Here is a 69557-nt window from a genome sequence, read left to right as displayed (position 1 = left end):
AGACTCACCGATCCTGTGACCCACGCCCTCCAGTACCGGCGTTGCCGGGCGGGGGAAGGGAGACCCGTACATTCCCAACGTACATTCGCCCTCTCGACTCAAGCTCGTATTCGAAATCGAAAGGGGAAAGGGGAAATCCTTCGTATTCGAATTCGTAAACACGAAATATGAATTAAAATTTAATTCATATCACACAAAATCGACACAAAACACGATCGCATAAAGGTGAAAAAACGCAATCGCTTTTCGCCCTGAATTACGTGCAAAACGTGTGACGGGATGGAACAATATGTAATCGCTCTGAGCGATCTGATTGCAACTCTGCGTCCTGTCGTGGGCGTGGCCAACGTGGCCTCATGCTCCCAGGTGATTGGCTAACTCGAGCTCGAGAGAGCCATAATGCGCTACGTTATGGCAAAAAATATGGATCTAAAGATGAAAGGGAAAAAAACCTATGTGGTGTGAATGGCAATGTTCGTCGCTGAAATGTGAAAAAAGGCAATTGCTTTTCGCTCTGAAATACGTGCGAACGCGTAACTGAGTTAATGGCGGCAAGGAACATCACGTGATTGCTCTGAGCGAATCAGCGCGCTGCTCTGCGACCGGTCAGATTCCGTGCATAATATTCCTCGCTGAAATGCGCTGAGGTTAAAAATATGGTTAAAAATTTTTATGAAATCAATTTTTAGGTCGGCCATGTTCTTACCAGGCTCATTTTTTTTTTTTTTTTTTTTGTATACTGAATCGAGGCTCGTGAAAGAGCTGACATTTACTTCACAAACAAATCGACCAGACAAACAAAATATATAAAAAGAGGGAGCGGAAGACAAGAGAATGGGAAGCACGCAAACAACTTGAGAGCACACAACATTTAAGAGCAGTGAGATGTGTGGGAGGGAGAGGGCTTGGGGGGAGGAGGCGTGGGAAGGGGGGAGGGGGGGTGGGAGAAGTATAAAACACAAGGACACCAAGGACTTCCAGGACGGCAGTTGTTATTTCAAAATGTGGAATTGGGGTGAAATTATCGGGGATAGAAAAGATCAAGGTTTTGGATGGGGGAAGATAAGAGATGGTGGTGAACAGCTGTTTTAAAGACCTGGAGGGTGGAGTGGGATTGAGAGAGAGTGAGGGAGTTTGTTCCAGAGGCGGGAGAAAAGAGGAATGAAGGATGTGAAGGTGAGCAGAGAGTCTGATTTTGGCAGTTTAAACCATAAGAGGGTTGCAGGCAGAATCTTGTGCGACCTATTTTACGGGACAGAGCCCAGAGAGAGCTGGGGGGGGGGGGGGGGGGGGGGGCAAGGCCGGATAGGAGTCGATAGAAGACAGGAAGACCACGAACCTGCCTGCGGTGAGTGAGTGAGAGGCCCTTGGAGTTAGCGTCATCGCGGGAGATTCCAATGATTCTGAATGCTTTGCTTTCAACAGCGTGCAGACGAGCTAGGGTGTGAGGCAGGAGCACCAGCCCAGAGGGGAGAGCAGTATTCCATTGAGCTGCGGATGAAAGCCTTGTACGTGGTGAGGAGCTCAGGTGTGCCAAGGAAGGACTTCGCACGACGGAGGATGCCCAGTCGGCGACTGGCTTTGGAGGCCAGATTTGAAATGTGGTTTTCCCAGGAAAGATCATGGCAGATCTTTGGCCATGTCTGTGCCAAATATCAAGTAGGTGAGCCTCTCCGTTTAGGAGTCTATCGTTAACATGACACACACACACACACACACACACACACACACAAACTGTGTTTTATATATATATATATATATATATATATATATATATATATATATATATATATATATATATATATATATATATATATATATATATATATATATATGTATATATATATATACACATATATACAGACTTGGCATTAATATGGAATATATATTTTTTCTTGACTTGGGTTTACTTTCTTAACTCAGTATAATCAATCTGGTGAGTTTCTTTTACACTTTGGTGATTTATTTGTTAAAAGAACCATGTCACTGATTGTCTGTCGCAGCAAGAAGTCAACAGCAGGATTATATCACAGGTGGCGTGGCAAAATGTACTGAAAGGTGCATTTGATGATTGGCTTCACAGTCGGGTATACAAGGGTTGTTGCCTTCTGTATTAGTGGAAAACAACTGCTGCACGTCTCCAAAAGTTATTGCCGCTTCCTCTGGAGATGGTCCGTCAACTCGACAATGCTGTTTGTCATGGAGTGGTGGCTTTACGAAATTACGGCATGAAACAGCGTGCTATTGCTCGGCAATATGGCATCACTCAAGGTCAGGTGTCAAAGATCCTGAAACGAAATACTCAGAGGGGTGTGTGTCCCGACTCCAATACTGAGGCCAGGACGTCCCCGCAGAACCACAAGGAGGGATGATCGCCAGCTGCACCGGTTAGTCCGCAATGGCCGTACCAAGTCAGCTAATCGGCTTAGGGCTGAGTGGCACAAACTGACAAATGTGCCTGTATCCAGAAGGCTAGTCAACCAATGACTGGTTCAAGCAGGCTATTGTGCCAGGCGTCCCCTGAGAAAGCCACGCCTGACCAGACAACACTGCCAGCGCCGATTGCAGTGGGCCGGAGAGCACGGTCAATGGCAGCCAGGACACTGGAATCACGTGATCTTCAGTGACGAGTCTAGATTTCTGGTCTATCGTCAAGATGGCCGCGTCCGAGTGCGCAGACAAGTGCATGAAGCCTACAACAAAGATTGTATAGTGCCAAGAGTCCAAGCTGGAGGTGGTGGGGTGACCGTTTAGGCTGATTTTCATGCAGGGGGCAAAACTGACCTGGTTGTTCTGAATGGAAACCTGAACCAGTTCAAGGACAGGGCCATTCTGGAAGAAACATTGCTTCCATTTGCTCGTGCAGCCTTTCGAGGAAATTTGTCTTCCAAGATGACAATGCACGGCCTCATCGTGCTCGCATGATCCAACACTTTCTTGCTGACCGTGGTGTAGAGCATATGGAGTGGCCTGCCATGTCCCCGGATATGAATCCGATAGAGAACTTGTGGGCAGAATTAACGCGTCAAATCGACCACTTGGACCAGCAGCCGACCTCTGTGCGTGAATTGCAGCAGGCTATTGTCACTGCATGGCAAGCGATTCATGTCCAAACCTTGGCAAATCTCGTGAACAGCATGCCTCAACGTGTACGTGCTCTCCTGAATGCTCGTGGGAGTTACACGAAGTACTGAACTGTAATTTGACTGTCCGTAATCCCAGTCGTAATTTAACTTTTGTTTTTGTTAAAAAAAATTTGGCTAATGTGCAAAATAAAGAGATAATTCTGGAAAACGTACAGAAGTTTAACACGGTACTGTCCATGAATTGAGTTTGATATCAGTTTACATCACTTTCAAGGATCAATTTATTTGTTTCGAAATGTCAAATGTGGTTTTTGTTTCTTTTAAAGGTCACATTAACAAAACCTAGAATAATTTCAACATAATGCCAATGAACTTTTGGTTCGAAGACATCTTGAAAAGTAAGTTCACCCCCACAAAAAAAATATTCCATATTAAATGCCAAGTCTGTATATACATATTGTAACGGATTTGTATATATTGTTACGGACCGCGGATAAGATGTTGTTTGCCGAGCGGAGGCCCCGCGGCCGAACAGTTACCCCGACTAACCCGATTCCCGAACGTTGGCCAGATCGCGCCACAGATATTCAATAGGGAAAAGACTAAGGCGACACGGATGTGAAGAAGAAGAAGAAGACAAAAAGGTTGGAAATACGAATATAATTTATTTGCTATTTACAGGCTCAAAAAAACCAAGGAGAAGGAAAGATAAGAAAATAATATACAGAAGATTTTAGAGACACAGTGCAACGCTAGCTTATACGAGCTTAATTAACTACCCAGGGACAAAACCATCAAAACAAACTCACGTACACCAAAAGGATTGAAAGGCAGGAGGTGGATGGCTGGAGGGAAAGGAAGGTCCACTGGTACTGCAGCACGATCGGCGCGTTTGGCAGCCGCCGTTCCTTCGCGGCCCTGCTCAAAACCGCTGTCCAGGCCCCAAGCGGCTGTTGAGTGTTGTTGCTGCTGTGGCCGCCGCTGCTGCTGCTGCTGTGGACGTCGCGTGCTCTGCCAGGACTACAACAGGCTTTGTGCTTCCCTGGATGATGATCTCCTTAATGTTCTCTATGTTCTTTTGCTCACATGCCAGCCTCGGACTCTGCTCGGAAAGGCACCAGCTCAGGAACAAACATCGGCCCACTTGATCAGCCGTTGCTGTGTACAAAGCTTCCTTGGGTGATCTCAATGTACTCTTGTCAAAGCTCATCTGCTTGGGGAGCGTCCCGCGGCGGGTTATATAGGCCCCGCCCCTCAACCTTCGCGAACCTCCTTGATGTTTCTCTCCACACCCTCTCCAGGTCCAACCCCTTGTTCGTGGTTTGTTGAGTGGGGCTGACTCACTCCTCCCCTCTATGACGAGGTGGGGACCCGCCTTTCTTCCCCGAACCGAGCACATGTTCAATGGTGGTTTTGGAGGGGATGTAATTGGCAACCGAGGCTTGGCAATGACGAAAGGGGAAATGGAGGTTTTGGGAATGGGAATGAAGAATGAAGGGAATCTATCTTATTTCCCTTGGTGCAATGGAGTGTCATCTTAATGGAAGACAAGGCCTTACCCTAAGACACATAATACAGATATAACTATCGAACAGGGGTATTCTATGATTGGCTGACGTGTATGCTTTATGGACTAATTATGGGACGCCCTTTGACCTTTACACTACGGAGGTATTTACAAGGAATCATTACATTTTACAGAGGGTGATATTTACAACAATTCACTATATAATACAACACAATAAAAAAAACACAATCCTCATATCCGCAACACTGCACCCTCCTCCTCTTAGGCACGTCCCGGGCCTACAACTTTAATTTAGTGTGACACATAGGTGTAGTTCCCTCTACTTTTAACCTGACCCTGAGTGCGACAGTTTTAAAACATAAATAAATATGTCCCGCTGCTCCATTGCACCCTACCTAACAGACTCACGCCCACAGCTAACCGAATTGCGGAATGGTCTTCAAACTATACACTGACGGTGGGGAGCATTATTTACAATGGCTTTACTTTATTTACAAAACTAATCCAGGACCTGTGATTGTTCTTTTGTGGGGGAGAGACAGTCTGCTCTGCATCAATGCACCATGAAAGCACCCAAAACGCACCAACACACCCTCAAGCACCAATCGGTGCACAGTCATCATTGTTCATCAATAAAAAATAAAAACAACAACCCCTAACCCTGCAGGTGGTCTCTTGCTCTTCTGCTCCCTCTGTTGGCTATTACTTTCCTGTTGTTGTCATCTTCTTTGCTGGCGGCCTATTTGCACATAAAATGAAATGCACCCAATGTGTCCATTTTTATTTATTTATGGCCCACAGGGGCCGACTAGTGTGGTTCACCTGTGGGGCATCGGTGCCCTGTGGCCAAGGTCCGCCAGCAATATTTCGGGCCTTCATGGCCGGTTCCAGCAGAGGGGCAATGCCCCAACCCATGGGGTCCATAAGTGGTGCTCGGCCACAGACGTGTGGTCCATAATGTGGTGCATCGATGCAGACAGCTGTGGTTGCGAGAGGTTCGGGCACACAATGGCCGACTCACGCACGCTCCCCTCAGCGCCCAATGGCGCACAGGTCTTCATGTGGGAGACAAAAGGGGATAAAGACAGATGAGCGAGGGGTAAGGTCACAAGGGTACACATCAACAAAGGCAATGCAAGGCGAAGTGCGTACGGAGAGCGAAGTGAGAAAGCTCGTCCCTACCGTACGTCACCCCCCCTGTCACCTACACTACCCTTGCCCTTACCCCATATGTACAAAATCTACACATTTACAAATTCGTCACTACTGTCACGTCTCCCCATATCTCTTCTACACCAAATTCGTTCCCACAATCCCTCTACTTCAAAATTTGCCATCACCCAATTCATCATCAATCCTCATAAGGAGGAAGAGATGGAACATCAGCACAATGTCACACCCACGTCATGATGCGTCTCACATTTCAAACATTTGCATCAATAAAAATAATAAAAACAACCTGGCATGGTGTGGAGTACCTGTCATCTCAGGTGAGTGGATGCAGATGGTGCGAGGAGACTTCAATACTAACTATCCTCTAAATGATTTTAACACACTTTACACTACCCGGGGTCTTTCCCTGCCAAACCATTGGCAATCTTACTCTATGTGGTTTTAAAAACCAAATTCCCATTGACCAAACTGTGGTGCTTCTCAATTTGGGGTCTCACTCCCCCGATTCATCTCCCGGTGCCCTTGCACAATTTCCGGGCTGGGTCGTGTAGCTCTCCCAGCAGGTCTACCCACCTGCACACCTCCACCACTGTAGTTGCCACCCGAGCTTACCTAGCTCCTCACCCTAACCTATCTAATTGGGGAAGGCCCCTCCTGGCTCTGTCACCCCTTGGTGCCCTCTGGCACTGGGCTACCCGGGTCCGTCCTCCGGATCCTCGGGCCCCTTCCACAACAACTCTACCGGCTACCAGAGCCCACCTGCGGCCTCACCTGGCCAACATCCTCACAGTGGTGGAGTGCCCAAACCAACTACACACACTAACAGGCCACATGCCCAGCCATTTCCACAACACTAATGCACCCATCCAAATACCATTCTCTCACCCGCACCACAGATGCCAATATCCAACCACAATTTACCTATACCCTCTACCTAACACTTACACTACCCTCCCCGGGTATTCGTGATGGGGGTCCATCCTTCCCCCATTCACACCTTCGCACCATCCACTCCACTCCATAGTTTCCACTATACTCCCTCCACTACCATCCATTCCAATACTCCATATATTCCACACTCCATGTATTCCACACTCCATGTATTTCACACAACCATTCTCCATACACCTGTTGTCGCACACCTGTGCAATCTTACCTGGTGCCACCGGCATCCTCCTTCCTTCCTGGACCATTTGGTCAGCACAACTCATCACCATCACTCCCTCATACACTGCTCCATCCACCTGCTCAGTTGCACACCTGTGCAATCACACCTGTTCCTCACACACTTTTCACAATACACTTCTGAATACACTTCCAACACTCACACGGCATCATCTAAACTACCTGTTGCCCTGCTAACTTAGTGCTCCCCGTCTTCCCTTTAAACTAAGTACATACCACGTCATTATCATCCACTTTAATCTACCTGTGTCCCCACTACAGGTATCATTGTCACTACCTAATCTTAACGTTACCTAAGGTCATCCTTTTCTAGATCCCTACATTATATCCTAACCCTCCCGGGCTAGTTTTCACTGCCATAAACCCCATAACCTAGTGCTCCTTTGCCCCCGCTGTGAGAGATGGCAGAGTTGCCATCCCATCACATCGGGTATCTCTCACTATAAATTTTGCTCACCAAATTTCAACCAATCAAAAGTTTTCTATCCCAAAATTTCGAATCCAAAAACACTATCACTATCACCATCATCACAGTCCGCTATATCCTAGCCTCGGTGCGTCATGACTTCATTAAACTCGGCTTCGCAAAGCCGAGCAATGAACGCGGGTGGTTTGGTCGCCTTGGTTGGATCCGTCCGGCATTCACGACTCTGGGGAGGAGGCATGCTCGGGCCGAGGTTCCACGCATCATCGCGGCTCGGTACCTTGCGGTCCCGGGCCCGATGGCTGAGGCTCGCCCGGTCGGAACCCCGTCCCCGCGAGGGGGCACCGTCCGCTTCCTCCCACTCGCCCTTGAACCGGACCGGTCGCCTCGCCCGACAAGGCCCGGACTCCACCGTGCGGGGCGGGGCCAAGCCAGAATCGGCAACGACGCTTCGAAGAGAAACGACGCAGCTTCGATCCGCGCCGGGCCTGGCATCCAACAAAGCACACCGCGCCCCGAGTGCTCGCATCAGCTATCCATCGCTCTAACCGCTAACCCGGTTACCGTCGATGCTTCACCTGCATGCTCACACGCATACGCTACCCCTTTCACCCTCACCGAGCTCGGTGCTCCAACGCCGTCCGTACATTCCACCAACGCACTCCCTGTTACACACCACCCCTCTCGTGCACACTCGCCTTTCGCACACTCCCTTAACACACCTCGCGCACCGTCTTGCGCACTCTCCCCACTCGGTACGTACTCCGTACCACTCACCATGGGCGTGCACCCTTGCATCCACCCACTACCGCGCTCCGATGTGCTCCCTCGCACTCGCGCTACCACCAACTCAGGTGTGCTTCCTCGCACACGTTCCACCACCACCTTACTCTCCGTGTCACACTCACCCTCGCACGTACACTCCGTATTGCTCTCACTCGCTGTGTCACACTCCGTACACCCCGACGTGCATTCTCGCTCGCACTCGGTATCACACTCGCGCTTCGTAACATGCTCACCCCTTGACGCACACTTTTTTTTCACACGCGTGCCATTTCCACTCACACGGGACCCTTCACCAACGCCCGGGTGCCATATTGACCCCAATCGCGCGACAATTCTTTTGTCGCCAAACATCCTTCTACAAAATCTCCCGGCACCACATGCAGCCCGTCTCACCTTAGGGGTTCTTCTTCCTCCCTGCACCAACACCTGCAAATCTTTATAAGGATTAATGAGCACAGCATCGTGATGTGAGCACGGACTTTGTACAGTTTCCATTCCTTCCTCCAATTCCTGGGCTACCTCCTTCGTCTCTTCAATTTTAATTATACCCACTACTTTTTCTTTATTCCCCACGACGACCGTTGGCTTTATTAAAATTCCCTCTTCTACCTCAACGGTTGCCGGCTGCCCTTTACCCCGGGTCGCGATTTCTACCCCGGTCCAGTTACCCGTGCTTTCCTCCGCCTCGCTCAACCAGCGCTTCTCGACCCGCGTTACCTCCTCGTGCACCCCTGGGACCTGCTCGCTCAACCCGCGGTCTCTGTCCCTCTCCACCCGCTTTGCCTCATACCTGGCCTTGTCCCTCGCCAGTCCCTCATTTACTTCTTTGGCCTGGGCAGTTATGTCCTTTAATTTGCCCCCTTTTATTCTATTACAACACCCTTCAATTAGATTTCCCAGTTTTTCTCTCTGAGCCCTCCATTCGTTCATTATTCTGTTTTCCATTTTCTCATTATCAGCCCTCCTTCTGTCTTCCATTTCTTCACCCGACTTAACCATAAAGGCCTTTATTTGTTCCATAAAAAGGTTCAAATCCACCGGTGCTGCTACGGTCACGGACGCGGCTAAATTTGGCGCCACAATAATCATGTGCGCGAGGGCGCCATTTTGTGCGCCTGATACCTCCTCAACCACCTCATTGCTCTCCTCCTCCATTTTTCCCACTTCGTCCCTGGGGTCCTGGGTCGATTCTACCCCCTCTAACTCTACCCCCACCAGCATCCGATCGCCTTGACTATCCATGGCGCGATTTCAAAATTCGGGTTTTTCTTTAAAACAAACCAAATTTTGGCCGCTCCAAATTTTGACCAAATTTTTTTTCTAGATGTTTTAAAAATTTGGTTCGGGCCTCGTATCTCACTCCCAGACACCAATTGTTACGGACCGCGGATAAGATGTTGTTTGCCGAGCGGAGGCCCCGCGGCCGAACAGTTACCCCGACTAACCCGATTCCCGAACGTTGGCCAGATCGCGCCACAGATATTCAATAGGGAAAAGACTAAGACGACACGGATGTGAAGAAGAAGAAGACAAAAAGGTTGGAAATACGAATATAATTTATTTGCTATTTACAGGCTCAAAAAAACCAAGGAGAAGGAAAGATAAGAAAATAATATACAGAAGATTTTAGAGACACAGTGCAACGCTAGCTTATACGAGCTTAATTAACTACCCAAGGACAAAACAAACAGAACAAACTCACGTACACCAAAAGGATTGAAAGGCAGGAGGTGGATGGCTGGAGGGAAAGGAAGGTCCACTGGTACTGCAGCACGATCGGCGCGTTTGGCAGCCGCCGTTCCTTCATGGCCCTGCTCAAAACCGCCGTCTAGGCCTCAAGCGGCTGTTGAGTGTTGTTGCTGCTGTGGCCGCTGCTGCTGCTGCTGCTGCTGTGGACGTCGCGTGCTCTGCCAGGACTACAACAGGCTTTGTGCTTCCCTGGATGATGATCTCCTTAATGTTCTCTATGTTCTTTTGCTCACATGCCAGCCTCGGACTCTGCTCGGAAAGGCACCATCTCAGGAACAAACATCGGCCCACTTGATCAGCCGTTGCTGTGTACAAAGCTTCCTTGGGTGATCTCAATGTACTCTTGTCAAAGCTCATCTGCGTGGGGAGCGTCCCACGGCGGGTTATATAGGCCCCGCCCCTCAACCTTCGCGAACCTCCTTGATGTTTCTCTCCACACCCTCTCCAAGTCCAACCCCTTGTTCGTGGTTGGTTGAGTGGGGCTGACTCACTCCTCCCCTCTATGACGAGGTGGGGACCCGCCTTTCTTCCCCGATCCGAGCACATGTTCAATGGTGGTTTTGGAGGGGATGTAATTGGCAACCGAGGCTTGGCAATGACGAAAGGGGAAATGGAGGTTTTGGGAATGGGAATGAAGAATGAAGGGAATCTATCTTATTTCCCTTGGTGCAATGGAGTGTCATCTTAATGGAAGACAAGGCCTTACCCTAAGACACATAATACAGATATAACTATCGAACAGGGGTATTCTATGATTGGCTGACGTGTATGCTTTATGGACTAATTATGGGACGCCCTTTGACCTTTACACTACGGAGGTATTTACAAGGAATCATTACATTTTACAGAGGGTGATATTTACAACAATTCACTATACAATACAACACAATAAAAAAAACACAATCCTCATATCCGCAGCAATATATTGTAACGGATTTGGGAAACAGTGCACTTTGTGTAGTTTATTGTAAATATACCCCCTTTGTGTAATGTAATAATTCCTTGTAAATACCTCCATTAATTGTAAAGATCAAAGGTCGTCCCCTTAGTTAGTCCATCGCATACACGTAGAAAATCATAGGACCTTCGAAATAGTTATTTCTTTATTCTGTGTTTCAGATAAGTCTGTGTGTCCAATAGTCGATCTTGCGTTGCATCAAATAAGATAGATCCCATACAATATCGCCGTGGCATCCAAAGCGCCAGCATGGCGGCGTTCGCCACCGTTGCATTGGGTGGTTGTTATTGGTATCATCATCGCCCCAAACTCCATTGAACACAAGGTCATCTCGGAGAAGAAGGTGGGAGGAGTCAGCCAAGCGCCAGGAACAAGGCGTGGCTCTGCCAGCGCTTCATCAAGGGGCGGGACCGGTGAGCCCTCGCGACCAACCAAGGCCGAGGCGAGCTCACCGGTGGGCGTTTCCAAAAGGCAGGCAGCTTGATCGCACCAGGCGCAATATAAGCGCACACGCAAGCCTATTCGGAGAGATGCGTGATCCAGCTGAACCGGAGAAGACAGAAAGACGTGAGGGGGTGCTGATATTGCGGCAATAAACCGAGACCCTCTAGGGGCCCTATTGTCGCCGGTTGTGAAGACGCAGAGCTGCCGGCTGCTGTTCGCTCCGAGCCCGGAGCGTAAACTTCAACGCCTACCGCTGCCTGGATCCTTCTCCCCTCCTGACGCATCCTTACCATCAGCCTGGACCATTCGCTCCCTGAGCCATTCCTGCCTGCAATTCCCTATTCGTGTGAGTCTGTCTGTGTTGTCCAGTGGGGTATAAGTTAAGCTTGTATAAGTAAGAATTGCCCTGTGTATCTGCTTCTTTCTCTTCCCTGTAAATTACTTCGTTCTTCTTTTCTTCTTTGGGTTATTGTACATAATTAATAAATATCTGTTCCTCCATTCTTTGATTTCTTCTTTCTCATCCGATCGCTTTGGAGATTTCCCAATTGAGTTCCTGTGGTGCGATTTCGGCCAACGCTTTATGAATCGGGTTTAGTCCCTTGATAAACAGCTCGAACCGCGGGCTGCTAAAACCGCTCGGCAAAATACCATCTTGTCCGCGGTTTCGAGCGGAGTTATCCACCTGCCTTGTGGAGGGATTGGCGGGGGTGTACGGGAATCCCTTGACCAATCGCCTCGGCCAATCCCACCCCCCAGGGGAGCGGGGTAGCTTCAGGATCGGAGACGGCCAGTGCAAATAGAAGGGGGATTACCCCCCCCCCCCTTGCTAAGGGGGAGCGCCGTCCCCGTTTCCGTAACAATTGGTGTCGGGAGTGGGATTCGGACCCGAAGTGCGCTTAACGCACTCAAAATTACGAGTGGCCAAAATTTTATTTTATATCATAAATTTTAAAATCGTGCCATGGATAATCAAGGCGACCGGATGCCGGTCGGGGAGTTAGAGGGGGTAGAATCGACCCAGGATCCCGGGGAGGAAGTGGGAATAATGGAGGAGGAGCGCAATACGCATTGGGTTGCGGGGGTTTCAGGTGCACAAGATGGCGGCGCCACGCACAAGGTTGGAGGCGCACAAAATGGCGCCTCGCACGTGGGTGCGGTAGCCGAGCCCGCTCTACCAGCGGGCTTTGACATGCAGGGCCTCATGGCGCAGCTACAGGCAGTCATCCAAATGGGGAATATGGGATTGAGAAATGAATTGAGGAATGACATGGGAAACCAAATTGAAGGGATGGAAAGCAGAATGGGAAATCAAATCGGGGGGCTAGAAGCCAAATTTGAGGGGTTAGACAATAAATTTGAGGGGTTAGACAATACATTTGAGGGGTTAGACAACAGGTTGGAAGGGCTAGAAGGTAAATTAGGGGGCCAATTGGAGGACATGGGTAATCAAATTGGGGAAAAGAAGGAGGGGTTAACGGGGTTGTAAAATAGAATGGCTGCCCAGGAGAACCAGATGGAAGGGGTGAAGAATGGGTTAGGGGGGTTAGAAAACACCATGGAAGGCTAATTGAGGGAAATAGGGGAGCAATCCACCCGGGAAATTAAACAGATGGGAAATCAGATGGAGGAGGTGAAAATCGGGTTGGAAACTAAATTGGATGCCCAGAGGAATGATTTGGAACAGATGAGGGCGGCATCTACCAAAGAGATGGGAGAGATGGGGGAGGAGATAAGGCGAGGTGTGGGCGAAGAGGTCGCGGGGGTACGCGAAGAGGTGGAAGAGGGGGTGAGTGAAATTAAGAAGAGACGGAGGGAAACTCAGAGGGAGATAAAGGAGGAAGTGATGGATTATGTACAAGGTCTGTGCTCAAATCGTGATGTGCTTACTGACCAAATAAAGAGTTTGCAGGTGGCGGAGGAGGAAGGAAGACGTGGTGCCGAGGTGAGTGGCGATATAATCGGAAATGTATATGGTGTGAGGGGAGATTCAGTGCGCTTGGGTGTTGGTTTAGACCCGGGCGTTCGTGAGAGGCCGCTGATGAGGTGTGCGACAGGTGCAGAGTGTGGGGCTTCAGGCCCCCCCCCCCCACCTTTGTGTTCTATTATTGTTTGACCTATTACCAAGTATGACCAACCATATGTTTTGTTTTAATTGATTGCTGTATCCTTTTAATACTATTATTCATTTTTATCCTTATAAGGAATTATCCCTTACTCTGTGAAAGAAACCAGCGGTATCTTTCTAGCTTCTATCAGAATTTTGGTATGTGGGACCTGAGATCCTCCTCCCAGTATTATGCTAATAATGTTGCTCAATTAACAAAATATAACCAATTTATATGTGTTGCTTTGCTTAAACTTTATATTTCCTGTTAAGAAGTTAAGTTACTGTGCTGGCATATTCTCTTTATTGTTCCTGCTCTAACTGTGGCTCTATTGTATAAAGTTACCAGCCGTTACCACTCAATCAGATGAATACCGACACTTTTACGATCGGCTATCCTTATCTTCATGTGATTTTCCTGACCTTCAACAAATGTTTATCCAAACTACGGACTTGTGTTCATCTGGGCATAAGCCAGGCATGGTCTTCAGTTAAAACCCTTTCTTCCTTACTGAACAAAGGGTGAGATCAAAGAGTGAGCCGCTGAGTCACGCTTTATCTTTCAATTGTGATCGCTATATAAAGCAAAACCCTGTTCAGCATTTTGGAGCATCTTGTTGGAACGTTGGTCTTTGGAGCTTCTGTCCGACGTGTTTTGCTCTCCACAAGCTTGTGTGTGTGACGAATCAAATAAATATATCAGTTGTTCCTTCTCTCAGTCATGAGTCTTGAGTCCTAAGTCAACGGATCCGTCACAGAGTGTGTGGAAGGAGGAGGTGTGCAAGGAGGTCCGACTTTGGGGAATGCGGAAGGTATTTGTGAGCAAGCGTGTGCGGCAGTGATCGGGTGTGTGCAAGAATGCACCCCCATGAGTGGTACGGAGTATGTACCGGGCGAGAGTGCGCAAGAGGGTGCGCGAGAAAGGTGTGGAACGGAGGTGTGTGTGAGGAAAAAGTGTGTGCTGAGGAGTGAGTGCGTTGCCAAGAGTGAGAGTGAATGCACGGTGGAGTGTGGTGGTGAGAGTGACACGGAGTACGAGTGGGTTGTGGCAGGTAAGAAGGAATGCACACCTGGAATGGTTGAGCGCGTGTGGGAATGTACACCTGAGTTGGTAGTGGCACGAGTGCGAGAGGGCACATTGAAGCGCGTGATCGGGTGTGCAGAAGAGTGCACACCCATGGTTGTCACAGAGGATGTGACCGAGGAGTGGGCGCAAAGAGGTGTGTTGAGGTGTGCGAACGACGAGTGTGTGCCAAGGTGTGCGGTGGTCAGGTGTGTGACGAAGTCTGTGAGCGTAATGAGTGTACCTGGGTGGTGTGTAAGTGAAGGTGCAATGACGGAGTGTATGGAGACACCTGGATGTGTGAATAAGGAACGGAACGCCAGTGAGCTCACCTCAGCCCTGGTTGGTTGGCGAGGGCTCACCGGCTCCGCCCTTGACGGCGAGTTGACAGGGCCACACCTCGTTCTTGTGGCCCGCCCCCCTTTTCCTCGGCCGGAGACCGCATGTTCAATGGCGTTTGTTTGAGCAAACTTCAGCTCAACGCAGCGAACGCTGCTGGCAAGCGGAGACGCGTAATAGAATTGGGAGAGAGAGGTTGGAAAGGAAGCGAATGGGGCCTATCTTATTTAATTAATGCAACGCAGATTCAACTATTGGGAACACAGCCTTATCTGACACATAATAAGGAAATAATCAAAGTTCCTATGGTGGCCTACGTGTTGCATATGGACTAACTATGGGTGCGACCTTTACCCTTTTAAATGATGGAATATTATTTACAAGTATTTACAAAGTGAGGGGTTCTCAAAACCGCAACAATATTCTACCTCACAAACTCCATTTTAAACTCGATGCACTTGGTCTTGATGGTTCAATTTGTAACTGGATTTTGTATTTTCTTTTATACAAGACCACAGGTGGTCAAAGTTGGTTTGAAATTTTCTCAGACGATCACCTTGAACGGAGCACCTCAGGACTGTGTTTTATCCCCGATGTTATTATATTCATTGTTCACTCATGATTGTGTCGCATTATCTGATATATCACTGGTGGTGATATTTGCAGATGACACGACCGTTGCTGGCCTGATTCTCAATAGTAATGAAAGTGATTACCATAATGCAGTCAAAAAACTTGTGGAATGGTGTTCTTCAAACAATCTCCAACTCAACGTCATAAAGACAAAGGAAACTAGAACGGCACTCAGTAGAGAGCATACCTCCACCTGGTTGGCCATATCACTCAAGGGTGAAGAACCACTTAAAAAATAAAATAATTCTCATATCCGAATCCGCATTCAGATCTTCACCAAAATCGAATCGATTCTTCCTCGTCACACCCAACCGGTCCACCAAGTTTCGTCCAAATATGGCCACAACTTTTTGAGATATCCTGGTATGTATCGTTTTTGCCCGATCTCTCAATGGTGAACAATCACTTTAAAATTTTTGGATCTTCACCAAAATCGAATCACTTCGTCCTTGTGACATATGCTACATCTCTGCCAAATTTTGAATCCGTCCACAACTTTTTGAGATATTTTGTTCACAAACAAACGGACAGGGGTAAAAACATAACTTCCATCCACCTTTGGTGGCAGAGGTAATTATTGTTGACTTCCAGAAAAAAAACAATACTCCCATTCCAACCCTTGGTGATTCACGATATTGAAGTTGAGATTGTCACTTTGGCTTAGCTTAGCTTGTTTCGGCATACATATTTCCAATGACCTTAAGTGGGAGATGAACACCTATCAACAACAACAACAGGCATTTTAAGGCCATTTTCCCTGCTAGAGCGGGGGTTAGCCTTGCGGTCCCCATGACAATCTTCTCCATATTGCCCTATTTTCTGCATCTCCCCTTGTTAACCCCCTTGCCCGCATTTCTTCTTCGACCATCTTCAGCCAAGTCTTTCTTGGTCTTCCCCGTCCTCTACTTCCTTCTACATTCATTTCCATCACTCTTCTCAACCAGTCACTTTCATCCTTCCTCAACACATGACCAAACCATCTCAACCTGTTTCTCTTCACAGCATCCATCACAGGCTCTATTCCCATCATCTTTCGCAATTCATCATTTGTCTTCCTCTCTCTCAACGATACTCCACACATCCACCGAACCATTCGCATTTCCACCCTTTCCAGCCTTCGTTGCTGCTCTACGTTCATTACCCATGTCTCGCTCCCATAAATCATAACACTTCTCACACATGCAGCATACAGCTTTCCCTTCAGCTTCAACGACACTCCCCTCGTCAGCACGCCACTCAGTTCCCGAAACTTCTTCCATGCACATCTCACTCGAGCAACCGCTGCCGAGTCTGATCCACCTTCTCCATTCAGCATGTCTCCTAGGTAACAAAATGTTTTCACACCTTCCAGCTTCACGCCGTCTCCAAGATCCAACTCAACATTTCCTCCATCTGCAGCTCCCTCTGTGCACACCTCACACTTGAATGTAGCTGCCACACTGGTTAATGACCCTCTCAGACCATGAACCTATCACTATCACTGTGTGGAGATGAACACCTATCACTGTGTGAAAAAGGCTCAGCAACGGTTGTTATTTATAAGAAGGTTGAAAAGAGGAAAAGATATCATCCGAGATGAGTTCCACCCAGCGCATGACAGTTTTCAACTTCTCCGTTCAGGTAAACACTATCGTTCCATCAAAACCAACTGTAACCGCCTGCACGACACCTTTTACCCAACTGCAATCCACACCCTCAATTAATCTGTGTCTAAAGTTTTGTGAGCATCTAAACTCTAAAGCATGGTCATGGATAGTCTCAGTGTATGTGTATCACATATATATGGCAATAAATTAATTAATTCTTATTATTATCATCATCATCATCCCTCCTTCCCAAATCCACTGCGTTTCTCACACCTGACTCACCCCTAAAAATTGAGAAATGAACTTTCGCGAAGCACAAACGTCGAGTCCAGAAATGTGCCCGTATCCTCCGAGCATCGCGTCCACGGTGGGTGGACGGCCGCGCCAGTAGGCCTCTCCATCCGAATAGAAAGCCACATTGTCTTCTTCAACTCCGTCTGTCATTACAAAACACCCTACAAAACAGATCATCGAAAAAAAAAGTTGTGACATCACATTCGGATCATAAAGACATAGGTCACCTTTACATCTCTTCAAGGCTTCAAGCAAGAGGTGCACCACCATGTCAGAGGTCCTGTCTGACGAATTACCCAAATGTACCCAAATGTAAGTGAATGTACCCAAATGTAAGTCGTACTACGTAAAGGAAGGGTTAGGGTAGGGTAGGGTTTGGGTTAGTTGTTAGGGTTAGTTGTTAGGGTTAGTTAGTTGTTAGGGTTAGGGTAAAATATTTATATTTACTTCACGTTGTGTGACTAGTTCCGTGTGAGATGATCTTCATTTGGGTAAATCGTCAATTTTTTTTGATTTTCATTTGGGTAAATATTCCACATCATTCTGATACAAATAATAAGTCGGGTGTAACTTTGATCAAATCAAATATTTATACTTCATTAATGTCTCGGATCAACCTATGTGGGTAAACTTACCGCCACCTTGGTCGCTTCAGCACGGATTCATTGATCCTGCACATGTACACCGAGTTGTGTCCCCCTGGCCTAACATGGCTGCCTCCGATCGCGCCGGTAAAATTTGTAAAATGCTGTTCGCATTCGTTTTCTTGGACGTCAAGAAGCGCACCGTAACGTTTTACTGCATAGAATAACCTTCCTTTACGTAGTACGACTTACATTTGGGTACATTGTGCTTTCATTTGGGTAAATCCACTTACATTTGGGTAATTCGTCAGACCCTCTCAGGTCATCTACCACCCCTACCCATAATCTTTCCTACACCCATTAACCCCTTCCTTACTCGCAGGTTACTGTGCTTCCCTCTTTCCCTGTGTCTAACTGTTGTCCCACTCTGTCAATCACCTCACTCACTCCAGTGTGTGTGTGTGTGTGTGTGTGTGTGTGTGTGTGTGTGTGTGTGTGTGTGTGTGTGTGTGTGTGTGTGTGTGTCAGTCAGAGAAGATGTCTGACGTCATGACTTGGTTCAAGACATTCATTCACGTTCCATACAGTTGTACACATTCCACAGAAAGTGACCTCCCTTCACTCAGACCTTTCCAAATTGTATATACAAAGGAATTGTCCACCACAAAGAGCCAAACCAGTGCTCCAAACATGTCTATTTAAGTGTAGCTTATGTTTCAGTCTAAATCGGGAATCAAGTTCAACTCTTTTGAAAGAGTTTTGCCGTTTACCTGTAAAGGTTATCGGTTTAGACCTCTACCGCAATCTCTCCGGGCTTTTGGTGCAGACAAGTATGCGCCGAACTCAGACAACTTCAACGTGTCCGACTACAACGTTCTTGCTTACACGTTTGCCCTCCGGGCATGGTGGACACGTAAACCAACAACCAACAAACAACAACCATCGAACGTGAATGAAACAATGTCCGGAAAAACGGCTTAAAACATAAAAGGGATCAACAGAACTATCGGCCAAATACGTTTTTGTATAATAAAATGTATAAACATACTATATGTGTGTACAGTATATTTACATATATATTATACACCGCCCAGTCGCGTCCCTGTCAGGAATTACACCGATTTTTATTTCGCCCGTTGTTTCATACAGTTATTGATAAACTATGAGATAAATGTGTAAAATGTTACCGTTTCTTCATTGTTACTACAATTTTTTGCAATAGAAAAAAACAAATATGCAAGGCGCCATCGCCATTGGCATTGCTATCGAGTGTGATCATAAACCGCTATATCAAGAGTGCTGACAATGGAGCTGCATTCCATGACCAATGAACGTGTCGAGCGCTCTCCAAGTGGCTTAAGCATTCCATCGAAACGGTTCATAAGGAACGGCTCGCTTGGCAAGCGATAGCAAGCTGCTTGGTAACTGAACACACCCCGGGGTTTCTCTACTAATAATGTAACCTCAGAGCAAATGGAAGGTTGAGGCGGAATGACGCTTTTAATGAATATTTAAAATTGAGCGGAATGAATAATCGTAAAAACGGTAAAATTTAAAGGAAAGTGACGTTCGACTCGACATCATTTCCAAGATATTTGTGGCGCGGCCTGGTAAGACTAAGAGCCTGTTGGTGTTACCATCGTGAGTATTTGACCAACTTTAGCAACTCCGTTCTGCACGTTTGTCTTAATATTTCGGTGAAGTTTCCAATGTTTTATTATTTTATCTTGTGATTGTGAAAACTCTCATCGTAGGCCAAAAACATCAAGTGATTTCTTAGACGGTGTATAAGCACAACGTTGGTCGGGTCGGAAGGACCATAACAACATGGATGGTTGGATTTCCCCATTCGAATCGAACTCGGATGTTTGTGGCTAAGTTAACCGATGCAGATTATGTCGAAGTGTGCGAGTACTGTGTGTGCATCCTGGTAAATACACTAAACGAATACGTACTTCATTATGGAGATTAAAATTCGAATATTCTGCTCTAATTGTTTGATTTTGAAATGTACGTTATTCTGTAAATGTGCAGTACTAATGCACACGTGGTTTGTACACATTAGGATAAAGCTCTTCAAAAACGGACGATGTGCAAGCCGGGTCCTTCAATCCGATAATTTATCACAAACTAACGTGATCTGGGTGGTTGTTGTGTTTTTAGTACATACTAGAATAGAAGACCCGTCGCTTCGCTGACGGTAATAGCAATCTTTGCTGCGATGGATAATCCATGGGGGAAGATAATCTATGGAGTATGGGGGAAGATTAATCTATGGAGTATGGGGGAAGATAATCCATGGGGGAAGATAATCTATGGAGTATGGGGGAAGATAATCCATGGGGGAAGATAATCTATGGAGTATGGGGGAAGATAATCTATGGAGTATGGGGGAAGATAATCTATGGAGTATGGGGGAAGATAATCTATGGAGTATGGGGGAAGATAATCTATGGAGTATGGGGGAAGATAATCCATGGGGGAAGATAATCTATGGGGGAAGATAATCCATGGGGGAAGATAATCTATGGGGGAAGATAATCTATGGAGTATGGGGGAAGATAATCCATGGGGGAAGATAATCTATGGAGTATGGGGGAAGATAATCTATGGAGTATGGGGGAAGATAATCCATGGGGGAAGATAATCTATGGAGTATGGGGGAAGATAATCCATGGGGGAAGATAATCTATGGAGTATGGGGGAAGATAATCTATGGAGTATGGGGGAAGATAATCCATGGGGGAAGATAATCTATGGGGGAAGATAATCCATGGGGGAAGATAATCTATGGGGGAAGATAATCTATGGAGTATGGGGGAAGATAATCCATGGGGGAAGATAATCTATGGAGTATGGGGGAAGATAATCTATGGAGTATGGGGGAAGATAATCCATGGGGGAAGATAATCTATGGAGTATGGGGGAAGATAATCCATGGGGGAAGATAATCTATGGAGTATGGGGGAAGATAATCCATGGGGGAAGATAATCTATGGGGGAAGATAATCTATGGGGGAAGATAATCCATGGGGGAAGATAATCTATGGAGTATGGGGGAAGATAATCCATGGGGGAAGATAATCTATGGGGGAAGATAATCTATGGGGGAAGAAAAAAAGGATTCCTGGGAGATCGTGCTCTCCGTGCAGGGATAACCAACGTCACGTGTTGCCATTTGCAGTTTTCCCACGCCTGTCCATGTACCCATAAAAAACAAGTTACATTTTTTGGGGGATCACAAACATTCCTGGGAGTTACCCGAATCCACCGTAGTTGGATTTATTCAAATCCATTAATCCGTTCTCAAGTTATAACACGACAGACAGACAGACAGACAGACAGACAGACAGACAGACAGACAGACAGACAGGGCTCCTTTTATAATACAGATATTTCATGACAAAAGGGTTGTTTGATTTTGATGGGGGAGTCGAATTGAACAGTTGTGGTTGTGTATAAGAGGGTAACTGGGTTATATGTGAAGAGGGTAACTGGGTTATATGTGAAGAGGGTAACTGGGTTATATGTGAAGAGGGTAACTGGGTTATATGTGAAGAGGGTTACTGGGTTCAATGTGAATAGGGTAACTGGGTTATATGTGAAGAGGGTAACGGTTATATGTGAATAGGGTAACTGGGTTATATGTGAAGAGGGTAGTTGTATGTGAAGTGGGTTACTGGGTTGTATGTGAAGAGGGTGGTTGTATGTGAAGACGGTAGTTGTATGTGAAGAGGCTTACTGGGTTATATGTGAAGAGGGTGGTTGTATGTGAAGTGGGTTACTGGGTTGTATGTGAAGAGGGTGGTTGTATGTGAAGAGGGTGGGTGTATGTGAAGAGAGAGGGTGGTTGTATGTGAAGAGGATGGTTGTATGTGAAGAGGTTGGTTGTATGTGAAGAGAGAGGGTGGTTGTATGTGAAGAGGATGGTTGTATGTGAAGAGGGTGGTTGTATGTGAAGAGAGAGGGTGGTTGTATGTGAAGAGAATGGTTGTATGTGAAGAGGGTGGTTGTATGTGAAGAGGGTGGTTGTATGTGAAGAGGGTGGTTGTATGTGAAGAGGGTAGTTGTATGTGAAGAGGGTGGTTGTATGTGAAGAGGGTGGTTGTATGTGAAGAGGGTGGTTGTATGTGAAGAGGGTGGTTGTATGTGAAGAAGGTGGTTGTATGTGAAGAGGGTGGTTGTATGTGAAGAGGGTAGTTGTATGTGAAGAGGGTGGTTGTATGTGAAGAGGGTAGTTGTATGTGAAGAGGGTGGTTGTATGTGAAGAGGGTGGGTGGTTGTATGTGAAGAGGGTGGTTGAATGTGAAGAGGGTGGTTGTATGTGAAGAGGGTGGTTGTATGTGAAGAGGGTGGTTGTATGTGAAGAGGGTGGTTGTATGTGAAGAGGGTGGTTGTATGTGAAGAGGGAGGTTGTATGTGAAGAGGGTGGTTGAATGTGAAGAGGGTGGTTGTATGTGAAGAGGGTGGTTGTATGTGAAGAGGGTGGGTGGTTGTATGTGAAGAGGGTGGGTGGTTGTATGTGAAGAGGGTGGTTGTATGTGAAGAGGGTGGTTGTATGTGAAGAGGGTGGTTGAATGTGAAGAGGGTGGTTGTATGTGAAGAGGGTGGTTGTATGTGAAGAGGGTGGTTGTATGTGAAGAGGGTGGTTGTATGTGAAGAGGGTGGTTGTATGTGAAGAGGGTGGTTGTATGTGAAGAGGGTGGTTGTATGTGAAGAGGGTGGTTGTATGTGAAGAGGGTGGTTGTATGTGAAGAGGGTGGTTGTATGTGAAGAGGGTGGTTGTATGTGAAGAGGGTGGTTGAATGTGAAGAGGGTGGTTGTATGTGAAGAGGGTGGTTGTATGTGAAGAGGGTGGTTGTATGTGAAGAGGGTGGTTGTATGTGAAGAGGGTGGTTGTATGTGAAGAGGGAGGTTGTATGTGAAGAGGGTGGTTGAATGTGAAGAGGGTGGTTGTATGTGAAGAGGGTGGTTGTATGTGAAGAGGGTGGGTGGTTGTATGTGAAGAGGGTGGGTGGTTGTATGTGAAGAGGGTGGTTGTATGTGAAGAGGGTGGTTGAATGTGAAGAGGGTGGTTGTATGTGAAGAGGGTGGTTGTATGTGAAGAGGGTGGTTGTATGTGAAGAGGGTGGTTGTATGTGAAGAGGGTGGTTGAATGTGAAGAGGGTGGTTGTATGTGAAGAGGGTGGTTGTATGTGAAGAGGGTGGTTGTATGTGAAAAGGGAGGTTGAATGTGAAGAGGGTGGTTGAATGTGAAGAGGGTGGTTGTATGTGAAGAGGGTGGTTGAATGTGAAGAGGGTGGTTGAATGTGAAGAGGGTGGTTGTATGTGAAGAGGGTGGTTGTATGTGAAGAGGGTGGTTGTATGTGAAGAGGGTGGTTGTATGTGAAGAGGGTGGTTGTATGTGAAGAGGGTGGTTGTATGTGAAGAGGGTGGTTGTATGTGAAGAGGGTGGTTGTATGTGAAGAAGGTGGTTGTATGTGAAGAGGGTGGTTGTATGTGAAGAGGGTGGTTGTATGTGAAGAGGGTAGTTGTATGTGAAGAGGGTGGTTGTATGTGAAGAGGGTGGTTGTATGTGAAGAGGGTGGTTGTATGTGAAGAGGGTGGTTGTATGTGAAGAGGGTGGTTGTATGTGAAGAGGGTGGTTGAATGTGAAGAGGGTGGTTGTATGTGAAGAGGGTGGTTGTATGTGAAGAGGGTGGTTGTATGTGAAGAGGGTGGTTGTATGTGAAGAGGGTGGTTGTATGTGAAGAGGGTGGTTGAATGTGAAGAGGGTGGTTGTATGTGAAGAGGGTGGTTGTATGTGAAGAGGGTGGTTGTATGTGAAAAGGGAGGTTGAATATGAAGAGGGTGGTTGAATGTGAAGAGGGTGGTTGTATGTGAAAAGGGAGGTTGAATGTGAAGAGGGTGGTTGAATGTGAAGAGGGTGGTTGTATGTGAAGAGGGTGGTTGTATGTGAAGAGGGTGGTTGTATGTGAAGAGGGTGGTTGTATGTGAAGAGGGTGGTTGTATGTGAAGAGGGTGGTTGTATGTGAAGAGGGTGGTTGAATGTGAAGAGGGTGGTTGTGTATAAGAGGGTTACTGGATTCTATGTAAAGATGGCTGCTGGTTTTCATGTATCTTCTCATGCCTCCTCACTGTTCAGACATGCGGACATGCTGCAAATGGTTGCGAGTTTTGCTACGTGGACCAGTGCACACGGAACCTTCATGGCAGCCAACCGTTTGCTTTGCAAGGAAGTTGTGGGTGGGGTCCCCCACTGAGACTAGGCTCAAATCCAGGATATCTGTGTAAGTCACAAGGAAAATGTATAACTTTATTGTGTATGAATAATTGTGTTTATTGTGCCCGTGGCTATCATGAACTAAGGCCATCCTTGCCTCACCTTGCCCTACCTCCATCTTCATGCATAACCACTTTGTACTATCGAGGATGCCAAGTCTTCCCCATTCTTCCCTGCTGTCCAGATTTGTCAAGGCAGCGCAGTCACAATCAGAATGCCAATCGGTCCCCAATGGACCGGCCATTTCCTTCTTGTCTCTGTCTCCTCTCTCTCCCTCTCTTTTCTCTCTCTAACTGTGTCGTGACCCTGATTTCGTGAAGACAGGGTCCACCATCTTAGATGTGGGGGATGTCTGGGTCGGTCCTGGGAGATGGACCGGCTGTCTCCGTGCCGCACGCTTGTTCGAGAGAACTGTCCGGGGCTATACAACAACAACCACTTTGGTTGGACTTTAATTTTATAAAACTGAAACTATGACTTATACTGTAAGGTCCTCAATTATTCCCATCTTCGTGTGGCGTAGCCCAGAAAAGGTTTTTGGGCCAAATATTTCACAAACCAACTAATCAGACCTGACATATTATGACTGGAGGCATATTTAGGGCAGGCCATTTGTAATTTGTTTAATTACAAAGCCCTCTCCCTCCCACAGTTCTCTCGATGTCTCCATGTCTCTCGGTCCCTGCTCTCAAATGTTGTGTTTGTGTCCTTCCCCCTCTCTCCCCATCTTGTCTACCGCTCCCGATGTTATTTGTTTTGTGTGTCTGTTTGTCTTTCTGTGTGATTAATGTTCGCTCTTTCACGAGCCTCGATCTTGTATACAAAAAAAAAAAAAAAAAAAAAAAAAAAAAAAACGTGCTGGAGATATCTGATCACCTTCTCCTCGTGAGACACCTTGGGTTATTTAACGTTCACCAACTAATTTCAGGAGATGGGACAGCCAGCTTTAATGTCTATCTGATTGGCGGTGCACCTTGTGATGCACCTGCGAAGCACCACACAGTTTATAGTCAGTTTGGGAATCCAAGTTTGACTAAACCACCATCCTGTTAGACTTGACAGATCTAAAACTTTGTTAAAAAAAAAAATTTGATGTCTTTTAAAAAGATTGTTTGAAAACAAGAAAAACTCGAATGGCACTCAGTAGAGCATATACCTCTGCCAGGCTGAACAGGTTACGTTTTGTACCCCCACCAGGCCAGATCTGCATACGGAACTGAACCAAAATCGAATTGCTTGTTCTTGTCACCGAACCAACTCATCCACCTAGTTTTGTCATAAGTCATACAAAACCTTTTGAAACATCATGACTGATATACATATATATATATATATATATTGTGGTTTTGGAAATAAAGACAACCCCCCTTTAGTTAGTTGCACCACAACATATAGCCTTGCTTTAGTTCAGTTATTTCTTATTAAATGTGAAGTATAGTCTCCTTCCCAGTGTTAGTGTGCGTTGAGGCAGGTAGGTAAGGGTAGGCCTCATTGGGCCTGGAATGCCATGTGCTGGGTCTGGGACAAGTCTAGGAGGCCCAAGGGAGGAGCCGGAGGGACTGACTGGTGGGCGGCAAACAGCCAATGGGTGCTAAAGGGGAGTGGCCAACAACGGCAGCCAATGGGAGCTAAAGGGGAGTGGCCAACAACGGTAGCCAATGGGAGCTAAAGGGGAGTGGCCAGCAACGGTGACCAGGGGAGCGGCCCCGGACCCCCAAACTCTCTCTCTAGCCCAGGACTCCGAAGCTCGAAGCTCTCTCTCTCTGCCCCCGAACTCAAGAAGCCCTCAGCGCTCTGCCCAGATCTCAGCGTTCTGCCCCTGCTCTCTGTTGCCCTGTTATAAACGCTCTCGCAGGACGATCTCTCCCGTGGCCCTATACTCTAACGATCTCCCTGCCTGGGCTCCCTGCATGTGCGCGTTTGCCTCGCCGACTTCGGGACACGCTGCGGAGAGTCCCGTGCGTGCACGACTGGAGGCCGACGTCCTTGCCGCGAACATCCTCGAGGGACACGCCCAATGAGCCGTCCGGGGCGAGCTGCACCAAGCGGCCGCGCTTTGAGCGCGTCCTCTTCTTCCTTCCTTTCCCCGCGTGAGTCAGAGGGCCCTTGTCTGGGGTTTTGGTTTAGAACGGTTATGTTTCTATCCTGTGTCTCTCTTCTCTTTGGCCATTGTACAAATTGTGAATAAACCTGCGTTTTGCTTCCAACTTGGCCGTATTCGTCTTTTCACCATTGGCCTCACATTGCACGGAATAAAACCGCTCGATCACGTTCCTAATAATTAACGGCATGAGTCACGTGACACGCAAACCACTCGGGCGTATCAACCCAGCGTGACTCGTGTGAGGTTCAGCCCCCGTCCTCGCAACGGCACGTGTATCGAAGGTACTCGGGTATTTGACCGGAAACCCTTCCGCGAGCTCGCTATGGGGTTGGCGGCTGGAATTGCTCAGCAATCCGCCCCCACGAGTGTAAAGTGGGTCGCGGCCTCGTGGACTCGAAGCTCGAGGGGGAGAAGGGTTTAACCCCCCCTCAGTACATCGAAGGGCTCGAGATCCGCAACAATATATAATTATATATATATATATATTGTTACGGTTCTCTACGCCGGCCTTCTTCCCCTTATCAAGGGGGGATTAATCCCCTTGTCTTTGCTGGGCCTTGGCGGAACCGAGACTTATTACGTCCCTCCCGGACAAACGCGGAGTAGGGTTTCGGGACTACTTCTCGCTCGTACCTAATTCCCCGCGCTGCCCTGGGAGTGAGGAAACAAGCCTCGCACGAACCACGTGTGATGTGAGTACGCCGAGCGGATTGCGTACACGTGTTCCGCGCAGTCTTAATTAGTGGAACCCGATTGGAGCGATCTTATTCGTGCCACGCTTAGTCAAATGAGGAAACCACAGAAACGGTCGAATCAGGAAGAAAGGAAGAACAAATGGGTTTAATTATTCCCACACGTATATACAGATTCAAGGACGAAGAGACACAGAATAGCCTTAAACAGTCGTAACTTATCCCTTGGACAACGGGCCCGTCTCACACTCACACAGGGAATTGCAGATGGGCAGGTGTTCCCCAACGCGTCCAGAGATGGTCCCCGGTCCGGCTCTCCACGGTCCACGGCATGTCCCGTGAAGATGGTGGCAGGCGAAGGCAGGGGCTCGTAGCGTGTCTCTCGTACAAGCAGATGATGGGGCGGAACGGCAGAGGGCGGACTTTAGCGCGGCTGGCGGTGACTCAGCCTTGCTCACTCGCGCGTCTCAAATGCGCTGTATTCGTTATAAGCGCGTCTGGCTGCGCCCGCGTATATCTAGTGTTCGCACACGCGGCCAACTCCTCTTCTTCGATACACTCCGAGCTGGTTAGGGCGCGCGCTCTCGTGCAAGTTCTCTGCTCAACAGGTTTCACCGCTCATCAAGTTCTTTCGCCAATCCTTTTGCTGCAAGTCCTCTCGCACTTATCCAGCGTTCCTCTTCGAGTCCTGTCGAGGGCTTTCGCGCAGCCGGTTTTATAGCTACGCCCCCCGAGCCTTCTGGAACTCAACTGAACCTTCTCACCATGCCCTCTGACGCCACGCCGCGGTTACCACCTCCGAGCTCTGATTGGCGGCTCGTGCCGTCATTGCTTCTGCCGCTCCACCCTCGACTCCGCCCCGACCTTCCTAGGCCTGCCTCATGTTAACTCGCCCAATAATCAACCAATGCTGAGCAAACTGGATCGAGGCTAGGGTGGCTGGAAAATCGTTGGCAAGTAGGGCCTATTCTCCTGGCTTCTACTCAACACAGAACTAACGAAGGAAAAGGACTAAGCTCACAAATACTAAGACATAACTATACAATCGCGAGGCTACATGTTGCTTGGGTGACTAACTATGGGGGGCAAACTTTAACCTTTATTAGGCTCACGTGACAGACTCAAAACCGCAACAATATATATATATATATATATATATATATATATATATATCTATATATATATATATAAATAATAATAATAATAATAATAATGCATTTATTTTATATAGCGCTTTTCAGGAAGCCCAAAGACGCTTTGACAGAGTGCAAAACATAATATACAGACTTGGCATTTAATATGGAATATTTTTTTTTTCTTGACTTTGGTTTACTTTCTTAACTCAGTATATCAATCTAGTGAGTTTCTTTTACACTTTGGTGATTTATTTGTTAAAAGAACCATGTCACTGATTGTCTGTCGCAGCAAGAAGTCAACAACTGGATTATATCACAGGTAGCATGGCAAAATGTACGGACAGGTGCATTTGATGATTGGCTTCACAGTCGGGTATACAAGGGTTGTTGCGTTCTGTATTCGTGGAAAACAACTGCTGCACATCTAAAAAAAGTTATTGCCGCTTCCTCTGGAGATGGTCCGTCAACTCGACAATGCTGTTTGTCATGGAGTGGTGGCTTTACGAAATTACAGCATGAAATAGCGTGCTTTTGCTCGGCAGTATGGCATCACTCAAGGTCAGGTGTCAAAGATCCTGAAACGAAATGCTCAGAGGGGTGTCCCTGCTCCAATACCGAGGCCAGGACGTCCCCGTAGAGCCACAAGGAGGGATGATCGCCAGATGCACCGGTTAGTCCACAATGGCCGTACCAAGTCAGCTAATCGGCTTAGGGCTGAGTGGCAGCAACTGACAAATGTGCCCGTATCCAGAAGGCTAGTCAACCAACGACTGGTTCAAGCAGGCTATCGTGCCAGGCATCCCCTGAGAAAGCCACGCCTGACCAGACAACACCACCAGCGCCGATTGCAGTGGGCCAGAGAGCACCGTCAATGGCAGCCAGGACACTGGAATCATGTGATCTTCAGTGACGAGTCTAGATTTCTGGTCTATCGTCAAGATGGCCGCGTCCGAGTGCGCAGACAAGTCCATGAAGCCTACAACAAAGATTGTATAGTGCCAAGAGTCCAAGCTGGAGGTGGTGGGGTGGCCGTTTGGGCTGCTTTTCATGCAGGGGGCAAAACTGACCTGGTTGTTCTGAATGGAAACCTAAACCAGTTCAAGTACAGGGCCATTCTGGAAGAAACATTGCTTCCATTTGCTCGTGCAGCCTTTCGAGGAAACTTTGTCTTCCAAGATGACAATGCACGGCCTCATCGTGCTCGCATGAGCCAACACTTTCTTGCTCACCGTGGTGTAGAGCATATGGAGTGGCCTGCCATGTCCCCGGATATGAATCCGAAAGAGAACTTGTGGGAAAAATTAACGCATCAAATCGACCACTTGGACCAGCAGCCGACCTCTGTGCGTGAATTGCAGCAGGCTATTGTCACTGCATGGCAAGCGATTCCTGTCCAAACCTTGGCAAATCTCGTGAACAGCATGCCTCAACGTGTACGTGCTCCCCTGAATGCTCGTGGGGGTTACACGAAGTACTGAACTGTAATTTTACTGTCCGTAATCCCAGTCGTAATTTAACTTTTGTTTTTGTTAAAAAAATATTTGGCTAATGTGCAAAATAAAGAGATACTTCTGGAAAACGTACAGAAGTTTAACACAGTACTGTCCATGAATTGAGTTCGATATCAGTTTACATCACTTTCAAGGATCAATTTATTTGTTTCGAAATGTCAAATGTGGTTTTTGTTTCTTTTAAAGGTCACATTAACAAAATCTAGAATAATTTCAACATAATTCCAATGAACTTTTGGTTCTAAGTCATCTTGAAAAGTAAGTTCACCCCCACAAAAAAATTATTCCATATTAATTGCCAAGTCTGTATATATATATATATATATATATATATATATATATATATATATATATATATATATATATATATATATATATATATATATATATATAGTTTTTGGCCCTATCTCTCGATGGCAAAGAATCATTTGCAAGTTAAAAAAAGACTCTGATTCGGATTAGAATCTTCACCAAAATTTAATCCATTCTTCCTTGTCTCACACCCAATCTACACCAAGTTTCGGCTGAATCAGTCCATAACGTTCTACTCACAGCAGTATACAGAGATAGCTTGTTCACATACAAACAAACAGACAGACAGGGCTGAAAACATAACCTCTGTCCACCAGGTAAAAATTGCTACATCCTTTTAATCCTCGCAATTTCAATCTCCATACCGCTAGTTATCTTTAAAAACATAATGGGTCGCTGTTTTATCATTGATTTTATCATTTTATCATTCATCGCATTTTGAGTTGTTTAACATTAATTTTTACATTTCTCTACAAGGTGTATTGATGGATCAAGGTGATAGGTGCTGTGGTCTTATTCTGACCTCGTTAGGATGAGGTGGTCATGGACCAAGGAAGTCGTGCTCCACCGTGATTTGGATGAGGTGATAGAACATGGACCCATTGATTGTGTTTGTTCTAGCGTAGTTGGGCCTGTGTGTTTTAGCTGTGAAGGAGTAATGGGATATCACACCCCATGTATTGTCATGCTTCTGCTCAAATCGATACTGTTATGATGACATTTGAGTGTGATTCATCATAACCTTGATGTGACCTCGGTTTTCTGACAGCAGCTGTGCACATCGCACCATCCAGCGGCTTTATTCGGGGACCGTGGATAAAAGAGAAGGATTGAAGGTGGGCGTTGAAGAGGAAGGTAATGAAGAGCACGAAGGCAATGGAGCTGAAAGGTTGGGAGTATTGGAACCAACACATTACCGCTTGATATTCACCTGCAAGGTGGGCTGTGTGAGGCATTTTTGGGTAATGTTGACTTTATCAGTTATGACAGGAAATGACAATCGCGCCTGCGACAAAACCTACGACAAAATCCTGTAACAGGCCGATAGGGAAACATGCAATTAAAGCACTCTCCAAAGATGAACAGCAGGATTGGAAAACACTCATTTATTGCGCTATTAAATAATTTGCATAACGTAACGCTTTATTATGTAACGTAACACTTGATTACCGTGTGTCTTGATGGGCTTGCTTAACCCCTACTATTATTCGACATACGATTAAACTTTTCGGGGTCCTGTAGTGGCATCATTTTTGCCTTTCATGTTATAATATGTAAATATGCTTGAGCTCGGGTTGATTGAGGGTTTTCCGGAACCGGGTGCAACCGGAAGTGAGACGAGTGGGTTTGGTTGGTCGCAATTGGAATAAAGGATTGACTTGGATTCCGAATGCCTCGGACGTCTTTTCCTCCCACGCCGAAGTCCCTCATCGTCAATAACACTCGGCGCAAACAAAGCCAATGGAAGTCTGATGCAACCTGGGCAGTGTATAATCAGCAGATGCCTACAGACTTAATGTGTTAGGCCCCCCCGGAAAACCAAGTTGGTAGCCATGTAATGGCATCTCGGTGCTATGTTGAGTGGAGTCACGTCACAGATGTGGGTGTGGTCTGGCAGCTGTCCAACCAATGGGTGCACATTTCAAAATTCAAACCCCAACAACAGCACCGCGAAGCTCTTGCAGACCTGTGACAAGTCACAGGTAGAAATGTGATGCTAGAGAACAGCTGAAGAGATTTATATCAAACTTTGTACAAGTATCGTGCCTATAGAACGTCTTCACCCCTTTCTAAATTTTCACCTTTTGTTGCCATATATATATATATAAAACTATGACGAGGGATCTCCGGAGACAGTTCTGTGAGGAATGGCCGTGCGGTTGCAATGTTTCCTTAAAATATCTATTGAGCGCCTCACAGGAAACACCTCCTCCATTTTCTCTTTCATCCCCTCACCCCCTCCTTTCTTTCTTTCATCGCCTTGTAGGCAAAAGGTGCTTGTATAAATATAATTTATGATAATGATTACTTCCTGATGCTACCAATCGCTGCTTGCAGTAGACTTGTTGGGGTTAATGAGCAACTTTTTCACTTTGACTTGAAAGTTGGTATTGCCATGAGAGCATCCTGTGCTGATCGCAAGATCGAGGATGGGGAAGGATGACTTGGGAATGTTCCTTTTATATGCAAAGGCCGATTTTATGCATTCCATTTTTTGGGGAGAGCCTCATCCTGTTTTTTGTCGTACAGGTATGTGGGGTTCGCTCAGCAAGACAGATCTCACGGTTGGCATATGCCCGCGGTGTGGTCATCGTTACATGTTCCGGATGCCAGAATCGTCACATAATTGCCGACAACCTGGGATGGTTTTCGGACTTGCAAGGGAAAAGGCATGGCTATTGGTTATGGTTGATGATCAATATCTTTATATCGATCCAAATCCTGGGTTCAAAACAAAATGCTTAAAACGTTTATTTGCAGGAATGTCGAAGAAATTTTGGCCGAGAAAGGAGAGCGTGTGGTGCGAGTGATTGGAAGTGAAGCCTCTGATATTCTGGAGGTGATGGGCAAGGAGGAGGAAAAGAATAAATAAGGAGAGAAGAATAAATGGTGGCTTAGGCTTTTTTTTTGTTGTTTATGAATGCGATCTCTGGTGAAGTATTGATCAACTATCAACTGCCATTCGCTTTTGTGGTGCCAAGAGTGGGTGCTGTATTTGAGAGTAATTCATTATTTTGAGGGGATTCGAGCAGTTGCGGGCCGGCAGGATAGCCGAGAGGTATGCATACTCTCCTTTGAGCGGCTTGGCTGGGTTTGTATCTGGACCCAGATGTAAGCTGTCACGTTGGTGTTATGCAAGCAGGGCAATGCATCAATGTGCATCAATGTGTATTGTATGTGTATGCTATCCATCGGTATGATCTTAAGCAGGAGCACCTGTCTGCCAGCATTATCGGGGGTTGGTGGGCGTTAAAGATGCAATGGCGTATTTTGTGAAGAGTAGGTGAGTTATCACCGGCACCCTAAACAAATTACAAATTTCTGCCATGTGAATGTCAGGCATGTGCAGCTGGTTGTGGAAAGACTGGGACCAGAACTGTTCCCTTGGCAGACCCCACAAGAAGCTGGGAATAATTGGGACTGTGAAAGAAGAAGAGTCATGCAAGCTGTATCTCTGCAGTTATATGCTGATGTAAAGATAACTAGAGCGAAGTCGATGGCACTCAATTGCAAATCCCCATGCTTCCCACCTAAAGCAAAGTATAAAGATGGCAAAAAAAAATTTTGGGAGTTTCATTCCCCCCCCGTTTTGACTGCTGTGACTCTAAGTCCCAACATCCTGGGAAATGAACTGTGGGTAAAATCCAAAAAATCGTTGCATATTTCATTCGCCCCCCGATGTTGATTGTATATTCAAAGTTTCATTAAAAATGTCTTCAAATGTGCCCCTAATTGCATTTTTGGTATCGGACCTTTTGATCCCGCCCCAGGGGACCGGGCCAAAAATGATACTGCTGTTGCACCTTCGTGCCATGTGGTGAGCATAACAACCCAGTTTCAACTTCTTCACAGCCGTTTGGGAGGAGATAGCGTGACGGACGGATAGGCAGACAGAAAGACGGACAGAGCCGGTCACAATATCCCTCCCGTTTTTTCAAAATGCGTGTGGATTCGAAGTAATCAAATAATCCCATTGTAGCTTTCACCAAGGTAGCTAGTTCTGTTGGTACCATGGCCTAATATTCCCCATCTCAAATGCAGTTGGTGTGTGCTATTTGAAATAAAACGTAAATGGATGACTGACACAAGTTTGATGGACCAAACAACCCTTATATCTGTCTGAATTCCTCCCTCATCCTTCAGATCGGCATGCAGGACTGCAGGAGCCTCTTCCCACTCTGCAAACCTTGATGGAATCATTCAAGAGATGGTCAAACACTTGCAATATGTCTTTAAACCCTTGTATTGACAAATCTCACACTCTCACTCTGTCTCTCGAAAACTACCGCTTGGTGAACCCTGCCATTTACTTCCTCAACAATCCTCTTGCTCAGGCTTTTAGGTCTCACTATCAGCCATGATCTTTCTTGGACAAACCACATTCCAAAGTTGGCCTCCAAAGCCAGCCATCGACTGGGCATTCTCCGTCGTACAAAGTTCTGCTTTGGTACACCTGAACTATCCACCTACAAAGCCTTCATCCACAGCTAAATGGAGTGCTGGTCTCACCTCCGGACTGGCACCCTCTGCCTCACACCTTTATGAGCTTGATGCCGTGGAAATAAAGGCCTTCAAAGTCATTGGAATCTCCCATGGTAAAGCGTGACATTCCATGGACCTATCACTCTCATATTGCCAATAGGTCGGTGGTCTCTGTCTTCTACCACCTCCTTTTCTGATCTTGCACCCTCTGCCCTTCCCTCCCTCTGTTCCCCCCCGCCCCCCCCAATAACACTTCCAAATCCAGGATCGCTACTCACCTCCACCCATTCGTTCCTCTTTTTCCCACCTATGGAACCAACTTTCTCAGTCTCGTACATCCCACTCTACCCTCCAGGGCTTCAAGACAGATGTTCACCACCATTTCAGCTGTTCACCACAATTTCAGTTGTTCACCACCATCTAAGATGTTCACCACCACAATCCCCCATCCAAAACCATGATCTTTTTCACCATCATTAACCCTCCCCATAGTCTACTTGCCAAGCCTATAGAGCCCTCTTGTGAATCCGGAAATGTTGAGTACCCCAACATTTTAAGTTAGAAATGTACAGTATGGGTCCCCAGCACTTAGAAACTGCCGGATGCTAACTTGCATATGTTGGGCAATTAGCAAAATTAGCATTAATAGCATTAACCCTATCAAACATAGGCCTGGGACACTGAAATTTCTGTTTCGCTCTATTGCTCCGTTTGAATGCTTCGTGTGAGCAAACTATTTGAAGGATCTGTATGAAATTTGGACATAATACACTTAGACAGATATGCTTTCCGTGAGTGTTCTTATAAAAATTTCCTGCGATCAAAATTTCATGTGAAAAAAGGGATGTAAAAGCCGTGGATTTTTTTTCACCCAACATTTTTTTGCGCGGTTAGTGCCCCTACTCTCATGTTGAGCTACAGTTTCAATGTTAGTGTTTATTTGAACAGATCGTAACCTGGCACGTTCAACGCACTAAGCCCCATCTCGCTAGCTGCTATAGTTTTTGAGATATTGAGTATTTAGATTAATTTTTAGTCCGGCTATGGGTGGATTGTTTCATCACCCCTACCCGAATAGCTCACAGGTTCTGGCGAGCAGAAAGAGAGGGTGATTGGATGCTGCAACAACACTGCCTTGAAGAGATGCTGCCCTATTTCTTTGCTGCCGGTCATCACCACTACGCAAGATGGATCACATGGCATCTGCGCGACATGCAGTACCTTCCTGCTACTGCCAAGGATGACCTTTACGCTGGAAGCCATGTGTGCCACCACTCTGATGGTGCAGCTGCAGTGAGTGGAGACATGTTTGGGGAGCAGACATGCATCAAGCAAGGGAAGGGAGTAGGAGGCATGAAGGGCATCTCCACCAACCCTGAGCAGGTCGCCGTGTGGATCCAATCTTTCGGCATCTGCTCCTATCTCTCCAAGTCATTGGATGAGATTTACGACGATGCTGAAGCACCGGATAAGACAATGAAGCCCAACAGACACAAAGAAGAGGGTAAAGGACGGCGGGAATTGGACGCGGAGGACCGGGCTAAAATCCTGAGAGTGCTACAGGAAAACTCCCATCCACTCACCATGGAGACCGCGACCCTCCACCATATCATAAATGGCCAGGTGGCAGATGAAAAGGTGAATGTGCAAGTTGCATTGAAGATCGGACAGGACATGAGCACACTGTTCTCTTCATCACTTCCTGAGAGATTTCATGCGCCCATCTCAAATAAGGTGGTGACGATGACATTCACCAAAAAAAGAGTGAAGGTCAATGCGAAGATCATATGTGACCTTGAGGCGTTGTTTGCTCGGCTGCTGGTGGTGGGGAGCAAGAGAAGAATGGAGCTCTCTGCCCTCTGACTACGAGCTCGGCCCGGTCCCTGCATCTATCATCGATGAGTATGGATGCCTCAGGAAGGGTAACAAGTCTGTGATCGTCCAGCGTCTTGGAATCCTTGCCCCCAATCCCCACCCACCACATGTTGTACTCGTTGATGCATCGCAGCTCATCTACCACGTGGTGTGGCCATCGTCAGGCACTGTGGCTGACCTCGCAGCCAACATGGGGCGCCGGCTTAATCGCTACATCACCGAAACATTTGTCATCTTTGACCGGTATGAGCAAGTCTCTGCCAAAGACCACGAGAGGCAGAGAAGAGCTGGGGAGAGCTCAACAGAGTACCGACTCTCACTGACAACCCCTCTACCTAGCCGCGACAAAGTGATGAACAAGACAAACAAACGGAGACTGGGTGAGCTCTTGTGCACACACAGCATAGGAGATCACATCAAGATGGTCAGCAAAGCAGACAGTATTGTCACTCATGACGAGGCTGACGTCTCCCTCATCTCATACATGTTGGATGCAGCCAGTCGCGGAGCTGAAACTGTCCGCATTCTCAGCGACGACACTGATGTTTTCGTACTCATGGTCTATTGGTGCTGGAAGGTGGGTATCACATGTAACCTGCAGATGGAGAGATGGGATGGCACTATTCTCAACATCAATTCGACAGTAGAGAATCTCGGTGAGCAGTGTCGCTCCATCCTGGCTATGCATGCTCTCTCCGGATGTGACACCACCTCCTACCCCGCGGGGAAAGGGAAGGTGTCCGCACTCAAGGCCATGAGAGTAGTACCTGGTGACCTGCTTCACTTCATCGGAGAGGAGGGAGCTACTGATTTACAGATTACAGAGGCAGTGAGTGGTTTCTTCCTGGCTCTGTACAACGAGAGGGAGTCGGCATCTCTGAACGTCGCCAGATATGACATCTACCGAAAGCGCAAAACCCCCCCCCAGCACTGAAGACACTGCCTCCTACAGAGCGCAACGCTCTCCTCCATGGACGGCGTGCCCATCTACAGGTGCTGCTTTGGAAAGCAGCAGACTGCCCTGACCCACCAGCTGTGGACATAACAGAGTTTGGATGGAATAAGAAGGAAGGTGAGAAGTGAGAGGAAGTCATCATGCCCATCCTGGATGCAAGCCCTGTTGCTCCTCCTGCCGTGTTGGAAATGATCAGCTGTAGCTGCAAAGCTGGGTTAAAGCCTTGTTTAACAGCAAAGTGCAGCTGCGTAGCTGCAGGCCTGGCCTGTACCAGCTACTGCTTCTGCAAAGGCTCTGATAGTACATGTTGCAACACACTCACACACTCACAGCAAGAAGAGCAATATGACAAGAATGTAGAGTCAGGAGAAAAAGATGAAGACGATGAGGATGGGTTTTATGATGAGGATATGCTTTATAACAGTGCAGAGTAGTAGAAGTGCAAGACGCTCTTTCTTGATGGAAGTTTTATGCTGTGTAACTAGTGCACATATTTTTCAGCTCTGATAATTTTGGGTATACTTGTGTTTTAATTTTGAGGATATTATTTACCCATAGTCATATTATTCTAGTTTGGTATGGTACTTGCCTTTGTTACCTCTAATACCTGTGAATAAAAGTGGAGCAATAGAGCGAAACAGAAATTTCAGTGTCCCAGGCCTATGTTTGATAGAGTTAATGCTATTAATGCTAATTTTGCTAATTGCCCAACATATGCAAGTTAGCATCCGGCAGTTTCTAAGTGCTGGGGACCCATACTGTACATTTCTAACTTAAAACTTTGGGGTACTCAACATTTCCGGGTTCACATTGCTGGCAAGTAGACTACCAAGCGCACCTATTTCTTAGTTTGCAGTTTTTCCTTCCACTCTTGTGATTGAAAGTCTGACATTGGATCCATGGTATCCTCCCTTTGTCCTCACTCGTCCCCACGTTCCTCATGTTTCCCTATCTCCCTCCATTTTGTTCCTCAACCCTGCTGCTAGAGTGTGTATCTCCCCTCCTCTTCTTTCTACTGTTCTGTTACGTCCTGATCTGCTCCTTCACGAGCCTTGATCCTGTTTACAAAGTAAACTAGAAAGAGCAATCGGAGATGGCAGATCCTCGTCAGGACGTGTTTTCAGTGTTTTTAAGGCTTTTGTGTTAAAATAAACATGGCGTCCGAACCACGTGACCGAAGACGTTATCATTATTTTTTCTCTCCACCAATTTATCCCGAGATGATGCTCAAGAAATTTCATCTTGATCGGATGAAGTTTTGTACTTGTCGAATTATGATGTCATAATGGAGGCACCTATGACATCATCATTAACATATGTTATTCCACATGGAGAGGTCTTTACAATGAGCCACGGCTCAATTTTTTTTCTATGCAGCACTTTTGGGAATATAGAGGTGCAAAGTTTTTCGTTTTTCCCAAGATGGCACCCTACCACGTGACCTATGACGTCATAATTATGATTTTAAAAAATCTGCAGGTGGAGGTGCACCTATGGTGAAAATTTCCTGTCAATCGGACCAACGATTGCAGAGAAATCATATTTATTCTGTGCGGACAAACAAACAAATGGACAAACAGACATGCTCAGTCAGGGTCACCAAATAGCTCAGATGGCAGAGCACTGGTACGGTTTTCCAGAGGACCTGGGTTCGATTCCTGGGCTGGGCATGTAATTTTCCCACATATATCCATTTAATTATTTAATCCTGTTCATTCATGTAATTGTCCTTGTTACCCTCGCCAGAGGAGAGGGTATTGCATTTGGGTCCTTTTGTTTGTTTGTCCGCAGAAAAAGTGAGTATGTGTATTAATTACATCCTTTGCAGACCATGAAGACCCTTAGACCCTCCAAACCCCTAGGACCCCTAAGACCCATTAAGGCACCTAAAACACGAGTTTTGGAACCCGAAGAACGTTTGAGGCCTCAAAGACCATTTTCACTATTTAGAACCCTAAAACCATCCAAGATCCTTTAAAACCCTTAAAGATCCTGCCCAAAGACCCTGAGGACCCAAAAGACACAACCACCTAGTTGGGATCGTGTTGAGCCGTGTATCTTCGTGGACGGTCAACAACTGAAGAACACCGACGCTTGCACCTCCATGTAGGGAGTGTTTTGTGCGATGATGGTCAGTTGGATCGGGAAATCTCTAGTCGTACAGCAAAGTCATCTTTATTATGCTTGCAAGTCATATAACTGCTTGTACATCCTTTGGCTGTATCTTCCACCCGAGCCTGGAACAATCACGATATTATTAGAAAGATTACTAAAATATCAAGCTATAGAGCTGTGTACATTACTGTATGGTGCTGAGTGCTGGACAACAGGTGTATGGTGCTGAGTGCTGGACAACAGGTGTATGGTGCTGAGTGCTGGACAACAGGTGGAGCCCCTTCCCTTGCAGGGCATTTCCCTTGATTCCACAAATGCCGCTCATCCTTGCTACAGCACACTTTGAATTCCTGCGGCTGTGATGACAAGGCATGGCGCTTGGGATGCGATTTCTTCAGAGCCGTAATGGCTGACACTCCAGGCTGGTACTTATCTTCACGGATAAATAGATGGTCGTTTGTTGGAAAGCAAGCAGTGAGTTTGGTTAACTTCTGACACCATGCAAGATAACTGCTTTGTTCATCAGGCCATTAGCTGTGGCGTACTCTCGCGAGATTGCACACGATCCCGTTACAGGTGGAAGGGCATATGGTATTTGACAAAACACGGAACCAAACACACACATGGAGCAGGAGTACAGCATTACATTATGTACCTCAAGTTCTCTGGAAACCCCCAACTCGGTAGCTCTTTGAATGAAGTTAAGTGTGGTGTTGGCTCATTGCTGTTGTTTTTTGTACATTGTCGACTGTCGAGGCTCATGGTAGAGTGAGAACACAGAACGGAAAGAACAGCTAGAAGAAAGAGAGGGGAGCACACCGACAACACAGCAGGGTTGAGTGACAGCCAATAAAACATGATGGTGTGGTGTTCAAAGAATGGCGATGTGTTCAAAGAATCTGCAGGTGGAGGTGCACCGATGGTGAAAATTTCCTGTCAATCGGACCAACGATTGCAGAGAAAAATCATATTTAATCTGTGCGGACAAAGAAACAAACGGAGAGACACACAAACAGACATGCTCAATCAGGGAGCCATCTTTTTTTTTTTTTGTATACTGAATCGAGGCTCGTGAAAGAGCTAACATTTACTTCACAAACAAATCAACCAGACAAACAAAATATATAAAAAGAGGGAGCGGAAAACAAGATGGGGAGAGAAGGGGAAGCACACAAACACAACATTTGAGAGCAGGCAGATGTGTGAAAGGGAGAGGGCTTGGGGGAGGAGGTGTGGGAAGGGGGAAGGGGGGGGGGGGGGGGAGGGAGAAGTATAAAACACAAGGACACCAAGGACTTCCAGGACAGAAGTTGGTATTTCAAAAAAGTGGAATTGGGGTGAAATTAGCGGGGGTAGAAAAGATCAAGGTTTTGGATGGGGGAAGATAAGAGATGGTGGTGAACAGCTGTTTTAAAGACCTGGAGGGTGGAGTGGGACTGAAGAGAGTGAGGGAGTTTGTTCCAGAGGCGGGAGAAAAGAGGAATGAAGGAGTGAAGGTGAGCAGAGAGTCTTGATTTTGGCAGTTTGACCATAAGAGGGTTGCAGGCAGATCTTGTGCGACCTGTAGGAATATTTGCGGGACAGAGCCCAGAGAGAGCTGGGGGGGCAAGGCCAGAGAGGAGTCGGTAGAAGACGGAAAGACCACCAACCTGCCTGCGGTGAGTGAGTGAAAGGCCCTTGGAGTTAGCTTCATCGCGGGAGATTCCAATGATTCTGACTGCTTTGGTTTCAACAGCGTGAAGACGAGCTAGGTGTGAGGCAGGAGCACCAGCCCAGAGGGGAGAGCAGTATTCCATTGAGCTGCGGATGAAAGCCTTGTATGTGGTGAGGAGCTCAGGTGTGCCAAGGAAGGACTTTGCACGACGGAGGATGCCCAGTCAGCGACTGGCTTTGGAGGCCAGATTTGAAATGTGGTTTTCCCAGGAAAGATCATGGCAGATAGTGCAGATAGTAGATCATGGATGCTGACACATCCTTTGGATATCTACATACTAAGTATGTAATATATCACCTAATATCAACAGACGAAGTACGCTTCTTAGCCATGAGGACTACTATCTATATATTACGTACGTTTCTAAGACATGAGGACTAATATCGACATATTACATCACTTCAAAGCCATGAGTACTAATATATACATACGACGTACGCTTCTAAGCCATGAGGACTAATATCTACATATTATGTACACTTCTAAGCCATGAGGACTAATATATACATACTACGTACGCTTCTACGCCAGGAGGACTAATATCTACATATTATATATCTTCAAAGCCAGAATATTTGTGTCCTTCCCCGTGCACATAATGACACATCCCTCCTTCTCCCTTTACTCCAATCTAGCTTAAAACTCGTGTTTCCCCTCCCTCCTGTCGAACCCCTCAGTTTATGTCTAAATATATCGATTGTCGATGGTCCCGGTGTTTGGAAAATGTTTTCATTTATCTGCGTGCAAGGATCATTTATACATAAACATAAAGTGAAATCCTTTGACACATAAAGTGAAATCGCATGAAAATCAATTATTTTATTAAAGCGCGATAACAAGCGCACGCGTTATCACAAATAAAAAAGAGCGTCGTGACGTCACTACAGCCTCCGCAGGAGCATCACGTGATCAGCTCGTCCCCGTCGCTGAGTAAGAATCGCGTCACGTTTATCTTTTTTTATTATTCCTATTTTAAAATATAATTGTAACGGTTTCAAGCTAGAATATAGGAACAAATGGTCTCTTTAATGTTCTTAATGTATATCGAACGTCGCTGTGGACTCACGTTAGTATAAATGAAGGTCGACGTGTTTTCCTCACGACGTTTTTGTTTTATTTTCTGTATTGTTCATCCGTCCGCGTGTGTTTGTGTTTATTTTTCATTATTCCGAATGGTTCCCGCGGCTATTTTTAATCTTTAAGCTCTCGCTCTTGGTGTGTGTGAGCCGTTGTCCGGCGCGGTCTCTGCACCTGTCCCGGTGATGATTGTCGCGCGCGTTTACATCTAGTCAAGTACAATTCGACGCTCGACGCCAATTCCCATATTGCTTTATTGGGTTTGGAACGACTGACAAGACGAACCATCTTGGGTGTTACTACCGTGCTATCTGAGGTAACGTTGCTCTGTGCTGAGACATTAACAAAATGCAATTCCTCATCCTAATTTATTTAGGATGTTCGTCTGAAGACGACATCAAAAAATGGTAGTGCATTGAACCAAAGAAGAAGAAGAAGCACGTATTACGTCATCAGCCGCCCAGAGCTGCCGAGACTTTTAATAAATATGACTGACAGGATGATAGAGATGACACATTTCCTTTTTATTTTTTTTGTACACAAGATCGAGGCTCATGTCAGAGCTAACATTGATCACAAAAAGACAAACTGACACATAAAACATATGATAAAGGGAGCGGGAGAACAAGATGGAGAGCAGGGACATCGGGAGATCTGTGGGAGGTAGAGGGCTTGAGGAAAGGAGGCGTGGGAAGGGGCGGGGGGTTAGTAGAGGTATAAAACATGGACACTGCGACGACTTCCAGGAAAGAAGTCGGTATTTCAAAAAAGTGGATCTGGGGTGAATTAACGGGGGTAGAAAAGATCAAGGTTTTGGATGGGGGAAGATAAGAGATGGTGGTGAACAGCTGTTTTAAAGACCTGGAGGGAGGAGTGGGATTGAAGAGAGAGAGAGGGAGTTTGTTCCAGAGGTGGGAGAAAAGAGGAATGAAGGAGTGAAGGTGAGCAGAGAGCCTAGATTTTGGCAGTTTAACCATAAGAGGGTTGCAGGCAGATCTTGTGCGACCTGTAGGAATATTTGGGGGACAGAGCACAGAGAGAGAGCTGGGGGAGCAAGGCCGGAGAGGAGTCGGTAGAAGACGGAAAGACCACCAACCTGCCTGCGGTGAGTGAGTGAGAGACCCTCGGAGTTAGCTTCATCGCGGGAGATTCCAATGATTCTGAACGCTTTGGTTTCAACAGCGTGAAGCCGAGTTAGGTGTGAGGCAGGAGCACCAGCCCAGAGGGGAGAGCAGTATTCCATTGAGCTGCAAATGTAAGCCTTGTATGTGGTGAGGAGCTCAGGTGTGCCAAGGAAGGACTTCGCACGACACATTTACCTTTGAGCTCTCTAGTCCGGGTTCGATTCCAGACTCGACTGTAAACTACCACATGGTGTTTCACAGACGGTGTATTGCATCATCGTGTACCACGGTACCTCGCATTACCTGATGGACAATAAACACAAGAGTAGGCATGTTATCACCGACACCCTGAACGAATGACAAATGCCTGCCCAGTGTACCGCTGGAAAGGCAATGGCAAACCACCTACTGCAATCCTTACCCTGTGAGATTACTGAACCTTCCCTCAGGGAACAGAAGAGGGATAGAGAGAGTTGTGAGCTTAATAAATAAATAAATAGCCGAGTGGAGGACTGACGGTTATTTCCCAAGCTTTCTGATAACATTTTAAAATAAATTCCATTAACTTGAGTCGAAACCCCCCTTTTTGGTTCAAAACCCCTTTTAACCCCTTGAAGGTGGATATGTGGATCCGGATGGGGAGCACAACTCCATGAGGTCTTGCTGTCCTGACGCATCGTACCAAATTTGGTCCATAATCGGTTGGGTAGTTTGCGAGATGTTTTAGTCAAATGTTAACGGCCAGACACCGGGACCCACTCAGGTTATTTTAGAGAAATACTCCAAAATAACCTAATGACAATGAGCCATTGTGTGCAGGAGGGTTTGAGGCAGAAGAAAATGACCAGATTGGATATTGACCCACCTGTGATTTACATCCATTTTAACACGGCATGTTTCCCCTTTTGATTGTTGTTTCTTTGGAAGAAGTTGTTTCTTGGGTTTGTTGATCTGGAGAAAGCATTCGATAGGGTTCCACACGAAGTAGTGAAATGGGCATTGAGGAAGTTAGGGATGGAGGAATGGTTGATCAGAGTAATGATGGCAATGTACAAGAGAGTGCGCACAGCTGTAAGGACGAAGGACGGGAACAGTGGTGAGTTTGAGGTGGAGGTGGGAGTGCATCAGGGGTCGGTACTAAATCCACTACTATTTGTAGCTGTGATGGAGGTGCTGGCTCAGAACGTAAAGGAGGGTTTACCGTGGGAGTTGTATGCAGATGATCTGGTGTTGATTGCGGAAAGTATGGATGGACTGAAGGAAAAGATGAACAAGTGGAAGGAATGTATGGAGACGAAAGGTCTGAAGGTGAATATCAGAAAAACGAAAGTGATGGCAAGTGGTAAAGCATGTGGTGAGGTGGAAAGAACTGGGAAGTGCAGGAAGGGTGTCGGAGTGAACTCCATTCAATGTACAATGTGCGCTGAGTGGGTTCATCAAAAATGTAGTGGTCTGAGAGGGTCATTAACCAGTGTGGCAGCAACATTCAAATGTAAGGTGTGCACAGAGGGAGCTGCAGATGGAGGAAATGTTGAGTTGGATCTTGGAGATGGCGTGAAGCTGGAAGGTGTGAAAACATTTTGTTACCTCAGAGACATGCTGAATGGAGAAGGTGGATCAGACTCGGCAATGGTTGCTCGAGTGAGCTGTGCATGGAAGAAATTTCGGGAACTGAGTGGCGTGCTGATGAGGAGGGGAGTGTCGTTGAAGCTGAAGGGAAAGGTGTTTGCTGCATGTGTGAGAAGTGTTATGATTTATGGGAGTGAGACATGGGTAATGAATGTAGAGCAGCAACGAAGGCTGGAAAGGGTGGAAATGCGAATGGTTCGGTGGATGTGCGAAGTATCGTTGAGAGAGAGGAAGACAAATTATGAATTGCGAAAGATGATGGGAATAGAGCCTGTGATTGATGCTGTGAAGGGGAACAGGTTGAGATGGTTTGGTAATGTGTTGAGGAAGGATGAAAGTGACTGGTTGAGAAGAGTGATGGAAATGAATGTAGAAGGAAGTAGAGGACGGGGAAGACCGAGAAAGACTTGGCTAAAGATGGTGGAAGAAAAAATGCGGGCAAGGGGGTTAATATGGGGAGATGCAGAAAATAGGGCAAGATGGAGAAGATTGTCATGGGGACCGCAAGGCTAACCCCCGCTCTTGCAGGGAAAATGGCCTTAAAATGCCTGTTGTTGTTGTTGTTGTTGTTTCACCTTTTGCTCTCTCGTTTCCAGCCTGGAACGAAACCCCACACACCTTTGGAAAGATGACGAGCCAGTCACAAGGGATCCAGCAGCTTCTGCAGGCCGAGAAGCGAGCTGCTGAGAAGGTGGCTGAAGCAAGGAAACGTAAGGCCTCCTCAGTCTAATTTCCCTCGCCTTTGGACACAGCACCGTGCTTCTCCGTGCATTGTCGTTCATCTCCACACTCAAACAGACCGATTACTAATTCTTCGGGAATGGGAAGGCTCGGGAGCAAGGAATGGATAATCCCTCAGGACAGTGCTTCTCATATGTTCGGTCTAGGTGACACCTTTCGCGCAACAAGCCATTAAGTGCCACATTTATTTATTTTAGATCAATAAATTTGATGAGATTAAAACATTTTTAATAACGAAGAGCAATCAAAGATTACAGACCATCACCAAGACTCATTTTGTGTGGTTTTGTAGACGTAGATACGTTGCTAATTTTACATACTTCATATAAGTACTCAATTGAAAAAAGAGAACGTATCAAAGTTATAGTCTACTTTGGCACATTATGTGCAAACCAACAAACAAATTGATCAAAATGCCAATGGTATGGGCAGTAAATGACCCTATTTCATTGTATGTGTGTAAAAAAAAAAAAACCACCTCTCGAGGCCATTTTTCCCCGCAAAGCGGGGGTTGGCCTTTTTCGGGGACCGTGGTTGTTGTTGATGCACAGACTGATCCTTTCAATGACCTGATCTAACATGTTATAATGTCATGTACAGACTGATCCTTTCATTGACCTGATCTAACATGTTATAATGTCATGCACCGACTGATCCTTTTATTGACCTGATCTAACATGTTATAATGTCATGCACCGACTGATCCTTTCATTGACCTGATCTAACATGTTATAATGTCATGCACAGACGTAACGATTTGAAAACGTCTTGGAATTAACAATATATTGCTGCGGTTTTGAGATTGGCACATTGAAGGCATTAAAGGTTAAAGGTTGGCCCCTCATAGTTAGTCACACGAGCAACATATAGGCCCATTTGTAGTATAGTTATGTCTTAGTATGTGTAAGAATAGGCCATTTCCCCTCTTAGTACCTGCGTTGTGTAAAGACAGGAGAGTAGGCCCTATTCATTTTGCGTCCACCCTCCAATTCTACCTCTATGGGCGTAATCCATCCCGCGCCCCATTTGGCTGCCCACTAGTCGAGTAACACGAGGTAGGCCTAAAAAGGTGGGGGCGGCGTTGAGGTCGGGAGCGGCAGAGGCGATGATGGTAAGAGCCACCAGCCAATCAGAGCTCGAACGGCATGGCGTGAGAGGGCGTGGTGAGGCGCGTCTGGTGAGTTCCAGAAGGTTCGCGGGGCGTGCCTATATAACCCGCTGCGCAAAGCCCTGAAAAGGACTAGCGCGGGAACACTTGATTGAGAGGACTTACAAGCAGGACTTGCAGAGAGGGAGCTTGATAAGAGGACTCGCGTACATACGGCGGTGGCAAAAGGACTTACAAGCAGGACTTGCAGAGAGGGAGCTTGATAAAAGGACTCGCGTGCATACGGCAGTGGCAAAGGAAGTGAAGAGAGAGAGAGAGACGAACGTGCATCACTCGCCGTTGTTGAACTTTGACCTTGCATTAGAACGTGCGCGCCAGGAGAGAGAAGAAGGGGCGTTGAACCGTACAAGTACGCGGGCGCAGCCAGACGCGGCGGTAACGCATATAGCGCATTTCGGCCACGCGAGTGAACGCGGCCATGACCGCAAGTGAATAGCAGCCAGCCGCGCCAAAGTCCGCTCCCTACCGTTCGCCCCGTGATAACCCGCTCCGTCCAGGTGACACGCGGCGAGCTCCTGCTTTCACCTACTTCCATCTCCAAGGGACATGCCGGGGGCTGGAGAGAGCTGCACGGGAGCCATCCCTGGACGCGCTAGTGAACATCAACCTGCCCATCAGCAATCCCCGTGTGAGTGTGTGTGTGAGATGGGCCCGTTTGTCCTGGGTATTAAGTATAAGACTGTTGTAAGGATTGCTCTGTGTCTCTGCTTCTTCTACCATTGTACATTGTAAATAATAATAATTAAACTTGTTATTCCTTTGCTTTCGAATTTGATCGCCTTTGTGATTTCTCCATTGACTAAGCGTGGTACGAATAAGAACTGCTTGAATCGGGTTCCACCATCTATAACGGCGCGGATCATGTGTACGCACCCGCTCGGCGTATCACCAACACACGTGGTTCGTGCGAGGCTTATCTCCTCGTTTCAGGGCAGCGCTAGTACTTAGGTAACAGCAAATTTGGTCCTGAAACCCTATTTAGCGCTGTCCGGAAGGGACGTGATAGGTCTCGGGTCGCACCAGGTCAGTAAAGACAAGGGGATTAATCCCCCCTTGGTAAGGGGAGAAGGCTGGCGGCAGATCCGCAACAATTGGTGTCAGGAGTGGGATTTGGAACCCAACCAATTTTTTTTGGACAAATTTGGTCCAAAATTACGAGCGACCAAAATTTAGTATAAGACCCAAATTTTAATTCGTGCCATGGCTAGCCAAGACGGTCGAATGCCGGTGGGGGTAAATGATGAGGAGGAATTAATAACTCAGGACCGAGAGGGACAGTTGGTGGTGGAGGCTGATAAGGGTGCGGCAGCTGGCAAAGACAATGGCGGCACCTCGCACGTGACGAGGGCCGCGCCCGCTGTACCAACGTTTAAGGAAATGCAGTTATTCATGACTCTATTTAAGAAGGAAATGAAAAAAAATGGGGGATCGATTGGCTAATCGAATGGATGCCCTAAGTGACAAATACACCCGGGAAGTAGAAGAGATGGTGGAGGACATTGGGCGCAGGTCGGGCGAAGAGGTCGCATTGGTACGCGACGAGGTAACGCGGTGCGAGGAACGCGGGGAGAGCGAGGTAGAGCAGAGCGTGGCCGGAGTGACCGAGGGGGTATAGATCGCGACTCAGGGTGTAGAAGAGCCGACGGCCGTCGAATTGAATAAAGGAATGTCGGGAGCGCCGGGGAAGGTCGAATTGGAATACGAAATTTTATTGGCGCCAGCAGTCGTCGAGGACAATGAAATGATTATAATTGGAATTGGGGCCGAAGAGACGGCAGAGTTGGAGATTAAATTGAGGGAACTGATGGATGTGCAAAGTCCGTGTTCGCATTGTGATGCCGTGCTTGCTAATCCAAATAAAGGTTTGCAGGTGCTGGTGGAGAAGAGAATCCCGAAGGTGAGTAGGAGTGTGTATGGCGCGAAAATGTTTGGCGCGAAAAGATTTTTGGCGCACTTAGGATCGCGACGTAACCCGGGCGCTCGTGGAAGGTCCATGGTGCGATGTGTGAGGGTGAATGGCGCGCGTGTGCGAACGGCACCGAAGCGTGAGTGTATAACGGAGTGTATGTGGGAAGAGTGTGAAACCGAGTGTGAAACCGAGTGTGCGATGGCCGAAGAGTGTGCGAGAATGCACACCGGAGCGTGTGGTAGAGAGTGTGCAGGAGTGCACAACAGAGCGTGTGATTGGGTGTGTACCGGGAGAGTGCACACCCGTGGTTGTTACTGAGTGTGTAACAGGAGTGTGTGATAATGGAGTGTGTGAACGGCGTGAGTGCGCCTGAGTGGTGTGCACCTGAGTGTGCAAGAGAAGAGTGTGCACAGGAGAGTGCAGTAATGGAGTGTATGGGGGGCGCCTCGGTGTGCGAGAGAGGAATGGGTTGCGTGTCGGTATGAGAATGCGACTCGGGCATCGATCCAGACCAGGGGGTTAGCGCGAAGTGCGACGGATAGCCGACGCGAGCCCTCCGTGCGTGGTGTGCTTTGTGTGCAGCGGGGATCGGCGGGGATCGTTGCCGCGGTGGCGTGCACGATTCGTGCCGGGCCCCGCCCTGTATGGTCGGTGCCGCGCCTTGGCGGGAAAGGCCATCGACATGGTTCAAAGGGAGGAAGGAGAGGTCGGAGCTGCGCCCCCTGGCGGGCGCGGTGCTCCGACCAGGGGAGGTTGGGCCATCGTGCATGGGACCGAAAGGCTCCGCGCAGGGATGGCGCCTGGAACCTTGGCCCAACAAAACCTCCTCCCCTGAATCAAAAATGCCGGACGGAGTCAACCTACAGTAGACCAACCACCCGCATGCATTGCTCGGCTTTGCGAAGCCGAGCTGTGACGACGATGTATTTCCGCACCGAGAGGCTCAAGAATAGTGGACAAATGGCGATAGTGTTGGGGAATGGTGCCCGGTGTGGAGGGATGGTCGTTTTACCATCCCTCATTTTTGTGGCACATGAGCATTAGAATATGGGGTGGCAGTGTAAACTAGCCGAGGGCGGGCTAGGATAATTGTTAGGGCTTTAGAAGAATGACAATAGGAGACCGAGATTTAAGTAGTGACTTTTGTACAGGTAGAGGGGACGTAGAGAGATTAGATGGATGATAATGACGAGGGAAGTGCTTAGTGTAAAGGGAAGACGGGAAAGCACGAGTATTAGAGGGAAGTAGTTAGTTAGATGATGCTGTGTGAATGAGAATCACTGTGTGTATTGAGATTGAGGCGCAAATGAGGCATTGGTTGGGAATAACCAGAGGTGGTGTATGAGTGGTGTATTGAGGATGAATGGAGTGAGTTGAAGGGAATTGACTTGCATGGGGTGCAAGTGGAGGAAAGGTATGAGAGCACAAGAGGTGTGCAAGAGAGCTTGGTGTGTGGAATAAATGGTGTGGAATGAGTGGTGTGGAATGCATGGTGCGAAGGAGTGAATGGGGGGAGATGGACCACTTCACGAATACCCAGGGAGGGTAGTTTAAAGTCAGGTAGAGGGCTTAGGTAAATTGTTTGGATATTGACATCTGTGGTGCAGGAAGTAGTAGGAAGTGCTTGGATGGGTGCATGAGTCAGTGAATGGCTGGGCGTGTGGGCTTTGTTGGTGCGTATGGTTATTGGGGCACTCCGCCACTGGTAGTCTGTCGGCCAGGTGAGGCCGCAGGTAGGCTCTGGGAGCCAGTCAGAGTAGTGTTCAGTGGGGCCCAAGGATCCAGGAGAAGGACCCGGGTAGCCCAATGCCGAGGAGGGCATCAGAGGGGTGAGAGAGCCAGGAGGGGCCTTCCCCGATTTAGGGTAGTCGCAAGGAGCAAGGTAAGCTCGGGTGGCGACTTCAGTGGCGGAGGTGCGCAGGTAGGTAGACCTGCTAGTGGAGCCACACGACCCAGCCCTGAAATTGTGCAAAGGCACAGTAAGAAAAATTGGGGAGTGAGACCCAAATTGGATGGCATCACAGGATGATCAATGGGAATTGGTTTTTAGAACCACATAGTTTAAAGATGCCAATTGGCAGGGCAAGAGCCCGGGTAGTGTAACTGAGTTAATGTTATTAGAGTATAGGTAGGATGAGAAATCTCTTCGCACCATCCACATCCACTCACCAAGGAGACGGAACTCCACACCGGGTTTTGTAAACTGTTGAGTAAGTGAGACGCATCCTGACGTGGAAGTGTGACATTGTGTGTAATTCCATCTCTTCCTTCTTGGGAGGGATTGGAAGACGAATTTGGTTTTGAGGGGGATATGGGAGACAGGACGTAGAGACGAATTTGTAAAGTGTAAATACAGGGAGGGGTAAAGGTACTGTAGTGTAGCCGACGTTGGGGGGGTGTGGACAGTAGGGACGAGTCTGCTCTGCTCGCTCCTCCGTGCCCCTCGCGTTGCATTACCTTGTATTGTGTGTACCTTTGTGTCCTTTCCTTTGCTAACTGTGCTTTGTCTCCCCTCCCCAACCATGGACCCATTTTGGAGGGGGAGTGTGCAATAACACGGAACTGTGCAGCTGTACCTTGTGTTACATATTTATGTGAATGTATGTGAATTACCATTCAGGTCTTTGCTTATCCGGGTGTAGTATATTAAGGGTTGTTGTGGTTGGAGGGTCAGGAGCCCTTCTGAAATAGTGGCCGGAAACGGAAGTGACCGGAAACGGAAGAGGAAAAGACACGAGGAAAAAGGACGAGTATTCTTCTTCCTCGCCCCGCTCCGACAAAAGGGGGGATTGATTGAGCCGGGTGGAAAAGCGGCGTTCCCGAGCCTGTCTGGCGAGAGGAGTTACCGGGACGGATACCTGCCCGGTGGACATCAAGCTGTCGTGTGGCCGTGCACCGACCCAGCGTTTGGCGCCGGTCGCGACACCGTCTAAAAGACGCGTACGGGTCGCCCGTGGGGGCCTAACACGCCTTGCAAGCGGCGTGGGGCTTTTGGCTTGCTTTCCCGTACCCGCTTCGCGTGGCCACGAGGGGCGGCAGCCGGGGTGCCGGGTAGCGGTACGATACCTGCCCGGTGGAAACACGTCCACCCGGGGTTCGTTCAACCGCCCGAGTGCGGCGACGCCGACCATCATCTTGGTCAGGAGGGGCCCAGAGACATTGTGCGGGACCGAGACCAAAAGGGGGTCGTGAGTACTCACCGGGACACACATATATAAGATGGCCATCTTAATCATAGGGAATTGATTGTGGATTGGGAATTGTTGATGGTTGCGTATTGTTGATTGCTCGGGGAAAATCTCCGTGGTTGTGTCATTGAAATGGTATGGTATCATTACCATTGAAATATATCCTTGAACATCAGTTGTCTTGGGTGAAATTCATATGGATTGCGTGGCGAAAGCGCATATATAATACAGCTTTCTGGCGAAGTTCCTCTCACGGTCCGGGGGTCACCGAGACCAGGTATTCACCGAGGGGACCACGTAACAGAATTGGGGGCTCGTCCGGGATCTAAAATTGTATAACATAATAAAATAATAATTTTTTATTAATTAAAATTTATTAATTAATTATTAATTGGTAAATATTTTTTTGAGAAATTGGGGTAAAGTCTTGGGTGAAGGTTAACAGGTGTTAACGATAGGCACCATGGCGTTTGTGGCACAGAACTTTGTGGTAACCCCGAGTGAGGCACAGTTCCGAGCGTTGCTAAAGTCGGACCTCTTGAAATTGGCCAAACATTTTAACTTGGAGGTCCGAACTAATTTGAGGAAGGCAGAGTTGCAGGCCACGGTGATACAATCTATGGTGGGATTAGGAACATGGGACGAGTTAGCCTGGGAGTGGCTACCCGAAGAACCAGAAGATGTTGAGCTCCGGAAACTGGAGTTGCAATTACGGAGCCAGGAACGGATTAAAGAAGAAGAAAGGAAAGCAGAAAAGGAAAGAGCAGAAGAAGAAAGGAAAGCAGAAGAGAGGAGAGAAGAGAAGCAAGCAGAGGAAAGGAGAGTGGAACGAGAACTCCAGGAAAGGTTAGAAGGGAGAAAAGCGGAGGAGAGGAGAGCTGCAAGGGACCTCGAAGCAGAGGAGAGAAAAGCGGAAAGGGAATTAAAGGAACGTGACATGGAGCTTCAGCAAGAAATCAAATTCAAGGAGCTGGAGTTAATGAGAGAACGGGGAGAGGCACCACCCTTGCTGACGGGGTCGACACCTAACCAGAAAACCTGGGATGTGGGCAGACATGTGAGGCTGGTTCCACCGTTCAGTGAAAAAGAAGTCGCGAAATTTTTTCCACACTTTGAGAAAGTGGCTCGACAATTAAACTGGCCGGAGGAGGCCTGGACCATACTCGTGCAAAGTGTGCTGGTGGGGAAAGCTCAGGAAATTTATTCAGCGCTACCAATGGACCAATGTGCAGATTATGAGGTACTGAAGACGCACATCCTCAAAGCGTATGAGTTGGTTCCGGAAGCTTACAGGCAAAAATTCAGGAATGCCAGGAAGAGGGAGAGTGAGACCCATGTGGAGTTTGCCAGAGTGAAAGAAAACATGTTTGATCGGTGGTGTGAGTCAAAAGGAGTCGGGAAAGACTTCGAAACATTGCGGGACTTGATCCTGGTGGAGGAATTCCAGCAGTGTGTCCACGAGGACTTCAAAGTGTACCTGCAGGAAAAGAAAGTGCCAAAGTTGTGGGACGCAGCCACCATGGCAGATGATTATGCCTTAACCCACCGAATAGGGGTCCACGAACCTAACTCCTCGCCTAGATCTCCGCAGGGGAGGTGGGGAACAGCAGGTGCGGAGAACGACCATACATGGCGGCGGCCTCGAGATGATTATGGGGACAACTATGATACCCCACCTGTTCGAAATCAGAGGGATGCGGGCCCAAGACAAACTTATAGTTCGGGGGGCCCGAGGCAGACCACGAGTTTTTCCTCCGGGCCTACTTGCGCTTTTTGCAAGAAACCTGGACACTTGATGTCCAGTTGTTACCGCAGGAAAAGCGAAGACCCAGAGCGGAGTCCGACTACTACGACTCCAAACGCAATGGCCATTGTGAGAAATCGCCATCAAAAGGGTTACCAACCATTTATTTCAGAGGGGTTTGTGTCACGGGATGGAGCCTCGACTAACCGGAAACCGGTTAGGATATTGAGGGACACAGGGGCACATCAATCTTTAATGCTTGAAGGCATTTTGCCATGGTCCGAGGAGACGGCAACGGGGGATAGTGTTCGTTTACAGGGGATCGGGGGCGGTGTTAGTGCTCCCCTTCATGTCATCCATTTGGAGTCCGATTTGGTGTCAGGACCGGTCACCGTCGGTTTACAAGCCACGCTTCCTGTAGAGGGTGTATCTGTGGTTATCGGGAATGATTTGGCCGGGGGTCAAGTTTATGGTAACCTGAGGGTTGGTAAAGAACCCAGCAGGGAAAATAACACCACACCAGCTCGGGATGGCGACAAAAGTGCCAAGTTATTTGTAGGGGGACTGAACTTCAAAACAGAGGAAGAAGTTCTGACCTCTGTCTTCAACAGATATGGGCCGCTGGTGGAAGTGCGGTTGGTAAGAGACTGGGAAACGCAACAGTCAAGAGGGTTCGGCTTTGTCACGTTTGCCAGCACAAACGACGCCAGAGAGGCAGAGAAGAATTGGAATGGCAAGGATTTGGAGGGTCGGACCATAACAGTAGGGAAGGCATTTCGTAGGCGTCGAGAGGTCTACAGGAGAGGACAACTGGGCGGTAGTTTTGGTGGTGGCCGCAATCGATATTATTATGGAGGCTCCCTGAGTTACGGCAGCTCCCGAAGGAAGGATTGTCAAAGTAGTGGCCGAGAAGGAGACCGCTATTCATGGGACTACAGGGACAAGCGGTCCCACCATAATTATTAGGGAAGTTCTGAGAAGTTGAAGCACTGAATGCGGCAGAGCCGCCGAGCCAAGATTCCTACACGGATTAACCGTGAACGCCATTCCTAAAGGCGTCCATGTAGTGAACTTTCATGCACGGACTAACCGTGAACTCCACGTTCCTCAAGGCGCCCATGTAGAGAACTTTCCTGCACAGACTAACCGTGAACTCCACGTTCCTAAAGGCATCCATGTAGTGAATACTCGGCTTGGCCTCCCGGAAAAAAGTGCTATCGAGTTGCTTAACTTTGGATCTTTGATCAACCCCTTAACCTTCATTCACAAGAAACTGACGGTCAAAGTCAGAGGGTCATGAGATGGAGTTTGATTTGGCAGGGACAATGTCGTTGCTGGTGCTTAGTCCAGAGTGAGTAATCTGGAGGGGTTGTGGTGAAATTTTGGTTGCTTTATTTTTAAGTGATAACTGTGCCCGGGGGGAACTGATAATGTGGGGGGGGGTTGAGTTATCTGGTTTGTTTCTCCAAATTGGCCGGCAAAGAAAGTTTTCGCTGGGTTCAAACTTTCTTTCTTGAAGGGGGGGAGTGTTACATATTTATGTGAATGTATGTGAATTACCATTCAGGTCTTTGCTTATCCGGGTGTAGTATATTAAGGTTGTTGTGGTTGGAGGGTCAGGAGCCCTTCTGAAATAGTGGCCGGAAACGGAAGTGACCGGAAACGGAAGAGGAAAAGACACGAGGAAAAAGGACGAGTATTCTTCTTCCTCGCCCCGCTCCGACAAAAGGGGGGATTGATTGAGCCGGGTGGAAAAGCGGCGTTCCCGAGCCTGTCTGGCGAGAGGAGTTACCGGGACGGATACCTGCCCGGTGGACGTCAAACTGTCGTGTGGCCGTGCACCGACCCAGCGTTTGGCACCGGTCGCGACACCGTCTAAAAGACGCGTACGGGTCGCCCGTGGGGGCCTAACACGCCTTGCAAGCGGCGTGGGGCTTTTGGCTTGCTTTCCCGTACCCGCTTCGCGTGGCCACGAGGGGCGGCAGCCGGGGTGCCGGGTAGCGGTACGATACCTGCCCGGTGGAAACACGTCCACCCGGGGTTCGTTCAACCGCCCGAGTGCGGCGACGCCGACCATCATCTTGGTCAGGAGGGGCCCAGAGACATTGTGCGGGACCGAGACCAAAAGGGGGTCGTGAGTACTCACCGGGACACACATATATAAGATGGCCATCTTAATCATAGGGAATTGATTGTGGATTGGGAATTGTTGATGGTTGTGTATTGTTGATTGCTCGGGGAAAACCTCCGTGGTTGTGTCATTGAAATGGTATGGTATCATTACCATTGAAATATATCCTTGAACATCAGTTGTCTTGGGTGAAATTCATATGGATTGCGTGGCTAAAGCGCATATATAATACAGCTTTCTGGCGAAGTTCCTCTCACGGTCCGGGGGTCACCGAGACCAGGTATTCACCAAGGGGACCACGTAACACTTGCTACACCTGTGCGGCACCCCTGCTGCATTTTGCTGCACCACAATACACCTTATGGACCACACGTTCTGTGGCCTTGCCTTTTTGCTGAGCAGTCATTTGCTGCAAACTTACCTTGCACCTGCAGACGACTTGTTTTAAGTGGCATCGATGTCACGCAGTCGGACCACATGAGATTGGCCCTGCTGGCAATAAAAACGGACCCGGTTTATACGTTGTATTCTGGTGTGCCAGGAAAGAAGACCTTTAAGCTTTTTTTATTATTGCACACTGAAGATGAAGCAGGAAGCAAGAAGATGCAGCCAAGCAGCAAATATGACATTTGAAATGTGAACTTTTTGTGAAATGTGTTATGTGTATTGGTGCCTTGCTGTGCTTTTTCTCCCCTCCAAACTTCTTTCCAAAAAGAACAGGTCCTGGCTTATAGAAATGTAAATAATTAGGTTCTGTAATTGTAAATAAGATGCTACCCACCGGCTTTATGTTTAGTTTCAAAACAATTCTGCAATTTGGTTAGCTGTGGGTGTGAGTCGGTTAGAGTTAGTTACACAACGCAGTAGGTGGGACATATCTAGTGTTGTAAAACTGTCACATACAGGGAGTTAGATTAAATGTTAGAGGGGAACCACATCTAAGTGTCACACGTAATTTAAAAACTAGTCCCAAACCTCTCAAAACCGGTCGTTCTCACTTGTGTGGGTTCGACTTGGGGACGAGTCTGGAAAGGGAGGGTGGCAGTGCTGCGGTTTTGAGATTGGCACATTGAAGGCATTAAAGGTTAAAGGTTGGCCCCTCATAGTTAGTCACACGAGCAACATATAGGCCCATTTGTAGTATAGTTATGTCTTGGTATGTGTAAGAATAGGCCATTTCCCCTCTTAGTACCTGCGTTGTGTAAAGACAGCAGAGTAGGCCCCATTCATTTTGCGTCCACCTTCCAATTCTACCTCTATGGGCGTAATCCATCCATCCCCATTTGGCTGCCCACTAGTCGAGTAACACGAGGTAGGCCTAAAAAGGTGGAGGCGGCGTTGAGGTCGGGAGCGGCAGAGGCGATGACGGTAAGAGCCACCAGCCAATCAGAGCTCGAGTGGAATGGCGTGAGAGGGCGTGGTGAGGCGCGTTTGGTGAGTTCCAGAAGGTTCGCGGGGCGTGCCTATATAACCCGCTGCGCAAAGCCCTCAAGAGGACTAGCGCGGGAACACTTGATTGAGAGGACTTACAAGCAGGACTTGCAGAGAGGGAGCTTGATAAGAGGACTCGCGTGCATATGGCGGTGGCAAAAGGACTTACAAGCAGGACTTGCAGAGAGGGAGCTTGATAAGAGGACTCGCGTGCATACGGTGGTGGCAAAAGGACTTACAAGCAGGACTTGCAGAGAGGGAGCTTGATAAAAGGACTCGCGTGCATACGGCAGTGGCAAAGGACGTGAAGAGAGAGAGAGAGAGACGAACGTGCATCACTCGCTGTTGTTCAACTTTGACCTCGCATAAGAACGTGCGCGCCAGGAGATAGAAGAAGAGGCGTTGGCCGTACAAAGTACGCGGGCGCAACCAGATGCGCCGGTAATGCATATAGCGCATTTCGGCCACGCGAGTGAACGCGGTCATGACCGCAAGTGAATAGCAGCCAGCTGCGCCAAAGTCCGCTCCCTACCGTTCGCCCCGTGATAACCCGCTCCGTCCAGGCGACACCCGGCGAGCTCCTGCTTTCACCTACTTCCATCTCCAAGGGACGTACCGGGGGCCGGAGAGAGCTGCACGGGAGCCATCCCTGGACGCGCTGGTGAACATCGACCTGCCCATCAGCAATCCCCGTGTGAGTGTGTGTGTGAGACGGGCCCGTTTGTCCTGGGTATTAAGTATAAGACTGTTTTAAGGATTGCTCTGTGTCTCTGCTTCTTCTACCATTGTACATTGTAAATAATAATAATTAAACCTGTTATTCCTTTGCTTTCCAATTCAATCGCCTTTGTGATTTCTCCATTGACTAAGCGTGGTACGAATAAGAACCGCTTCAATCGGGTTCCACCATCTATAACGGCGCAGATCACGTGTACGCAACCGCTCGGCGTATCACCAACACATGTGGTTCGTGCGAGGCTTATCTCCTCGTTTCAGGGCAGCGCTAGTACTTAGGTAACAGCGAATTTGGTCCTGAAATCCTATTTAGCGCTGTCTGGAAGGGACGTGATAGGTCTCGGGTCGCGCCAGGTCAGTAAAGACAAGGGGATTAATCACCCCTTGGTAAGGGGAGAAGGCCGGCGGCAGATCCGCAACAATATATTAAAGTTGTTTGATTTAAAGTTGATATGTGAAAAAAACCCCGAAGGTACAGACAGGGTGGCTAACTTAGACATAACCCACATTTGAGGTAAAAATCAATCAATGGTTAAACTCAACATGTGCCCAAGGCCACAGTAGTCAAGCTCTTCGGCCTTGCAGCACAACTCATATATCTCAGATGATAATGGAGCGAAACGTGGACGTCACCGAAACTCCAAAATTGACGTGGTGGGAATAGTTAGACAGGACAGTTTGTGGTGGACGTGGTGGGAATAGCGCCACCTTTGGTGATAACCGGTATTACAAATCATATTCCTTTATTTTGTGATATGGACGGAGTACGATATGTTGTGATCAATAAAATTTCTTTCAAAAATGACAAAAATTGCAAAGTGTGTTTCCAAGGCTGTGCCGCATCACATTGCCCACCGAACTGTGCCGATAAGGGCATTCCCACCCAGAGGGCGGGAGTGCCCGCTCGTGTAACCAATGGCAGCCGGGCGCATTGACAAAACCCGTGGTCTGAGGTTCCATACAAAAAAACTATAAACAGGCTTTAACTGCAGAATGTCACCAACATATATCGAAAAAGAAGAAGAACCACATTTAGAGGCCATTTTCCCCCACAGAGCAGGGGTTGGCCTTTTCAGGCACCATGGTCCCCTTTTTGAAGCAATGTTTTATGGCCAGATGCCCTTCCTGCCGCCAACCCTGTTAGTCGCCTCTTGCGACATGCAGGGAATTACCAGTGAACGGGTACTCAATTTGCCGACCTCGGAAGGATGACCGGCTGAGTCAACCCCCCTGGTGTTAATTCAGTGATCGACCGGGATTCAAACCCAGGATCCCAAGCCGGCACCCTAACCGCTAAGCCAACACCAGTTTCTATCACCAACATATATAATACTCACTGACACAAAGTCAGAAAACAAGAGCTTCTCCAGTTCCTCCGGGAAGAGACGTGGCTAATATGAGGCATGTTTCAGGAGGTTGTGCTGGAAATGTGTCGATGTCGAGTTAGACCAGATTTACAATTTATTGCATTGAGTTCTGGACACCTTTTAGCAATGTTATCGGTGCATTTGGGAGCGCAAGTGCAGTGGATCGATTTCACAGAAATGGATAATTAGACACAGAGGGTAATAGATATATTGGAGGTGAGTGGGCATGTATGATGGTGCAGGTGTTTGGGGTTGTTGCCCCCCAATCCCTACCTGTGTTTTCACAAGTTAACTCATCCATAACGGTGTCGGCTTAGACAGTAGACAGTTTGTCTCCCTCTTGGTGTTGTCAAAGGGTTTCAGTGCAGTCAACATGGATAGACTTGTACTTAAATATATATATATATATATATATATATATATACACAAAGAATTAAGTTAAGCACCCCCCCCGTTTTTTTACAACCTCGCACATTACAAGTTTGTTGTCGTCAAAACAGTGTAATATACCCATGATATTGCTATATTTTCTGGAGAAGTGATATTATGGTCACATAAAAACATAACAATCATGCCGTTTTCAATATTTTATTCTGAATAATTTAAGGTGAAATTTTTTGGGAATTTTAGGCATATTTTCACCTCAATTTAAGTATGGAGCTATAGGTCCATCACGGACAGTGTGGATGACGTTTATGTTTTCTAACGTACAGTCATTGTTCTGAGAAGACCTCTAGCGATCTTTGCGTCAATAACGTGTGTAGGACCCACGTGATCGGATCACTGACTCAACCAATCACTTTTTTTCACTTTGATCACTCAATTTCATCAATGGATAATTGCTAATGTCATACCAATCATTATTTGATCTCACATACCTTAGAATATATGCCAATGTATACATATACACAAAGAATATATATTAGGGGGTGCTTACCTTAATTCGTTGTGTAGGGGTGCTTAACTTAATTATTTGTGTATATATATATATATATATACATATATATATATTGTTGCGTATCTCCGGGAATGGGGAGGTACCTGAGGTGGGTGAGGCCTCGACCTCAGTCCACGAGTCTACGGGGCCGTCGTCCGCGACTATGCTCGCGTTCGGCGGATTGCCAAGCAACTTCAGCTGCCGAGCCCGCAGCTGCGCGTGGAAGGGTTAGCGGTCACAACCCCGATACCTTCGGACACACGCAGCCTTGAGGGCGGGGACTGAACCCCGCACAAGTCACACTTCTTTCTGACGCCCGAGCGGTTGTGCGTCGCGTGACCCGTGCCGTTACACTAAGCGTACTTCGGACCCGATTGAGCGGTTTTAATTCGGGCGATGCTAGGTCAATGGATGGAAAATGACAACGACGGCCAGGTTGGAAGTACCAAACACAGTATTTAATTACAGGTATGTACCGAACAGAGACAAAGCAGAGAATCTTAGCAGCCTTACCTATACTCCCAGACAAGGGCCCTCATTCGTTCGGGGAAGGGGGAAAGGGTATGCGCGGGGAAGCGCGGCCGCGTCTTGGCTTCGCCCGGATGGGCTCAGTCGTGCAGCGAACGTGCGAGGATCGGCTCGGCAGACGCTTTACGCAGGGCTGCCCGCTCAGTCGATCAGCACGGTGGACGAAGACACCAGGAATCGCTCCAATCCAAGGTGCCAACTGCAGGAGACGATCGCGGGTTGCCTTCATTCGCGGGTTGCCTATAGGGGGGTTGCCTTCATTCGCAAAACCATAACAATATATATAACAAAGAACCTGTCTGTACGGACTGGTTATTCCCCCACTTGTATGATGTCTGTGGTATATTGTATGACTTGTAATGGAGGCCTAGACCAGATGGCGCTTTACGATACATATTTACATGGAAAAAAACTAGGGTTCTCCCCCACCCTGAACCCCAGGAGTTATGAAAAAATTTTTATCACCCAAAACGTTCCCGTGCACACCCCGAATACAACCACCAGTTTTCAACTACGTCCAATGGTTTGGGAGTGTGTACAAGTCAAAACAAACACAAAACCAGACACTTCTCAAATTACATATGATATGATAAATTATATGATAACGTACGATTCTTTCATTTTTTTATGCTTCACCAGGAAAGGCACGGAGGTTGAAACAGGCCAAAGAAGAAGCCCAAGTGGCAATTGAGGCCTACAGGCAACAGCGGGAGAGCGACTTTCGTCAACGACAAGAAGCGGTAAAACGAGAGACACAGTGTTTTTACTACGAACCTAATATGATGCCGCACATACAAGTGCACAACGGTTACGGGGAAAGTTTGTGTTTGTAATTTTGGAGTGGGCGGACAATTTTTCAAAAGTATTAATCCCAAGATTAAACTATCCGAAACGACAACAAAATTCAACCACACTGTATGTACAGTGGACATAGCACAATGGAAGAGCACCCATTGGACAATTAAACAAACATCGCCAGTCGCTAGTCAGGTTCACTATGTTTTTTCGTTCAACATTTTTTGAGATTCGCAAAACTATACATTTTTGGAATATTCAGAGCATGAGGAATCCAAAAACGAATGTTGGCATTTGCGTAGACACCTTTGCGAAAATGACACTCAGGACAGTGATGAAGATCTGTAAAAGCATATTCCTGAATGGTATAGACCTCGTAGATCCTGTGTATAGGACTTATAGTTCAATCTGATACTAACAAGGCTGCTTTCTTGCTTTATAAACCCAAACCTATAACTTCAAAGGACTTGCAATATCATGTATTATGTAATACAGTTATATCACAAATATAAAGACAATGGTTTTCAATTACCTTTGTTTGCTGCTTTTCTATAGTCCTGAGCACTATTTTGAGGCCTTTATTGGATTCCTTGACCCAGAAAACATAGGATTAGTATATTTAATTAAGTTTCTAGGTTGGCTAGAAGCCGAGATAGCGCAAAATATGTATTTTATGGCGGCCATTTTGAAAATCCAAAATGGCGGCCATGCAGGTGTCTGTGCAAATGCCAACATTGATTTTTGGATTCCTCATGCTCTGAATATTCCAAAAATGTACAGGTTTGCTAATCTCCAAAAATTTTGAACGAAATTATATTTGTTAACATAGTGAACCTGACGAGCAGCATGGATGCTTAAAAACAAGCACAATATTCATTCATAAAAACAAAAATCACACCGTAAAGTCATTGAAAACAGACTATGATGAAGCTAAACCAAAGTACCATATGTCACCTTCATGAACTATGCAAACCAATTGCTGGCAATCCACAACTACCAATGTCATTGACCTTTCTGAAGCAGGTGGCCTAGATAGTCTAAACGAGTGCTGCCTCGACACCTTCAATTCACAGCAAGTTATTTCATGTAAAAAATTTTACTTGACAATAATAACAACTTTACCTCAACACTAACGGAAGTGGCTGAAACAAGAATGTACGCCAGGAACCTCAACAGTATTCGGTGTTGGGCCACCCTGGGTCGTCGTTTGGAATATGCATATTGCACTGGGATGAAATTACAAATTCAGCCTGATGGTTGCATCATTTCTGAAGTGGGACTGTGCTGCTAGTGCAGTGGCCCTTACTCATTAGGGCAGGAATTTAACCAGGTTGTCATAGCAATAACCTCTTTGTGAGAAACCTTAGGGTCTTCAATGACCACTAATTCTGACTGTCATGGAGACCTATGTATGGCAACGGGAACAGAGAAGGCCACGTCTAAGATGAAGGGATGAAATAGACAAAAATTGGGGAAGAGTCAATTGGAACAACGAAGCAAGAGACAGAGCAACATGGCGTCAGCATGCTGAGGCTTTCATCCAGCAGTGGAATGAAATTCGCCGATGATGAACTAACGTTACCAGATGGAACACCCGAGGCCTTGTGACGCAACATTCTGCTTGCGGAGCACCAATCCGAGAGTTTATAGTCGGGTCACAATCGACCCAAAGATAAGTACGCTACCATGAGCTATCGTATTGGACATCCGACTTGGGTAACGGTATGCAATGGAACATTATCCAGGATATACTTATTACCCTCGCCAGAGGAGGGTATTGCATTTGAGTCCGTTTGTTTGTCTGTCTGTTTGTCCGCACAGAATAAATATGATTTTCTCTGCAACCATTGGTCCGATTGACAGGAAATCTTTTACCATAGGTGCAACTTGACCTGCAGAATTTTTTTATGATAATTATGACGTAATAGGCCACGTGGTTCGGCCGCCATCTTGGAAAAACTGAAAAACTTTGCACCTCTATATCTCCGAAAGCACTGAATAGAAAAAAATTGAGACATGGCTCATTGTAAAGAGCTCTCCATGGGGAATAAAATATGTTAATGATGTCATAGGTGCCTCCATTATGACGTCATAATTCGACAAGTACAAAACTTCATCCGATCAAGATGAAATTTATTGAGCATAATCTAGGAATAAATTAGTTTAGAAAAAAAAAATGACGACGTCATCGGTCACGTGTTTCGGCCGCCATATTTGTTTTAACACAAAAGCCTTAAAAAAACCACTGAAAATACATCCTGGCGAGGGTTTGCAATCTCTGATTGCTCTTTTTCTTGTTTATTTTAAGCGTCTTTGGGCTTCTTGAAAAGCGCTATATAAAATAAATGTATTATTATTATTATTATTATTATTTGTATGTAACCTGTTGGCGCTCGGCTGCTTCATTTTTTATTGGGGCACGGCTGTGCCTCACCAGCTAGGTGGTACTCATTTTGTCTACCTCGGAAGGATGACAGGCCGAGTCGACCCGCAAGGTGTTAATTCAGCGGTACAACAGGGGCATGAACTCAGGAACCCGAGGATCTTAAGCCAGCCACCTTAACCAATAACCCAACACCAGGCTTACCCAGGATATATGATAGAACACATCCTCAGGTTGTTTCCTGTGTTTCTCCAGGTTCTTGGTTCCCAAGGTGACCTGGTTGCTAAGGTGCAGGAAAGTACTACTAGCCAGATCAAGTCGATCGGCAGGACCCATCAGGAGAACCGGGACTGCGTGTTACACAAGCTGCTCAAGGCCGTGTGTGATGTACAGCCAGAAATTCACCCCAACTTCCACGTCTGATCACCAGGACATGACAATACATCCCGTTTAGATTTTGTCCTTCATGTCAAAGTCAAAACCATTTCAAATTGACCTCGTCGTTTCAAACACGATCAGATCTCTGGATGAGAGTTTTGGTTTCAACTTATCAACCCTCACCATCTAGTCCTCTGGTGGGTGTAGTTGCCCCTCACTGTGAATATGACCACAAGTACATGCTTCTCCCTCACCATTCTCCCTGTTGCTGAATGTATCTCTTGTCATTGAATAAATGAGTTATTGAATGGAAGTATTTGTATTGAAAGCGATATTTTTTCTCCATATTTAGCTAAAATGGGGAACGCATTCTGTGCCGAGGCAAATAACAAACGAGCTGCATCGTTACCCGACACATCAACTCCCACTGTGACTTTGAGCAAACTGTGTGAGACAAGCAGTCCTAAAATCTCTTTTTTTGATGACCTCTTCGAAAATACAACCAATTTCAAAGGCTAAGGTATTTCCTATTGGGAGGACGAGTGAAATACCCGTGCTACGCATGGGTGGGAGGCCGGAAGCAAACAGGCAATGCAAATACAGCGAATGCTAAAGCATGAAACCAATAAATTCCACATTACTGTAGCACCTTCAGTCACACGTCAGACATGGACAGCAAGTTCGTGAAGGACTTCCATGTAAAACTTACCCGTACGCAAACAAACGGGTACGTTCACGAATAGAAACATTGATTGTGGATGCGTGGCGAATCTGCATATGGCGATCCGCGAAGTTCACGTTCAGAAAGTAGAAACCATCACGGCATGTCGTCAATTAACTTGAACTCAATATCTCTTTTTTTCATTCCAAACAACATATCTCCAATTAATCACAAAATAAACTTTTAACAACATTGTTAATGTTTCCTTCATTGTAAAAACTACCAAGTCAACAGTTAAAAGGATTTTGAGCCGATAGGTGTTACGGCCTTGGCAAGATCGATGGAGACAGCGATCTGTTAGCGTATACACCACCCAAATAGCTATGTGGAATTCTCTCATGTAGAGATTAAACTCACGTCGTTTGAACTTTGGCCGAGGTCATTATTTACTTTTAATGAGGTTTATATACGAATCAAAAAGAAGGTAATTGGTTTTGGGTCGTCCTTTCCGCATATCTCGTGGGATTGTGAGTTGGAGAGACGACCATGATGGCGGGGAGGGGGTTGGCAGTCTCTCAAGCAGGGATTCAACCTATGTCCTTATAAAAGGTCTTTGTCCAAGGTCACCGAGTCCAATCGGTGCAGCCGTTTGTGCGGCATCCGGGAAAATAACGTTATGCAGGAGTCGAAACCTGAAAATGCTGGAGCCCAAAGCTGAAATTGGAAAAACAATATACCCTATTTTACTCCAGTGGATCCCAGGATTACCCGCCCAAAATATCGTTGCGATCGGTTCAGCCGTTTTTGCGGTACCTTTGAACGGACATTTGGTGAATTCTAGCAAGATGAATAACAAACAAGGCTTGATACTACATCATCCTGGGCAATATCTGCGTTCGTTTTCTAACGGACTACTCATCTCACACCGTTTGCTCTTCAGCAATCACCTCAAACGAATAAGCACGAGAACCAACCTGCTTGCCTCCATATTTTATCCCCATGCCTATTGGGAAAAACCGGCGGGATATTATAATCGGCTCCGTCTTTCTGTCCGTCACGCCGTCTCCTCCTAAACCCGTGGTTCTTAACCTGGGTTCGACCGAACCCCAGGGGTTCAGTGAGCCAGTCTCAGGGGTTCGGCGGAGGTCCTCCAAAACGCATTGCAATTTGTTTTGTTTTTTTTGTTTTTAGTTTTGTATCAATTTTGAATCTTTGTGTAATTACGCTTATTATTAATATTATTATTATTTTGCTATGTATGTTACGAACGAATGGAAATGTTATTTGTAATTGTATTACTTTGTTTGCTTGTTTGTTTGATTTGTTTGCTTGATAAATGTTAGCTCTTTCACGAGCATGGACTCTGTATACAAAAAAAATAATTCCCATCCGATTCATGGTTTCTCTGGTTTGTGTTTAAGATAAGTTGTTTCACACTGACCGGTGTGTACCCCGGTTTAGAATAGGTACACCGTATCCCTGCGTATCGTAAGAGGCGACTAAAAGGGTTGGCGTCAAGAAGGGCATCCGGCCATAAAAACATTGCCTCAAAAAGAGAACCATGACAATTACAACGAGATATGGGCAGAGTACAGCCCGAAGCACCCCGTGGGGGACCCCACTCCCTCTCGTCAAAACTCAAGGTGGGGAACCCGATCGAAGCAAGGGTGGAAATCACTCCATTTATGACGACGAAAAGTCTGATGCCTGACGTGGAGATTGGTTTCTGAGGTTTGGGACGTGGAATGTAGGGACAATGACAGGGAGATCAGGAGAAGTGGTGGAAGTATTGGTCAGAAGAAGAGTTGACATGTTGTGTGCAGGAGACAAGATGGAAGGGAAGTGGTGTGAGAATGGTGAAGGGTAGGTAGGGACAGAAATACAAGTTTGTGTGGCAAGGGTGCCCGGAGGGTGTGAATGGTGTTGGTGTCCTGTTTTCTGAGGAGTTTGTAGACAGTGTGGTGAGTGTGACGAGAGTGAGTGAAAGGTTGATGATGGTGAAAATGATGATTGGAAAGCTCTTGGTGAACGTCATCTCAGGATATGCTCCGCAGGTTGGTTGGAGCGATGAAGAGAAGGACAAGTTCTGGTGTGCAATAGAGAAGCTGATGGAAAACGTGAAAGATAAGGAAGTTGTTGTGGTAGGAGGAGACCTAAATGGACATGTGGGAAGGAGTATGGACGGTTTTGAGGGAGTTTATGGGGGTTACGGATATGGTGTGAGAAATGGAGAAGGTGAAAGGATTTTGGAGTTTGCTGATGGAGCTGATTTGTTGATTTGTAATACTCAGTTCCAGAAAGAGGATAATAAGCTTGTTACATACACGTCAGGTGGGTCGACGACGACCGTCGACTACCTGATGGTGCATAGGCGAGATAGGGGGCACCTCCGGGACACAAAGGTGATCCCGGGGGAGGAGGCTGTTTCACAGCACCACTTGGTTGTCTGCGACATAAGGTTGAAAGGTGCGAGGAGAGCTCGGCGGGTAAAGTACCAACCGAGAATGAAGGTGTGGAGGTTGAAAGAGGTGACAGCGAGGGAGGCATTAAAAGAGAGGCTGAGTATGGTCGAGGATGATGTGGTTGAGCTTGAAAGTGGTTGGGTGTCAATGAAAGAAAGTCTGTTGGGAGCCGTTGGTGAGGTATGTGGATGGACAAAAGGACCACCGAGGCACTCGGAAACATGGTGGTGGGATGATGAAGTTGGAAAGAAGATTGATGAGAAGAGGAAGAAGTTCAAGGAGTGGCAGAAGGCGAAGGGAACGGGGGCAGAAAAGGAAGAGCATGAAAGTTATAAGGCAGCCAAGAAGGCTGCAAAGAAAGAGGGAGCAAAGGCGCAGGAGGCATGTCGGAAAATGTTCGGAGAACGCTTGGATTTGGAAGAGGGTCAGAGAGCGGTATTCAGGATGGCAAAGCAGATAGCGAAAGAGAGGTGTGATGTGATGGGCATGAGTTGCTTGAAGGATGAAGTGGGACAAATCGTTGTGGACCCAGATGGAATTAAAGGAAGATGGAAGAGATATATGGAAATACTGTTGAATGCAGAGAATGAATGGGATGGCAACATAGAGAGTAACCCAGTTTTAGGACCGGCAGAGAAGATAACCGAGAAGGAAGTTGAGGAAGCGATTAAAGCAATGAAGAGTAGAAAAGTGGGAGGGCCGACGGGAGTTGTGGGAGATATGTTGAAGGCAGCGGGAAATTGGGGTGTGAAGAGAATGACAGAGATCTAAAATCTGGTGGTGAAAGAAGGCCGCATTCCAGTGGATTGGGAACTGAGTACCCTTGTCCCTCTATACAAGGGGAAAGGTGACCCTCTGGACTGTGGCTCGTATCGAGCGATAAAGTTATTGGAGCATGGAATGAAGGTATTGGAAAGGGTGTTGGAGAGGAGGATGAGGAAGAAAGTGAAGATTGACGAAATGCAGTTTGGATTTATGCCAGGAAGAGGAACGACAGACGTGCTTTTTATTGTGAGGCAGTTGCAGGAGAAGTACATGGAGAAGAGGAAGAAGTTGTTTCTTGGGTTTGTTGATCTGGAGAAAGCATTCGATCGGGTTCCATGTGAAGTAGTGACATGGGCATTGAGGAGGTTTAGGAGTGGAGGAATGGTTGATCAGAGTGGTGATGGCAATGTACAAAAGAGCACGCACAGCTGTAAGGACGAAGGACGGGAAAAGTGGCGAGTTTGAGGTGAAGGTGGGAGTGCATCAGGGGTCGGTACGAAGTCCATTACTATTTGTAGCTGTGATGGAGGTGCTGGCTCGGAACGTAAAGGAGGGTTTACCGTGGGAGTTGTTTTATGCAGATGATCTGGTGTTGATTGCAGAAAGTATGGATGGACTGAAGGAGAAGATGAACAAGTGGAAGGAATGTATGGAGACGAAAGGTCTGAAGGTCAATATCGGAAAAACAAAGGTGGTGGCAAGTGGTAAACGATGTGGTGAGGTGGAAAGAACTGGGAAGTGGCCATGTGCAGGAAGGGTGTCGGAGTGAACTCAATTCAATGTACAATGTGCGCTGAGTGGGTTCATCAAAAATGTAGTGGTTTGAGAGGGTCATTAACCAGTGTGGCAGCTACATTCAAGTGTAAGGTGTGCACAGAGGGAGCTGCAGATGGAGGAAATGTTGAGTTGGATCTTGGAGACGGCGTGAAGCTGGAAGGTGTGAAAACATTTTGTTACCTAGGAGACATGCTGAATGGAGAAGGTGGATCAGACTCGGCAACGGTTGTTGGAGTGAGATGTGCATGGAAGAAGTTTCGGGAACTGAGTGTCGTGCTGACGAGGAGGGGAGTGTTGTTGAAGCTGAAGGGAAAGGTGTTTGCTGCATGTGTGAGAAGTGTTACGATTTATGGGAGCGAGACATGGGTAATGAACGTAGAGCAGCAACGAAGGCTGGAAAGGGTGGAAATGCGAATGGTTCGGTGGATGTGTGGAGTATCGTTGAGAGAGGAAGCCAAATGATGAATTGCGAAAGATGATACGAATAGAGCCTGTGATGGATGCTGTGAAGAGAAACAGTTTGAGATGGTTTGGTCATGTGTTGAGGAAGGATGAAAGTGACTGGTTGAGAAGAGTGATGGAAATTAATGTGGAAGGAAGTAGAGGACGGGGAAGACCGAGAAAGACTTGGCTGAAGATGGTCGAAGAAGAAATGCGGACCAGGGGGTTAACAAGGGGAGATGCAGAAAATAGGGCAAAATGGAGAACATTGTCATGGGGACCGCAAGGCTAACCCCCGCTCTTGCAGGGAAAATGGCCTTTTAAAATGCCTGTTGTTTTTTGTTGTA

At 47.1% G+C, this 69557-nt stretch overlaps 2 protein-coding genes across 11 annotated transcripts; both read left to right on the top strand.

The window, feature by feature from the left end:
* The first annotated feature begins 19185 nt into the window (after nt 1–19185).
* DNLZ (DNL-type zinc finger) lies at nt 19186–33423 on the top strand. 8 transcript variants are annotated; one of them, XM_068134766.2, is made up of 5 exons: nt 19186–19360; nt 24085–24229; nt 30747–30915; nt 32228–32367; nt 32459–33423. In XM_068134766.2, exons 2-5 carry the CDS (start codon nt 24087–24089, stop codon nt 32568–32570), a joined length of 564 nt encoding a protein of 187 aa, XP_067990867.1. In that variant the 5' UTR covers nt 19186–19360; nt 24085–24086; the 3' UTR covers nt 32571–33423. The 8 variants fall into 8 exon arrangements, with proteins under 8 accessions (XP_067990867.1, XP_078625207.1, XP_078625213.1 ...); XM_078769081.1 differs by having other exon boundaries at nt 19198–19580; XM_078769087.1 differs by having other exon boundaries at nt 19232–19360; nt 30750–30915.
* Nucleotides 33424–39426: 6003 nt separating this feature from the next.
* On the top strand, nt 39427–66158 carry LOC137438486 (V-type proton ATPase subunit G 1). 3 transcript variants are annotated; one of them, XM_068133584.2, is made up of 4 exons: nt 39427–39550; nt 45266–45379; nt 61188–61288; nt 63982–64296. In XM_068133584.2, exons 2-4 carry the CDS (start codon nt 45298–45300, stop codon nt 64147–64149), a joined length of 351 nt encoding a protein of 116 aa, XP_067989685.1. In that variant the 5' UTR covers nt 39427–39550; nt 45266–45297; the 3' UTR covers nt 64150–64296. The 3 variants fall into 3 exon arrangements, with proteins under 3 accessions (XP_067989685.1, XP_067989684.1, XP_078625206.1); XM_068133583.2 differs by lacking the exon at nt 39427–39550 and adding an exon at nt 41701–41769 and having other exon boundaries at nt 63982–66158; XM_078769080.1 differs by lacking the exon at nt 39427–39550 and adding an exon at nt 41747–42232 and having other exon boundaries at nt 63982–64417.
* The last annotated feature ends 3399 nt before the right edge of the window (nt 66159–69557 follow it).

The sequence above is a fragment of the Myxine glutinosa genome, unplaced genomic scaffold (genome assembly GCF_964187855.1).
Source record: "Myxine glutinosa unplaced genomic scaffold, kmMyxGlut1.1 SCAFFOLD_1085, whole genome shotgun sequence".
NCBI lineage: Eukaryota > Metazoa > Chordata > Myxini > Myxiniformes > Myxinidae > Myxine > Myxine glutinosa.
The sequence above is the reverse complement of the archived record's forward strand: the minus strand, read 5'-3'. Positions and strand labels throughout refer to the sequence as shown.

Coding starts and splice junctions, on each gene's coding strand:
- DNLZ (XM_068134766.2), top strand. CDS start 24,087: ATGCGGACATGCTGCAAATGGTTGCGAGTTTTGCTACGTGGACCAGTG. Junction 24,230..30,746: donor CTCAAATCCAGGATATCTGT/GTAAGTCACAAG, acceptor GTTTTCTGACAG/CAGCTGTGCACATCGCACCA. Junction 32,368..32,458: donor TCGGACTTGCAAGGGAAAAG/GCATGGCTATTG, acceptor GTTTATTTGCAG/GAATGTCGAAGAAATTTTGG.
- LOC137438486 (XM_068133583.2), top strand. CDS start 45,298: ATGACGAGCCAGTCACAAGGGATCCAGCAGCTTCTGCAGGCCGAGAAG. Junction 45,380..61,187: donor GGTGGCTGAAGCAAGGAAAC/GTAAGGCCTCCT, acceptor ATGCTTCACCAG/GAAAGGCACGGAGGTTGAAA. Junction 61,289..63,981: donor TTCGTCAACGACAAGAAGCG/GTAAAACGAGAG, acceptor GTGTTTCTCCAG/GTTCTTGGTTCCCAAGGTGA.